The following is a 72089-nucleotide window of genomic DNA, read 5'->3' on the forward strand; positions in this document are numbered from 1 at the left end:
GTCGCGTCGGTGACCCTGAATTTCGTGTTTCAGAGTTAATTTCGCTTTTTGCAGTTCATTTCGCATTATTTCGTAACAAAACACGGTCACAAAATGCATCTCACACCTTTCAAAAATATGGAAAATTAAGACTACAATGTGTTTTTTTCAAATTTCGTTTTTTCGTCAAAAACGAAATATGCATGCCCCTATTAATCATCTATTAACATTATCGACCTGTAAATATCAAGTAGATACAGTCCCCATTAGCTTATTTATGTTAAACTTTATATTCTTTGCAGTGGCGTGCCCAGGATTTTCGAAAGGGAGGGGTTATGTCTACATTTCTAAGTAGTCAGTCTTCATTTTACCATATTTTCCTGTCTTTGACGTTCTTTAAAATATTATCGAAATATTGCTATTTGATGTTGCTCGATATTGTTCGTTGCAGTTTCAAGATAACATCCCTTTTCTGTTAATTCTCTCTTTTGGGGGAGGGGGCAAGTGCCTCTGTGTACCCTGCTATATCTGCCAATGCGACACAATATATTAAGAAATTGCCCCCTCTAGGATTGACTTCGGCCCCCTACAAAGAATTCCTGGCTACGGGCCTGCAGTTATGTATGGAAAAAGCTACAGAATTATTCAATTGCTAACGAGTGACATTTAGAAATCTTCGTTTGACACACAAATTTTGCCACATGAATCAGCCGAAAATGTCGACAGAATTTGTATATGCAGCTGAAGTAAAGAAAAAAGTAATGTCACGAAGTATCCAGAAGACGTTTTTGTGAGTTTGTTTCTAAGCCCACTTTTATGCTCAGATAGGCTAATCGGGACTAAACCTACAGTTTAACGTGTAGTCCGAACCAGCATGCAATGTGCTTCCACCAGAGGAGGGGGGGGGGGAAGCAAACACAGGATCTCATCATTATAATGCGACAGCGTTATGCCATTGGAGAAAAAAATATACAGAAAGAACTCGCAACATTTTTTGTCATTATGTGAACATGTCATTTTACCACCACAGAAGATGCGTCTATTTTAAGAGAGTTTAGGATGATGACTTTTTCATTTTTTTCTCAAAAATTATTTCCTGTAGCACAAATGGATGAACTTTTGCCTATTAATGACTAAAATGAGGTATATTCCATTGAAATATTGAAAAAGGTCACGCACAAACCATTTTTAAATTTTATGTATGCCATTTTACCATTTCATAAAATTGTATTAACAATATTTATATATAATATAATTCAGCAAACGGAGTTGTTCAATAATTTATGCACCAGAGAATTGTATGGAATATTCCAGAAAATCATAGAACGCTGTGCGCCGTCCGGCTGGACTGAGACGTCACGGTGACGTAATTACTAGGGAAGCTTCTGTACAGTACTAAAATTTTCTTCAGCTGCTTCACAGTGTGGTATAAACTGCTATATAAGCGAGGTGTTCAAAGCGGGTAGTTGAGTTTTAATTAGATTAATTTGGTGTCAACATTATTATTGCCTTATTATAACTATTGCGCAATGCGCAATTGCGCATTATCCAGAGTATATTATAAAGAAATCCTTGTATTATTTGGTGAGCTACATTGAACTCTCATGCTAATTATAATTGAGCATCTAATATTATTAGTGTCTGGTTTTTTTTTATTTTCTATAATTGTTTTTTGCTTGTTTTTAAATAAAATATATGGAAACTCAATAACAGTTTCTTTAACTTGTTACGTATTTAATATTTACGTTAAGGACTTTTCTATTTCAGTTGCTGAGTAGAAGACAACGTGTCGTTCAAGAAGAGCTCTTCTAACACGGAGAAGAACAAGGAAACCTGGACAAAGAACTTAGTCAGTTTCAAGCGCCATTAAGAAGAGGCAACATGGCAATTTATGAAGCACCCTTGAGTGAACGGAGTCGCATGCCCCTGAAAAGCCACGTCATTGGACGCTTCAAATTTCTTGAATCCACTGCCAAAGAACGGAGAGAGAGGATCGGTCTAATTGCTGTGGAGCTTAAAGCCCTATGGAGCAAAACATTGAACTTCCCGCATGTATCTGATCAAGCCATTTGTACAAAACTAGCAAACCTTCTGAAAGACTAATTGAAAGTCTAATTGCTGTGGAGCTTAAAGCCCTATGGAGCAAAACATTGAACTTCCCACATGTATCTGATCAAGCCATTTGTACAAAACTAGCAAACCTTCTGAAAGACTATGAGCGATGCAGAAAGAAACAAAACTTTGATTCATTGAATGAACTGTTTGACGTGACCAAGGTGAAAGGCGAATGGATGTGCAAAGAGGATGAGAACCTCTACAAACTGCAAATTGAGAGCAAGGGCCAGGTTGGTTTTTCCAGTTGCAAACGTGCTAGTGCAAAGACCATCCATCCATCCAAGCGAAAGAAGGCAATGGAAGCGACTGTGTCAACACTTACCAGCTCAGCGCCACCTGATTGTTCCGACAGTTACACAGACTCATCCGACAACAGCAAAGACAGTCCTTGGGAGGATGAGAATGAAGCATCAATCAGCACAAGGAAGCATAACCCAACAGGCATTGCAAGATGCCTTGTTACAAGCTCAAAGCTGTCGTCCCACGGAGCAGCAAAGGTGTGCTGCCAGCTTTCTGGTGAGGGCATTGAAATCCCAACCCCATGTCAGTCAGCAATCCACAGGGCTATCTACACGAAAGCTGCTCAGATGAAGAAGCACTTGGTGAGCACGCTTCATCTGGAGAAGTGGAGCATACACTTTGACGGCAAACACATTGATGGCTTTGAATATCAGTCTGTGGTCCTCAAAAATGAAGCAAAAGAAATTAAGTTGTCTGTACTCAAATTGAAAGATGGGAAAGCTCAAACAATCGCAGGACTCCAGGATGTGTTAGAGGAGTTCAACCTGTGGGGATCAATTGTGATGATTGTTGCTGACACAATAAGCGTGAATACCGGCAAGAAGACTGGCGTTGTTGTTCGGCTGCAGCAAATGTTCGAAGAGAAAGGTCACCCCAAACCCAAGTTCATCAGTTGCCATCACCATGTTCTGGATCGCGTTCTTCACGTTGTCATGGACGATGAGGTCCATGGTTCGACTGAATCACCAAACATCGAGTACTTCTTTGTGCAGGATTAGATGAGCAATTATGATAAACTGAAAGCAGCCTTCAGCAACGGTAAAACTGAGATTAAGGAAACAGGCGGCTGGAGAAACGACATGAAGTTTCTCTACCACTTCACTCATGTCTTCCGTCACTTCACTGACAGGAATGAGATCCCCTTTGTGAAGTTTCAACAGATCCCAAACATCAGCAATGCACGATGGAACTCTCGTGCCATTCTAGCCCTTCTTGCGTTTATTCTGATGCCTGAAACCTTGAACAGGCTGCGTAAAATTTGTTCATTCATTTCCTACTCATGGGCTGACCATTGGTTCAGCAGTCAATTGTTCCATGCTGAAGATTTTGATGAACTTTCTGCAGTTCTGAATGACTACCCAACAGGTCTCAAATGCTTGAAAACCCACTGGAAAACAGATGAATCTCCAATCAACATTGCCCGAAGCAGCCAGTGCTGTGAGCGTGCGATCAAAGTTATGCAAGACTTGCACGACTCCTGCCGCAACAAGGACAACCTCCCACTGAGATTCATCCTGTCCAATGACATTATCGTGAGTAATTGACTTCCTCGTGTGTTTGATGACCCTATATAATGTTGTATATATGTGACTCTAAAGCTTGTGTTCAATTTTATATCTGCTTACAGTGACTTCAAAAAATGGGGAAAAAAAGTGATAAATAAAATTTTTTAAATCATTTTGCGTGCGAGTTATTTTTATCTAATCACCTTGAAAGTAATATTTTATCTAATCTTTAATGAAAGCTCATCAAATTATGATACAGGGAAATGAGGTTGTAAAAAAGTCATAATCCTAGGGTGTATTGCCTGAGACAAATATTTGAGACTTTTGGAAAACAACGTCATTGTTCACGGAAATAGCTGCCTTGATCCACTAATGAAACGCTGTACAATTGGAACTACCACCTCAACTTTCTAAGAGGTATGAACTAATGAAACTCCGTTTTTGGAAGAATAATTTGTGGTTGATTTGTTTTATTTTAAGTCATTTTTCTGCTAATTTGGATAATGATGACGAAAAGGTTCAATGGTGACTAGATGAAAGTGACGAAGGGGCGAAAACAAACACATGCAGACACTCAAAATACAAATCCCCATAAATTATTTCTTCGACTGTGGTTTCAGGCACCAGGGACTCGTTGGGCTGCAAGAATAAAGTTTACAGGGTATGCTGTACAGGACAGAGGTTGACATTCTAGTGTGTTCAAAATAGTCATGCCATACAACCCAAGTCATCTAAAGTCATCTATGAAACATAGATGAATTATTCCTGGTAAGACGATCAACTTAGATGAATTCCTTGTGTCGTAAATAATTTTGTTACCTCAAAAAAATATTCATGTAACCATACATGTATTGCTTCTCCCGCATGAGTAACATTGTTACAAATGAAACATCCTCTATCTATAGGAATTATACTAATTATACAAACTATTATTGCCTGCCTAACAATATCAACATTTATAAAATCCACATGACTTTCCTATGTATTATTTCCAGTATTTCTAGTTAAAAATAAAAACAAAAACATAATAAACAATTCTCTTTAACCCATATATATATATATAAGGAAATTTTGAAAATTTGTGCTTTTACTCACTAAATATATTCACAGTACAAAAAGTATAAAAAACTTACGTGAGTGAGTATAATGGTCATAAAACTCCTTGCAGACAACGTTTCGCGAAGCTACGCTTCGTTTCTTCAGGTATTTCTTTTCAGTATATAAAATACTTCATCATATATGTAAAAATAAATCCAGGATCAGGTAAAAAAGGGTATTGGGATATGGAATTTAAAATTACATGAAGTGTATGGTAGTATGGGTACACCATTCTTTTAGAATTATCTCTTAGCCTACATGGCATTTTTAACCATGCAATTTTAAATTCCATATCCCAATACCCTTTTTTACCTAATCCTGGATTTATTTTTATATATGACGAAGTATTTTATATACTGAAAAGAAATACCTGAAGAAGCGAAGCACAGCTTCGCGAAACGTTGTCTGCAAGGAGTTTTACGACTATTATACTCACTCACGTAAGTTTTTTATACTTTTTATACTGTGAATATAAGGAAAGATTATTGGGAGGGGGGAATTTCCGTCATATTATTCCAAATTATAATTTAATTTAATATAATTCATCTTATGTAATAATATGCAACTCTCTTTTTAATTTAAATTAAAGTTTTATTCTGGCTTAGTTCAGAAAACGAACAACTTTCAACTTAGCTAATAATCTCTTCAATTCTGAACAGATTTTTCAATCTTACTTGTTTATTAATTATGAGTGATATTTTGTCAAAATAGCCTTTCATTAGCCTAGGAATACTTCATGGACAATGAACAAAGAATTTGTTTTACGTCTGTGTTTTAAATCATTCCTAATAAGACGTTCATTTTAATCCAAACATTCAGTGGCGGCGATCAGGGGGAGCGGGAGGTGGGGGATGCACTTCCCGCCACATTTTGCCCCCGCACTATGACCTCTTTATGCTAAGCCTTTTCTACCATAATAAAGTATATGGCCCTTGCCCCTCAAATGTTGGCACCCACATAGATCGTCAGTTGTACAAACCTTGTAAGCTAAGAAAAGTGACCCCCAAAGAGCAAGAGAACTCTTTCAGTCAAAAACTCATACGATGAAAATACTATGCTCAGGAACATGCATTTACATTACGAGAAACATCACCATTCTCTAACATCACACTTTCTATCACTGTCGCCGCATACATAAAATCAAGTATGTGCTGTACTTTTTCTTTTTTTGTTCTCGAAGGGCAAAATGTGAGGCAACACAAGCTTAAAGCTAATTCACATTTATTTCATTACATTAACATGCATGAAAGAATGTGAGTGTGAATGTATGGCTACGCATGGATAAACACTTCGTTGAAATAATTGTGTCCATCAGAGACAATGCGAAAGGAAATTGAACAAGTTATGAGAATAGATTAGAAAAGAATAAAGAGGAAAACAAGGAAATGAAAGGGGAAAGAAGCAAGAAGAAAATTGGGCGTGGAACAGAGAGGGGGATACATATACTGTATGTCTTACATGCACATATATATGGTCTTAAATTTAAACTGCCTACCCTAATTTATCAATATGGAGCTTCTGCCCACCCAGTCGAAAATTTCTGGTGCCGTCCCTGGTGGAAGGAGCACAGGGGCATGTGCCCCTCCCAAAAGGATCACTAAATATTATACTGATTGCATTTTACAATAAACCAAAAATTTTCGAAGCAATCATTTTACAATGGTAAAAGAATAAAATATAGTTAATTGGGAATACATTCACTATACAGTTAAATAAGTCTGCACCTGAAACCGAATCTGGGGCTTGTAGGTTACAAGGCAATAATGTTATATGATTGGCACAAAGCTATTCTATGTCAAATATTTCCATGTTTGTGACAGTTTCGCCTCTGGAAAGGAATTTTCGCCCTTATCTCTTTCTGTAATCAATGTTAATACAAGAACAAAAATCTACTAACATTATCATATCTCATTGCTATCAAAGAGCGCCTCGAGTTCGTTTCTTGGTGGAGTAACCTTGTACAGTGTAGTTATTACAATATCTTAAACAATTCCTATTTTATTACAATTCTACAATTATAAGAGTATACAAGCTTAAATAAAAAAAACTCAGTTTCAACATGAACTTTATTCAAAATCCACAATATCAGATAAAATAAAATACAACACGATAATGCAGTCTTATTTGCTATAAAATATAATCAACATAATTTTAAAATAAGTCTCTCACTGGAAAATATAAAATATATATTCTTTAAGAAAAATACACTCGCAAATTTTAATCCAGAAAAGAATGGCAATACAGATTCTTTCTACTAAGTTGTAACTATTTGGAAACTTCAAAAAACACCATGTTCTGAATGTTTGTCGTATTAATAGTAATTTCCTTTATTACACTTCAGATCTTTGTTTAACTATCACAATATTTGTATCACAACTTATTGTTTTTACATTTTTTAAAAAATAAAGAAAGGAGGATTAATTTATAAGCATTCTATTGCAATTATAGCACAAGTCTTCCAGTCTTGTTTTAAAATATCTAATGCATTACATAAGAAATAATTGTAATATTAAAATAACTGTCACTTAATTACGAAATTCACTTTTTCCACACAATACTGGTACAAAATTCAATAAAATTACATATTTTCCATAATTTATAGGACAATTTGACTCCATAATAGTGTTGCACAGCATCCCTTTGCAATTTTCTTAAAAAATGTAAAGCTTCTGCAGGATGCAAAGTCGGCTGACAGGGAGATTCTAGAACTCTAGATCACTGTGTTCTTAATAGAAAAAGTTCCATAAGGAAAATTCTTTATCAAACTACATTCCTATTTAGAGACTAAAGCTAACTTCCTAATAGATTCTACCACACACAAATGTTACTCTATGACATTTAACTTGACTTAAACACTCCGTACAGCAGTTTTCAACAGTGAAGAATGCAGCAAATGTTACAATAAGTTTTCCTTTATGCCACAGCCCACTAACTTAGGTATCTCGGTAGAAGTGTGCCAGGACAGGCAAAGCGAGCAAAGGCCAAGAATTGCCGGTTCCTGAACACAATGTGACAACCTTTGCATTGCAGTTTTACCAAGTCCAAGCACCAATTCTCGCTCCAAAGGGAAATAAATATTGACGTTATTTTTGTATCAAACACATATATAAATATGTATATATTAGAAAGAAAAACTGTAAAATAAGATCCAGGGTTCCCACTGACCTGGAAAAGTCAAAGAATATTTTAAGAAAAAAAGTTTTCAAAAACCTGTGAAAATCAGCTTTTCTTGCTTGCTTGGAAACTGAAAATACCTTGCAATTTTCCTCCCAACAGGTTTCTTTTGGGAGAACATTTCATATAAACATGTTGTTTTACTTCATTTTTCATCATTTATTTCAACGATGTGTTATAAACTTGATTCATTTGATTAAAATTAATTTAAAAGCACCTAGAAAAAACAGGGATTTTTTAATATTTCTTAATGGTGAGAACCCAAATTGTTGTAAAACTGCAAACAAATGTAGTCTTGAGCAGGTGCAGCACCACCAATATTGGCCACAGTGAAAACTCCACCTACATTCAAGAGTAGGCCCACTGCTAATTCACACTTAATGTAACTGAACCATATCACTACATCATTACATGCATTCACATGGAAAATACATACAGAGATTCAGTTTACAGCCGAGGCCTGAAACCTACATGTGCGTATCAGTAAGGTGTGCCTCGTTAATTTTCCTCACCATGCAAGCACATTGAATACTTACAGAAATATCTAATTCTCAACTACGCTACACTATGCTTCTATAAATATACTTTCTCTAAATAATCTCCTGACAAATGCACAGACTTAGACTTTCACACTCTCGAACACCTTTACTCAATGATTTCCGTGCCTGATTCACCCACAGTGTTGGTAGAAATGCTCTAGTATAAAACTGGCTAACTTCTCTGTATAAACATACAAAATGATGAATCTACCTCCCATATGGCAATAGCCTCTGGCAGATAGAAAGGAAGGTTATGCCTGCGGCTCCAAGCATAATTAATGACTTCAGAAACTTTGCAGTGTTCTCAGCATATACTGATGTTTCATCAGAGCTATTACTGCCTGATGGTTTATCAAATAATTGACCCAGCTTTTCCTGAGTCATCGTGTGGAACTTCCTTTTAATTTCAAACTTGTGGCCCTTCAATTCTTCTTTTGATTTGTCCAGTTTGGGAGCTTTGGGAACTTCAACAGGTTTCTTACAACAGTCTGCATGGTTGTCCAATTCATTAGATGCAACACCTGAAACAGTAAATAAACAAATTTGGTAAAGTAAATGTATACAACTAATACCAAAACCAACTTAAGAACAACACACATCATTAATAGTCTAAATAATATTGTCTATTGTCTATTGTCTGGAATTAAGTACAAGTCTGATTGTGTCGATTAACATCTACAAATAAAACTCAAGTCTTGACAAATGGAAGTCTACTTAATGAAATGGAATTGTACAAAATATTGCTGATAAATAGTATATTTTTGTATTTGAAATTATATTTCTTGGTTTGCATTTGTGTCCTACACCATGGATGTGCGGTCTAAAGCATCTGGCATTGGGCTCGGGATGTACGAAGGTTCGAGTCTTCTGGGAAAGCATAACAACTTTTCTCCTGAGATTTCGGCCTGTGTATAGGACTAGTGATCATCCCTCATCATCCCTACGCTAAAAAAAAGTAGCGTAACCCGGTCATGGAAATGTACACCAATGACTGGGGGTTCGTCGTGCTGACCACGCTTCACACTGTAACTGGTTGGATGATCTACCACCTCTGTTGAGGCACGTGGGAGTGAGGCCGGCAGTCTGTAGATAGGCCCTGGCCCTCACAGGCTGTTGCACCACAGGTTATTATTATTATTCCTCCCTTCATAAATTAAAAGGGCATTCCTCCCAGATAAGTTACATCAAAATCTGAAATTCACACTTTTATTGCCTGGTAATCAGGAAGTCTCTTAGAATCCATTCAATGCAGCATGATTCCAAAAACTTGTGACATTGCTCGTCGTAGAGAACCCACCCTTAGATTTTGACAGAATTCACTGAACCCTCTTGGGTAATGGTTATTAATGGAAAAGTCAATTAAGCAGTTCACTTATTGGTTTATTATCTGAACGCTGAATGATAATAACTACAATGCTTAATGTGAATTTTGTTCTTCCTTTGGCCTCTTGAGGATATTGCCGCCTTGGCCTCAACTGATGGAACGACACGTGTTGCAGTTCTCCAGCCGCTACTTATAAAGTTCTGCTGCCCCTGCCACCTGTTGAACTTCTAGTCTCCATATCATTTTGGAGGCTTCCAGTAGGTTCTGGGAAAGGACATGACATCACGTCAATGCTTATTTCCTCTGAAATCAACATACAGGTTATGAAAACAGTGATAATTTTGGCTTCAGGACACTTCCAATTAACCACCTCCTTAATGGATATTTACTGGGCTGTATTTTTATATCTTGGACTTGTAGAATTTTTAATCCAACTAATGTAAAAAGAATTATTGAAAGTCTTAAATTGTAGAAATTAGATAAACTTTTGTAAATATGTTTCTCTTTTAACGTGATGCTGCTGTAACAATTAACTCATTATTAGAGATAAAACACAGGTTTTACTTATGTGTGACTTGTAAGGTGCTCTCTACAAACCTAAGTATCAGGTCCGTCCCCAGATCTTTTTTCAGGGTTTTTCAATAAAATCACATTAAAAAGGTAAAAAAGAAAATTAAAAACTAATAGAAAATGTCTAAAAGGATAAAAATCTGTTCATTAGAAACTGCTCATAGCCACAGCTGTCTTTCATGTCACTGCTTTACTCTACGTGTATGCAGAGCAAAGAAGAAGGATCCGGCGACAGAGCTGAAATGTTGGTTTGTAGAATGAACCTTATAAGCCATATGCAAGTAAAACCTGTGTTCTGTCTCTAATAAATAGCAACTGTGGTTATGTGAACATTTAATAAATTAATTGAACAATTAACTAATTTAATTCTTGTAGTCGTAGTTGTGCAAAATCTTGGAGCATGAATTGGATGTAGATCATATGTGTTTCATTCTTTTCTTACAATTTAATTAGGCTTTAGTTTTATACGTACAAAAGTAACATACAATAAGAGTTCTACTGAAATATCCACATAACTGAATAGTTCCTTCGGGATCATTTTATGTTTGTTTAATAAAAAGTTAATATTGTGGACTATAGTATATGCTGTAACTGAAATAACACACAGTACTTTTACTCCTGACTATATGAGATAGTTTGATGCACTAAAAACTAATTCATCTTCTTGTTCTACATTATGAATACCTAGGGGCATGCATATTTCGTTTTTAACGAAAAAACGAAATTTGAAAAAACACATTGTGGTGTTAATTTTTCATGTTTTTGAAAGGTGTGAGATGCATTTTGTGACCATATTTTGTCACGAAATAATGCGAAATGACATCTGACTACCATGCTCAAGGTCCCGGGTTCGATCCCCGGCCGGTTCAAATCCGGGAACTTTTATAACGATGGAAGCGGCCCCGGCGTCCACCCAGCGTCGAATAACATGGGTACCTGGGGGAAACCCTGGGGGGTAAAGGCGGTCAGGGGCGTGATGCTGATCACATCACCCCACTCACGACCGGATCAAGAAAGTGTGGGGCGTTACCCCCACACCCCCTATATGCCTTCATGGCATGGTGCTATGCACAGGGGAACACTTTACTTTACTTTACTACAAAAAGCGAAATTAACTCTTAAACACGAAATTCAGGGTTTATTCACCGACATGACACCTTCTGAGGTCTGAATTATCCTGAGAGTTATGCAATTCCCGGAAAATTGATTAATTCTGCTGTTAATATTGAAGCAAAAATGGACTCCTTTACACAGAAATAAACTTAATGCTCTGGTAACTACATAAATGTGCTATTAGAAGTGAAATGTTAATTGTGTGGAATAAGTGTAGTTTTTAAATCAAATTTAGGATTATGTTCACAATTTTAAAACCAATATGTCTTTTTATATACCACTTTTCATCCATTTTTTCACCGCTATAACACCGATATTTTATTTTATTTACTGCTTTTGAACCCGAAATTGACTCCGTTTTTGTACAGAAATTTTGCTTTTTTATTTACCAAAAATATGTGCCTCTATGAATACCTGTTGATAACAGGAATACAATAAAAAACCAACACACACTAACGTGTTAAAACTGCGATGTTTCGTGGGTTTTTAACCTGAATTGTCAATGAAGGAAACAGAGCAGCTCAGTCTCTTTTAACTCATTCCCTATTTTTTATTCCCTTTTACACTGTTCCTGGCTTATCCATAGATAAACATTTAAAGCCTACCCCTGTCCCCTTTTTGCACATATTGCAACATGCCATGAATGCATGTTGAGGAAGTAGAAAACCACACAGTCACAATCTGGGTTGTTTGTGGAGGTGTTGTCTTTAGCACCATGCTCTGGCCACCCACAGGTGCCCATTTATTAGAGACTGGGTAAACAAACCCTAGAGGATCATCCACACCAGGATTGAACCTGGGTCTCTGACTCGACCATCACCGCTCTTTATCAATAGATAAGGGCATAAAATATAAATATTTTAAAAATATATGTATGAACAAAAATGCAGAATTTTAAATTAATTAACCTTGATTTCATAGAGCACATTAGATTCATTTTTGTTCCTTATTATTTGTGTCACTATTAGTAAAAAGGGTTCTAAAAAGTTCCGGAAAAAAAGCTGTGCGTATTTTGTGTGTATGTGTGTGCATATTTGTTACTGAAAGGTTATAATCCAGTACTCTACTTTCATGGCTTAAGAAAATCAACTTACCAAATCCAAACTCTTTCTCACATTGATAATAGCCATTGGCATCTTTCTTCTTGTTCATGGCCAGAAGTTGTACATTATTAACACACTGCTCTCCAAAGGACATGTCCACCATATCCGCATAGATGTTCTTGGGTATTTTTGCTATACCCTGCAAGGACAAAAAGAAGTTCAAAATCCATTTCTTGATATAAGTTTCATAAACATATGTTTACGTAAATCTAACACCTGTGCATTTTTACTGTGCTCTGAAGGCACATACTGGCATGCCACAAAGAAAAATGCTTTAAATCCGTGTGGAGTTCAGTACATATAATACTGACATGAATGACAAGAGCCCAGGTTCAACCCCTGGTTGTCACTATTTTCGTAACTACTCGATAGACTAAAATACCCTGAACTGTTCATTTTTGACATCTCTTGATTTTACCACTTTCATGATACAAGAAATATTACATTCTTAAAGATCTTTAAACTGGTATTGTTTCCTTGAAATGAAAGTGTACGCACCTTTCTTCTGAGCATTTTGTAATCCTTGGATAACTTCATGATTGTCAAATGAGGCTTAAATCCCTTCCTGTCTTGTAGGTTCAGTCCATGCTCTTTGAAAGAAGTTTCCATGCTCTCCGCAAGCTTCTGGAGCCTCTGCAAACCTTCTCCTTTTTCGATCTTTGCAAACAAAACCTACAGGCAATAATACAAATCAAAATAACAGCAAATGCCTAATCACAAATAAGTGTAACACATGTGAAATTATTACACAATAGCGAACAAATTAGAAGTTGCAATGAACTTTGTGTGTGTGTGTGTTTCATTACATGAAAGTGGAGGACTTTTGTTTTTTACAATATTCAAAATTTTTAAAAAAAAAGGAATTGTTTTACATACTTAAACTTTGCCTAAACCTACCCAATTTGAAAAGAAAACACTGCACATATGGTTGATTGATTGATTTGTTGTTTTAAGTCCACTTTATGCACAGGAAGGCTAATCAGGACTGGACGTACAGTTTAAAGTGGGATCCGAACCACTGTGCCTCCACCAGGTATTGAGTCACTACATCATTGGGGAGGCCAAGACACATATGTCTTTTCTTATTTTCAAACTAACCATGCTTTCTTTGTGCATGAACTACTTGCAAGAACTTTTATTGTTCATTTAAGTACATAGGATTAGTTATTATCGATTGATTTGGTTTATTTTACTTTGTTTTCCTGGTTAATGTTGAGGATGAGTGGTAAGACGATGAAATTGATAGACACTCACAAAGATCACCCTTGCCCAGGTCAGGATTTGAGCCTTGGAGCCCTTGCATTGTAGTGTGCTATGCTAACCAATGCCAGTAATGAGTCGACAGTAGCTATTGAAAATAATCCCAATTTTTAAACATGAGAGTACAAGGTTGGGCACAAAAAACTGGTCCCCCCTCACCTCACTTGGTCTGAACTAAACCTTCTCCTAAATTAATGAGCATCAAAATAAGAAGACGTGCAGCAACGGAGCGAGGGAGAAGGTGACATGACAAGATGGAGAGAGTAGTGGAATGTCCAAATGTAGAAGAAATAATAGTTTGAGATGAAATGAGTGAGAATGACAACATCAGGTGGAACAGTTTCTCATGCCGAACCCTGTGTGATGAATTACGAGCAAAATTAGATTAATAGTTTTAATATTGAGTTTAATACCTTGCTGAGGAAGGCAATTACTAAGACACTTCTTGGAGAAGTTCTACAAAAATTTAAAGTTTTTACCCCACCAATAATGTATATTCAGAATGCTTCATTAGCCCACCTTAGTCATATCTTTAGATTGCAGGGTGCCCACAAAATTTGTGAAGTTAAATTTCCTGACATTTCCTGAGCAGATTTTTAAAAAAATTCCTGACTCGCACACTATCCAATTTCTTACTTTTGCAAAATATTTTGTTTTCTTTTACATGCAGCCTCCACCATCCCCCTAGCTGCCCAACTCTCACGTGAGTAGCAAATTTTTTATTACTTAATTACTTTTTATTAGTTCATTACAATTCAAAATACAATAAAATTACATGAAAAAAGTTTTTACTGAAATATTTTGCAAAGGGACTGGTTAAAATAACCCAAATTTACATTTTTTCCATCATGAACATGTTACGCTAACAACTACAACACACTTATGTGAATAAATTCTATGTATATATGCAATGAATATTAGACTATTAGAAAAATTGAACAATATCACCAGAATGAAAACAGAAGTTTTAACAATGCCCACAGATGTTAATTTTGCAACTTCCGCAAAAGTTTGATTTTCTGAGAAAGTTCTTGCTACATTTCAGATTTTTGTCTCAAGTTCTTTTGATATCTTCCAGTTCCTTTATTTCATTCATGACCTTCCTTTTTTGGCAGAATTATTCTCTTCTGTTTTCTTAGTGTTACGTTGTGTTTCCAAATAATCTTCATATCACCTCTGAGCAGATCGTAAGCATTTTCTGTGTGATAACAATACTACGGATACCTTTGCAATTGATAACAGCATCATGCACTCTCCTCAGTGCTATGATTGTATGTTCGCATTGGTTTTCAATAAGGGCAGACTTGTTGATTGAGAAACCACCCTCAATTGTAGCATTTCCGTGGGAAAATATCAGACTCAACTTTATCACTTTCCACAATGGTGAGTATTTTTGGTTGTTTCAAAGAAGGGAAGCATAGAAATCATCGAGTCTGGCAATTCCTTGCTCGTCTTGTAGATATGTTTCAAAGTTTTGTGAAGAGGATGTTCTGGCATCTTTACACAGTAGTGAGTACTCTTTTTTTTTGCATTATCTGCGAGGTCCTCTGGTACTCTGTTAGCTTCGAACAAACAGTGAAGGAGGCATTTGAACTAGTGCAACCAGTGATGTGCACTGAGGAGTAGCTAGTCTAGCAGAGATAGATCAATCAATCTCAAATCTCTAATTATTTTCAAATCACAATATTTATTGTATTGTTGAAGCCACAATTCATATGCAACACTTTTTTCTTAACGCACTTCTCGTCCCTTGGTGCGTTCAGCGGGCAAAACTGGTCTAGCTCAATCCTTTTCCGCCTCACAGTTCCAGGTAGAAACGGGTTTCCGAAGGGAAAGGTAAGATTTCTGCCTCTACCTCCCTTGGCCCCTTGCCCCCGCTCCAATGGTTGAAAGCCCGTGCTTTCAGGTCCTCCAGTCTATCTCCTATAGGACAGATAGGGGATTGAATTCCCTTGGCATCCTTTGTAAATCCTCTAAAGAACTAAGGGAAAATTTTTCTGCAGTACTTATGTTCTCTGTATTTACACTACTTTTTACACGTTGTATGTACAATATGTATGTATAACATGGGATGTACTTTTATTATTTATGCAATTAGAACGTCTTATGTGCAGACAAAAAATTTTATCCTTTCTTTTTTTTTCAAATATGGAATATATAATGATTAAATAACAAATTTGCTCACGCTCTCTCTTGCTCTTGTTTTAGTAGTGTTTTATTTAAATATACTAATCTCTTGACCAATAAAAAAATGGATAAGCTAAACATTCATAAATACGGAAGTACTTATTTGGGCAAGAGAACTCGCGTTCTAATTGTTGTTGTTGGTTTGGTTTATTTTACTTCGCTTTTCTGCCACATTTGGTTATCGCGAAAATGAGGATGAGTGATGATATGATGAAACTGATGAAGGGACCTCGCAAAGAACAATTCAGGCCGGAATTCGTGACGAGCGTGCATTCTTGTTCCTATGTGTCGTACTCTGCCTGCAGTGAATAATGAAAAAAATAGAAATGAAAAATGTATCCCAGAACTCAAAAAGCCAAATGAATATCATTGAAGAAAGTAGAAAAAGGTGTGTTTTGTTACCTGTTTATCCCCCATCGCTTTTTCTAGCTGTATAGATTTAATCGCAATAAGTAGCTAAGAGCTTATGAAAGTCGTGAGGGACAATCATAAACAGTGAATTCTAGGATCCTGATTTCACACTGCCCTGCAGATGCACTGGGAGGAAATTATTTGTATTTTCTTCTCTCTTCCGTTGCTTTACCTAATTTCTGCCATGACGATGAACGTTGATTAAATTAAACGGGTGAAGAGTGGTTGCAAAGAAACACTCATGCAAAGGCCGGGGCTCGAGCCCGGATCCTTCAGTAACGAGATCGTGAGATGGGGAAATTAGGAAAATGAAGCAATGCAAAATTTTTGAATAAACGTTAGTCATATATAAAGATGGTATTTCAAAAATTCAATTGAAAATTACTACTCAGGAAAAATGCAGTTTGCTTTACCGATACCCACCTATCCGAATGGTTAGTGCCTTCCTCTCATCTTTGTTGTCGGCCGACCTCCGTGGGGGGAGTGCAAGTGGTCCAGGATCGGTACCCGGTGGAGGCATATAGTGGTTCGGATCCCACATTAAACTATAGGTCTAGTCCCGATTAGCCTTTCTGTGCATATAGTGGACTTAAAACACCAAATCAACCAACCGTGGAGGAGTGGTTACCACAGCGCGCTACGACACCAGGAGTTCCGGGTTCGAACCCCTACCTGGACATGGGTGTTCTTTGTGTTTGTCCCTTCATTAATTTTGTCGTATCATCTTTGCGATTAACCAAATGTGTCAAAAAAGCGAATCAAATCATTCATTGATTGATTGTTTGATTTGGTTTATTTTACTTTGCTTTCCGCCATTTTTGGCTAATCGCGAAGATGATACGATAAAATTGATGAAGGGACACACTACACAAAGAACACTCATTGCCAAGCCGAGATTCGAACCCGGCATCTCTGGCTCAGTAGTCAAATCAAATCGTTTTTGATTTTTGAAAGTGGGTGGGAGTTACGTGTACAATTTCTTGTAGTCATTCCTAACTTTGCAATTATTCCTGTCTTTGACGTTCTTCTTTTGGAATAATGGGCCCTAAGATTGGGGGGGGGGGATTATGACCCACACCAACTCCCGTTGGGCACGCCACTCATTGCTACCCAAAGTGTCGACGTCACCGCACGTCACTGAGTGCAACCAACCTGTGATTGTTTTAACATTACAGAGGGATCCAGAGAAGACAATCCTCTGACTACCTTATATCTCAAGGGGCTTCTTTCTTTCAACTTCTCAACCGTAGTTCTCAAAATATCTGGCATTCCTTTCGGAACTGCAACAATTCAAGTTCAGTTGCCTGAACTTTAGGAACTTCTGGACCTGGAAGCCGACATCAACTTTATTTACAGGAAGCACGTTTTCAGCATCATTAAGGTCAAGTGACATGAGTGTACTTACAGTGGGAGCTGATTTAAACTTACTTGGCTCATAAGTGATCTCGTGAGATTATGGAATTTAGAGAATAAATACGGAGCCAAGGGACTTGCAGATTGAAAATGTGTCAAAAAAGACTGACATTCAGAACAAAGTGTCTTGAAAAAAGACAACTTACATTTGATAAATGTATTACTAACCTGCTCTGCAACAACTTTGTAAGGCTTTGACTTTACCACTTTTACTTTTTCATAAATTTTCCTGACCCAACGGTAGAATTTGTACCTTTTCCTGACTTTTGACCACATAATTCACTATTTTCCTGTCTTTTCCTGACAAATCTTGAAATTCCCGATATTTCCTGCCTGTGGGCACCACTTTCACAGCAACATAAAGGAAGCCTGAATACACGGATAAGTACTCGTAACAGAAAAATTCCCTTGTGATAGAAATAATACTTGTAACAGGAAAGAATTAATGAAATGCCAGTTCTTACATAGTGTTACAAAAATTTCCACTTAACTTACTTTATGCACAGTAAGGCTAATCTGGAGTGGACCTACAGTTTAAAGTGGGATCCAAACCACTATGTGCCTCCACCGGGTTTCGAACCCGGGACCCCTTGATAATTTCTGCCTAAGTAAGCTCTGAAGTTCACATCATAAACTTTGAATACAGCACGAGACAGAGAGGCTCTTTCTGTTTTCAAAACTCCACTTTCTCAGATAAACATCTAATTGAGGAATAATGAACATGCATTATACTATAACATACCGCATTTCCAAAAGTTCCTATCCCTTTGAAATTTAGGCTCACCGGTATTGATTGGAAACTTTCCTTGAAACTTTCTGCACAAGCTGTTAGTGCTTCACGGGCCCTACAAAAATAGTCATAACAAATAAAAGAAATAATTTCCAAAATTAAAATGCATGTCTCTTTCAAAGATGCACTAACGTGGCAAGACACCAACAAGCAAAACAGACATGCACTTGGTTCCAAAAATATACCTTTCTATGAAATTGCATGAACAACCTTTGGAAATTAAAATATTGTCATGATATGTGAAGATCACAAACCTATTGTAAAATTTTCATATGTGTAGAATGAAAAATTTATAATACATGCTACCTTTACCAAATATTACAAGTGATAATACAATAGCAATGTTACTAAGATCACAAGTCAAAACTTTCAATCAGAAAAATCATAATCAAATTAGGGGTAAGCTTACAGCGATGATCACATTTTTTTTTTTTTTTTTTATTTTGAACCTTATCACCCATGACTGATTAAAACATGTTTCGACATTTGTATGAAACTTTTCTAAAAAAAATGTCAATCTTCACATTAAAATAATCCTGTTTCATAGACTTACTTCTTTACATGTTCAAGGTCTGGTAGGTGAGTCACAAACAATGTCAGGTGAAGAGTAGGCAGTGAAATTAATGCTGACTGATACTGTGGTTCCCTTTGCAAGATCTTCTCCTGCACCGATCGGACAGCATGGTGTATCTGTTCAAGGTAGAAAATATTTACACACAGAGCTAAACAAATATTCTACATGTACAGAATTTTTTTTTTAGCATTTTGCTCTATTGGGCCATGAAGATTGAGTGTATAATGCGGGAAAATGTAAAACAGGGGTGCTACTAGTATACTTCTATGTAATAAAATTATAGATGTTAAGTAAAGCTTTTATTTTGTTGAATTGGCAATGTTTCAATACTCTCACAGTATCAAGCCATGTATCTCATATTTGCAACAAGTAACAATGCTTAGCTTTTACAAATATTAGTAATGATAGTTTAAATATAAAGCAGTTGTTGGTAACAATTAAAGAACAGTTCTTTAACTGTTACCAACAACTGTTTGGATTTTATAATTTGATTTTGGTAAGAAAAAAATTGAATATTAATGTTAAAAAACAATAATTTCAATTAATACAGAATCAGTTTTCATATTATAAGTACAAGCAATGAGCGCCATTAAGAATGAACAATGTGAAAGGTCATTTTTCTATCAATATCAATTTTGTACAGATCTAAAATCTAGTAATATATATATGTTCTATTTTTTTCAATCTAAAGGTCCCAAAACTCCTAAATTTCTTTCAAGGTTTTTAAAAAATATTATTATTATTATTAAATTAAGACTACTGGACAACAAAAATACATAAGCCTCTTATTAATTCGAACAGATGATTATTCCCCTTGAAACCAATGTTAAAAATTCATATGTAATTCGAATCTTCGAAGGTAAGGTCCATTGCATGTTAATTATTTTTGTTTATACTGTAGTACAGTAGTTTTGCTTTATTGATTTTCTTTTAATAATGCATGTTTTTGTTAATTCGAATATTTTTCATGTCCCCTCGGAGATCGAATTAAAAATAGTCCACTGTACTTGTCAATAAATAACAGAGAGAACTAAACTAACCTGTGGGTTGGAAACTTTAATTCCAACGAAATAATTTGGTCGAGTTATCATCTCTTTGTCAGTCTTCTTTTGCTTTTTACGCCGACTCTTCTCCCTCTTTTTATGATTTTCTGTACCAACTTCAGGCAAGGATATTAACTGCAAACCTTCATTCTCCTCAAAATAATCCTTCAAGAGTGGAAAGGCAGATAAGATAAGTTTAATTTCATAAGATGTTTGCATGCACATGCTGTGATAAATGATATGTCAATGTGTGTAAGAAATACACTGCAATGCAATTATATAATCACCTAACGTCATATCTTTGGGGACTTCAATAACACACAGTGATAATGAAGGTATTTGATATAATTGTTCTTGCATGCTTAAAAACTCATCAAGTGCAAACAATGATGAAGCAAATATTTTTCAAGTACTTCCTTAACCTGTAACGGGCATGGTGTGGTTCCTGGGACCAGCGGCCTAGAACAATGCTCTTGTTCTCATAAGCAATAACACGCACTTCGCTCTCCTTTTCGGTAGCTACATATTTTGAAATATCAAGTACCCCCCCCCCCCTCCCCGGTGCCATTTCGCTTGCAGTGTTTTAGTTTCAGAGCAATAGACACTCGTGGGCCCCATAGACCACGTGACGTCCTTTGCATAAGTCTTTCGGTATAGAACATGGTGCGAGAATCAGATTTGACAATCTGTCTTTGAGTGGAAATATTCTTGTCACACTTGACGAAGTTAGAAGCGGAAGTGATTTCTCAGATCTAGAGTCTGACAAAAGGGATAATGAAGCACTTATTTCCAATGACTATTGCTCCAATCAATGAGCTTTCCCCCTCATTTTGACATTGTGCAAAATATGATTTTGTTTTCTTTGGGTCACTGCAAGTATGTTCTGTGATATTTGAACAACTAAATAATTTTTTGAATCTTACAGTCATATGGCAATGTATTTATAGAGCCCTTTACGAATATGTGACAGAGTGTTGCAGCGTTAGATAAACTGAGTAATAAAAACAGCAATAACGAAAATAGTGGATAAAAGTTTATCTTAATTTCATGGAGAAGGTCCAAAATACATGATAATTTGTTAAAAAGTTCGCTAATGTTTCGATAACTCTTAGCAATAGTAGGAACATGTGACGCCCTTTGTGTTAAAATCTGGCACAATACCCATTACGGGTTAAAAATCTATATTGTCTTTTGTCTATGAAGCGTAATATGTATGTAGCCTGTAAACTCAAACAAGATTATTAACAGATAACATTTGTTTATGTTATTATAATTACTTCATGTTATACTTGTGTTAATTTGAGGCAAGCTCATATCAGTTTGAACCAAAACTGATATTCATATTGATTTTTACTGATACTTGGCAGATGAAGATGTTCAGAATATTCAACATTAATACATACATATTTCAATGCAACTATACCATGCCAATTTACTATGGTTTTGCATTAAAATATTAATAGGTTCTCATATGAGATATCCAGAATATTAAAATATTTAATCATGAAATGAATTTTGGCTGCGAGTAGGGGTGTGCGGGACAGAATTATTTTTGTCGGGATGGAATTCTTTTTAAAAATCCAGACATTCAGGATGGGAAATGTTAAAATTTTCTCGACATTATGAAAATCTCAAATTCTAAATGTTATTTTCCCTTAAGTGACTGTTCTTTGCATTTCTGGAATGAAAACTAACAATTTCCGAGAAGTGTAGACACTTACAATGCAGAAAACATCGAGAATTAACCACTTCTAAAAATGACCATTTGGAATTTCCTGACTGTTTGAGATCCCGAAAAGTTGGGATTGGGATGGGAATTTCCCCCCCCCCCTCCGATCCCAAGCCCGAATTTTTGGTATTCCGCACACCCCTAACCATGAGTGTTCTTCAGTCTATCTTTGAGCACTGTTGGTTCTTCAACTGTGGGAACATTTGTGAAGAGGCTTTCTACATCCAAGCTGACTAGTGCATCATTTTCATTGTTGAGTTAGTGATACAAATCGTTCAGTTTTTGATGTATGAGTTACTGTTGCCAGAGAGAGGGATGAATATTTGTAGTATGTGCTTGGCAAGTGGCAAACTAAATAGACTAGACCTAACTATTGGATGAAGGGATGTTTCTGATTTGTGTGTTTTACGTAATCCATATAGATGTGGTGGTTTACTGTAGTGCGATATTAGTCTTTTTGTCAAGTCCGCCATGTTATTTCTAAACTTGTTGATGGTGCTGGCAACTTTTTTCTCAATGTTGGGTGTCAAATTCTAGTCTAGTCTACGGTAATTATAATTATCATTAGCTTTTCAGCAGTGTCCATCATTACTGTTGCATTTCCTTTATCTGCTTGGACAATATAGGTGGGTCCTTTCTCAGGGCTCTAAGTGCTAACATTTCTGATTTGCTTAGGTTTAGTTTTGAGAATTTGGCTTTTTTCATAGCATCATGAACTTGCCACTTATAATCTTACCCTTGGTTCAAGTTTAGGTATTGTCGACTCAACTGCTGTTATGATATCTAAGTTGGATAAGCATATTGGGGTTATAACTAAGCAACATTTTTACTTAGGACTTGAGTTTCTATCTGTGTTAATGTCCAACTTGACAAATTTACTACTGTCTTGGTACATTCTGCTTTGAGTGTAAGGTCATGACACTGAGATTGAATATAATCTTGTAGGGGAAAAAACACACTCACTCTGATAAGTCACAAAATGTGACAGATATAAATGGTTTGGCTGTATTTGGGTCTAATAATCAAATGTTTTCCTATCACGTTTACGATCAGTGAATCCCCTATGTTCTTCAAAAATTGTCATTTTCAATACACACTTTTATGCAAACTGTGAAATGTTTGTCCTTTTCTTTAGCTTTATATGTGAAACAGAACTGAAGTTACAAATTGATTTTGTGACTTAATACTAGAGGCATATTATGTGAAAGCCTGCACAATAAAATTTGTTCCATATTTGAGAGAAAATTAATTCTATAGTTTACATTTTTCAGTATTTGAATGGCGCACTCTGGCATACAGCCTCCCCCCTACTTTTGTTTGTGTAATGAGAAAGAACAAATGAGAAATGTTGTGGCAATCAAGATCAGATTCTCAGGATACAGCACTGCACATTACAGTTCTTCCTGCAACACATGAAAATGTCTACCATGGGCCTAAAGACATGTCTGGACATGTTGACTTAGACTTTGCTCCATGAGTCTATGAGGAACACTGTCTTTTCAAACATCAATACCATTGTTGTTTGCAAGGAAAATTAACAATGATCACACTCCAGCCTCCTTTTTGTGACTCACCATTATGCCAACACCTCTGTTTTTCCACTACGTAAAAGAACAAACGAGGACATTTCCATGCATGTGTTGAGGCCAAAGGGGAATATTTCCAATATCTGTTGTAGGAAGAACTGCAACATGGAAAGTGGTGATTTCACTGCAAAGTAACTTTATGGGAAAATTGTATTATACAAGGTGTCCGGCCTAGAGGTATACAAAAATATATGCTTATAAAGAAAGAACTATACATTTTATGTTGTTGGGTAAATGCTAAATCGATAGAAAATCTCCCCGAGATTTGATCGTCACCATTTCAAGGTCAGCACCGAGTCGTATAGATCGTGCATGAGCACAAATGTTCAATGTGACGTGCTCTGGCAAGTCTAGCAACGTACGCCTGACAGTCAACATGTTGACGCCACAACGAAAGGTGCAGTGTGTGCTATGGTTAGCAGAGTTCAAATCAGCTTTTTAGGATATTTTCCAGGTTGTGAAATCAAACTTTCCGTTTCTTATAGAGTTTTGCCCCACTGATAAATGGACTTACTTGTGGGAGGGTCCACGTTTCATTCTCTTCTTGCACGCCGCTGAACACGTGTTACTGATTTGAACTCTGCTAACCATAGCACACACTGCACCTTTCGTTGTGACATCCACGTGTTGGCTGTCAGGCGTATGCTGCTTGACTTGCCAGAGCATGTCACATTGAACATTTGTGCGCATGCGCAATATATACGACTCGGTGCTTACCTTGAAGTGGTGACGACCAAATATCGATTGCTCTATCGATTGAGCATTTACCCAACAACATAAAATGAATAGTTCTTTCTTTACAAGCATACATTTTTGTATACCTCTAGCCCAGACACCCTGTATTACAACTTTATTATGACATTAGAAGTTGAACAAAGATAATTTTTAAGGAAGAAAGAAGGAAAGAGAGAAGGGAGAAGGTATGAGTAAGAAAATGAGGAACGAAATGAAGGAATGCAAGAAGAGAAGGAAGGAATGAAAGAATGAGAAAAGGAAAAGTTCTGGACTGACTATACTCAACAAAATGTCAACTTTTCAAGTAGATATTCCAAATCCTTTTACCACTCATCACCAAGAAAACTTCAAGCTGTATTTCACATGTGAAGTCTGGTGTTTCCGCGTTGCGAATTTGGATGTTTTCCAATTAATTTTGAAGGCCCACTGCCTTAATTTACTGAAGATGCAGCACCTGGGATGGAGATGGTAGAACATCACTGCTTTGTTTGTTCCTGGGCAGCGGTAGTTCCATTTTCTTCTGTCTGGTGTTTCTTGGTTTGTGTCATCTATTGTGCTTTCCGCTTGCTGGCAGTTGTTGTGGATTCCATCGTCTGACGGCATTGCAGGGTGGGGACTGGCAGGTTGGGTTGTCTGCTGCATTGTGTTGCTTGACACGATTTGGTTTGTGTTCCTTGGGTGGGTGGAAGGTGGTTGGGCAAAGGGACTGCATTTTTTCTTCTTGTGGTCTTGGATTATTTGAAGAACAGGGTGCAGCATTGGATGTGCTTGTCCATTGTCTGGTTTCTGTTGGATGATGGCATGTGTTTCTCTGATGATGTTTTCCATGAGGGAACTGGTTGGGTGAAGTATGGATGTAGAGGAGATGGGAGTGGTGGTATGGAGGTACTGTGAAAGGCCCAATCCTGGTGTACCTTTTTTGGCACCTTTAGCATGTTCCTCTTGAACAGTACAGATGGTTCTGCGGATGAAACTGCTGTGGCACTTGTAGAGGCCAGGGATGAGAGTTTAGGTAGGTAGAGTCCAACCCCCTTTTACCCATCAAAGAAACATGAACCACATTGCACCAAGCAGCACAATGCAGTAGACAATCCAACCTGCCAGTCCCCACCCTGCAATGCCATCAGACGATGGAAACCACAACTACTGCAGCGAGCGGAAAGCACAATAGATGACACAAACCAAGAAACATGCACCAGAGGGGAGAAAATGGAACTACTGCTGCCCAGGAACAAACAAAGCACTGATGTACTACCATCTTCATCCCAGATGCTGCATCATCCTCAGTTAATAAAGGCAGTGGGCCTTCGACATTAATCGGAAAACATGCTAATTTGCAACATGGAAACATCCAAACTTCACGTATGAAATACTGAAACTGCATTTACCGTATTCATCAAAATTCAAAATGTATGTTTAAATAAAATCACTTACGCCAGATATTAAGAATATATCTAAATTGTCATTTTGTTTAGCTTTCTTTGCTGCTTCCAATGACACAATGGGGTCTTCAGATTTCCTTTTCTTTGTGGAAATGTCCTCCCCTGACTTGTGATCTTCTGTAACAGCATCACTAGCCTCTTCAACACTGTTACTACCTTTTAGTTCTTCTATTTCTGCACTAACACAGAATTCGTTAATTTCGTTGTCTTCTGCATCCGATGCAAGTACAGAGTGGAAAGTGTCATCTAGATCAGTACTTGATAGTTCATTGCAGGAGCTGTAACCTTCACTCTTAACTGGGCTTGAGAGATTGGCTTCATCAGTAGCATTTGCCATTATGATTGGTTTGCAACACTGACGCTTAAATCATAATGAAGACATCTCTTCATTGCTGCTTTTGGCTACTAAACCTAAAATAAAAAATACATTAGGTAAATGTGTTTTCATACTACAATTTCATGAATATTAATTCTACGCAACTTTGAAATGACCATTTTAAAAACAATCGGTAACAGTATGGTATAGTGAAAACACATTTCGGGTCATTCCATGCAAACCATCCAATGGTGATTGCATGACCATTTTAGAAAATTTTCATTTTTAGTACATTGGTTTTGATATCTAGAAACATGTACAAACCTATGTTAAAAAAAAAATATTGTCTTTAGTTCTCCTGGGGCAGCCATTTTTCCAACATGGTGCATGGCTTTTTTTCCTCATGTAGCAGTATATAGAAACCTTAATATCTCAAAAAATATTAACGCTAGAGACCTGAAACAAAATTCATTTTGTAGCTAATGAAGTATACTTCCTATGATATTCAGGTATGTTTTGCTTGAAATTGCATCGTAAGTACGAAAATTATGGTGGAAAATGGGGTAACAATAGTTAAAAAATTGCATTATGTGCCCCTTTTTTACAGCATGGGCTCAAACATGGCCGTTCATTGAATTTTGACAGTTTTCGGGGTTAAATATCTCAGACGGGTCCCCTTTAAAAATTCTGAAATTTGGCACATAGGAAGCCCTTCATGAACCTAACTCACAGTAAAAATCTCAACTTTTAGATTCAACTCGTTTTGGTCAATATGAGGTAACGTATGTCACCTAATTTCTGACGTTGCAAAGTAAGGTTAAACTACATTCCATACTTAGAATAATGAAGTATTTTCTTTTTCATTTTTAAATTTGGGTTAAATAAAGGCTCAGAAAATATAGTAACATAAGGTTTTAATACTTGACTTACCCTAAATTGAAATTACAAGGTATGTACAACCTTACTTTGCAACGTCCGAAATTAGGTGACATACGTTACCTCATATTGACCAAAACGAGTTGAATCTAAAAGTTGAGATTTTTACTGTGAGTTAGGTTCATGAAGGGCTTCCTATGTGCCAAATTTCAGAATTTTTAAAGGGGACCCATCTGAGATATTTAACCCCGAAAACTGTCAAAATTCAATGAACGGCCATGTTTGAGCTCATGCTGTGAAAAAGGGGTGCATTTCTAAGCACTAATATTTTATTTACAGATACCCTGCAGGTAGGTCTATGCATGAAAAAAAAAATCAAGCCTAAGACTAAACCCCTTCATTAAAGAAATCGGGCTTAAAAATGCAATTTTTTAACTATTGTTACCCCATATTCCACCATAATTTTCATACTTACGATGCAATTTCAAGCAAAACATACCTGAATATCATAGGAAGTATACTTCATTAGCTACAAAATGAATTTTGTTTCAGGTCTCTAGCTTTAATGGTTTTTGAGATATTAAGGTTTCTGTATACTGCTACATGAGGAAAAAAAGCCATGCGCCATGTTGGAAAAATGGCTGCCCCAGGAGAACTAAAGACAATAATTTTTTTTGAACATTGGTTTTGATATCTAGAAACATGTATAAACCAATGTACTAAAAATGATTTTTTTCTAAAATGGTCATGCAACCATTTTTTAAAAAATTGGTTGATTTGACATGGAATGACCCTTCTTCAAATTTACAGGAGAAACTACTTACGGAATTGAGTTTCTGTAGACTTTTGGAAGGTCGCGGAAATGTTTTCTCCCTTCGTTCAACTTATTCAGCTGGTAAATCATGTATTTTTCAACATTAATGTATCTCGGATGCACGATAGCTCTTGCCACCATTACAGTCGACTACGTGAATCAAATGTTCCGTGTGTTCGATTATGTAACCCCATGTTAGTGTAGCAACCATGTGGTAGTTTTACAAGATAACGTGTGAGCGGTTTTTTTTTTTTTTCAAATTTAATTATCTATGTTTAATATCTAAGAAACTAAAAGTTAAAATATACAAAACAGTAATTGGAACGACTTGAGATGACCAGACCGATCTCCGATTTTCTTCATATTTGGCTTACTCACTAATTGAGGCCTCCTAATCACGAATCTGAAGTTAAAATTTGTCGGAAACGTCTAGAAATTTCAAAATAAGCGAAAATAAGGCGTTAGTTTTCGGAATGGAAACTGTCGATTTTGGCGAAGTTTTTTGTTTCAGAACCAAATATATATATATATATTCCTGATACTACCACGACACCAAATTTTAACTGTTTGCCTAACCTAACCGAACTAACCTAACCACGTGCCAATGGTTCGTGGAGCTAGCGTCAATGGTTCGTGAGGCTAGCGTCAATGGTTCGCAATTTCTAGATGTTTCCGACAAATTTTAACTTCAGATTCGTGATTAGGAGGCCTCAATTAGTGAGTATGTCAAATATGTAGAAAATCGGAGAGGGGTCCGGTCATCTTAAGTCATACCCAGTAATTTTGCCTGTAGTAGTATATGGGTGTGAAATTTGGTCCCTTACATTGAAAGAGGAACATAAATTGAGAGTTGAATTGATTTGTTGTTTTAAGTCCACTTTATGCACAGTAAGGCTAATCGGGACTGGACCTACAGTTTAAAGTGGGATCCGAACCACTATGTGCCTCCACTGAGAATCGAACCCAGGACCCCTTGATTACAAGGCGACGATGCTACCACTGCGCCATCGGGGAGGCCATAACTTGAGAGTATTTGAAAATAAGATTCTTAGGAAAATATTTGGACCTAAAAGGGATGAGGAGTCGGGTGAGTGGAGAAGGTTACATAATTTAGAACTACATAATTTGTATTCATGTCCAGATATTATTAGAATGATTAAATCAAGAAGACTTAGGTGGGCAGGCCATGTGGCACGAATGCGAGAGGAAAGAGGAGTTTACAGGATTCTTGTTGGGAAACCTGATGGTAAGAGACCTGTAGGAAGACCAAGACGAAGATGGAGGGACAACGTTGAGATAGACCTAAAGGAAATCTGTAGGGATGGAAAAGAGTATATAGATCTTGCTCAAGATAGGGACAGATGGAAGGTCTGTGTTGTTGCAGCCATGAACCTTCAGGTTTAAGAAGGCTAACCTAACCTTCCGTGAATGGTTTGTGGATCAATTTTCGTTTAAAAGCCTTCTGTGAATAGTTTCTGCGGCATTTTTCGGTTAATAAGTGTTACTGTAGCAACCACACTGTAGTTTTACAAGATGACATGTGAGCAGGTTTTTTCTTTCAAATTTAATTTTCTATGTTTGCCTAACCTAACCTTCCGTGAATGGTTTTGTGGATCAATTTTCGCTTAAAAACCTCCTGTGAATAGTTTGTGCGGTATTTTTCGGTTAATAAGTTTGGAAACACTGCATATCAGCTGACGATACACAACGTGAGTCAAGATTTGCCCGTGAATTAGCAATGAACAATAAATGGTACTAGTTTACTATCCTTCGGACAGATTTCTTCATTTCTACAGAAGAAACTACTTACCATAATAAGTTCCTGTAGTATTGTCTAACATCGGGAAGGAGTTTTGTGTGAAATTCAGGTAAGTTTTCCGTATCCTGGAAATGGATTTCTTCAAATTTAAAAGTTTGGGGGCAGGTGACTCCAGCCATCTTCTAACATGCCTGTAACAGGGAGTCTATAGAAAAAGCCGGGGAGCCGGAGCGGAGCGTAGGTGGGGCCGCGTTAACGGTTGGGGGCGGTAGGTCAATTAATTACCCCAGGGGTGAAGCCCGGAATCGGTGGGAAATTTGAGTCAAAAATTTCAAACGAAAATAACTTTTTTTTTGTTTAAATTTCGCACCGATTCCGGGATGGATAGCCCCAAAAACCATTCACGGAATGTTCCGCGAAGCAGATAGGTAAGTACGAATGCCAAAAATTGACGAAACTCAGAAGTTATATGTGTCCGAAGGTTAGTAAACATTTACCTGCATAACAGGTAAGTACAAATGTAAATAATTAGGAAATGAACGAGTGAAATTTGTTTTCACTATACCATACTGTTACCAAACAATCCAACTGTATGTACTTTGAACCGCTCCCTCTCAATAATATAAGAGTTATCAAGTTACAAGGATGGTTTGCAGGGAGGGAACTTGATACTACAGGCCTTTCGTTTGGTCAGATTTAGTTTTATTTAGATTTACTTTGTAGAAATTAAGCATTCGGAATGTACAGCAACCCTAGTCAAGGCAGGACAATAACCAGGCTTTGCTGTGATAAATTGAACAAAACTTTTAAAGTGGTCAAAAGTATTGGATACTCGATTTATACAGGTATGCAGGTGTTGCTTTTTCCTTTTTATTGCCGCTTTATTTACACATTCCTTGTCAGTTGCAAGCTATTACATAGGTCTGCTCTAGTAATTTGTCCAAGCTACCAATATATTAGTTACATAAACTATTACCATGTCACATTGAGAGTCTATAACCCCAGAAATACGTTAAAATGGGATTAAATCCAAAATCGTTAATTTACAGTCTGCTACCGGAACATCTTAACCACAGGAATAATATCAAAAAACCATGTTTAATATCGACTCAAAATACAATCCACAGTGGATCTTACTTAAGATCATTAAACATTCGGAACCGTTACATATAAAAGTTCTAAAAATGTATAGGCCATGAAAGAAACAAACCAAAATATACCCTTGAACATATACATACTTCCTAAATACCTGCCGACAGCTGACAAATCTTTATGTAGGCACTATGTATGTTTTGTAATACATAAAAATATGTATGCCCTAAGATGAATAACTTACTTGTACTGCAAAGCAATTCAAAACTATGTTAGAAGATTTCAAGTTATTTAATATGATCAACATAAATTCGTTCATCGTAACAAACTTACGCAGACCACCAAAAAAACAACAAACTGCGATAGCGGACAATTTGCGTCTTCGAGTTGGAGAAACGGAATGATGCCTTTTGGAACGTTTCCTTATCAGGATCATTCCGATGAAACTATATACTTGTCTCTATTATTGCTAATATAAGTAATTACATCATAATAATTTGAGCTCATACGATACATAGAACATACACAAGAAACGATGATTGAAAATATTGATGGGCAACTTGCGTGCACCTATCTTTGAATCTGACCGTACGAATACGAAATTTTGAGATAGATGTGAGGGAAATTTTAGGGACAAAACGGGATTTTTCTTTCGTACTTGCAAATTTATGGAACAGCTGGGAATTTCACCACAGATTTCATCCCTGTCTACTGTTAGTTTAATGATGGGCCGAGTCTGCTGCCACGCGCGTGGCAGCAGCAAGAATGAGCGTCAAATTTGCTACTGCCACGTAATTCGTCTGCTAACCAATGACAGAGGATGTCACAAATCTTAAGAACAAATGAAGACGAGTGACCGAAATGTCACAAACAGTGGCGCAGGAACGTTTTTCATTTGGGAGGGAACAAAATTCAGCCTCCCATTATATATATATATATCACACATACTACTTCACAGGTACCTATATCTAGCAGGCACGTATCTAGAAATACATTTCGGGGGTCCAACCAAGTGTCGCAATAATAATAATAAAATAATAAATAATAATTAGGATAATTATACGTATTTATCTCAATTAAAATATTAATTAAATATGTAAATTAAATAATAGTCGATTAGTCTATTGTTATTATTACATGAATAGGTAAAAGATAGTATAACAATAGAGATATAACAGAACGTACTATTAATTATCTGGCGAACGTGTAGTTAAGATCACCAAGATTTGCATAAAAACAACTGCCCTGCCAAGAAATTTAATGTCAAATAGAAAAATAATTGAATATTATTGAATAACAAAAAAGGAGTTAGATCCAATTAACGAAAAGAAAAGTTCCTGATTAATATTTTATGGACATTATCATTAGCAGTATGCATAAACCTTTGGAACCCTTCAAAGCCGTATGAGCCAAATTCCTTGCCTTCCAGTAAGTTCAGCAGAAATAACCATCGATTATATAACAAATGCTAATCAATATTTTGATTATTTACTTTTACTACTTGGTAAGTCTTTGGGGAGGGGGATCAGGACCCCCTAAATACGTCCTTGATACTTAGGTATAATGTGAAGCCATGGGAAATATTCTATTTTAGAACAACATACACGAATGTCCTGTTATTTAATGCAAAATTTGCAAAAATATTTTTTCTTTGTTTTTCTTAGATTTTTTTTAAAACAGATTTTAAAACCAGATAACATTTTTGAAACATATAAAGCTCTGGACCTCGTTCTGGGCTTATTTGAATTTAACGGAACAAAAAATCAGGAGTTCGAAATGTGAATACGTCTATTCATTTTAATGCATGTTGAGATTAAAGGGGGTGAGGAGGATCTTGAGCCACCTCAACCAGGAATAATCATCTCCCACCCACTGGATATAGAAACCACATTATTGAATATATCATACTTATAGAGTTCCACTTCAGTTCAATTCATTCTAATTTTAAAGTCCCATAGCTACGCATAAAAATATCTTTAAACAATTTATGGCAGATGTGTACCACATCCAATGCCTCTTAGAAGCCATGTATTTGGTATTTTCTCAGATATTTATATAGGGTGTTGTATTAAAAAAGGAAAAACAATTGAGTTGCGATGGTTCCCGTCTCGAAATATGTCTAACTTCGAAATATTTGTGAAACATTTGACAAAACATTTATTTGTTGTATAATTAGCTGTAACTAATGACACTCTTCAAGCACTGAAAGTATTAATATTAGTCACTACATATACAAATCCGAAATACTTCAGATCTCAGAGAAAGTAAGGAAAGCCATACTCTCAATTGATATATATATATATATATATATATATATATATATATATATATATAATCTTTGGAGGTCAATGTGAAGAGCCGGCCAAGCTTTCTTTTCGTACGTAGTAGTACTGAATGCAGATATTCTACATGCGTGTGTTTTAGGGTGACATGTCAATTTCTCATTGCTGTGAAAAGGTAAACTTTAATGTAAGCAAAAGCATGTGCGCGTCACAAAGATTTTCGCATCTGCAAAGAAAATCCAAAACAGATTCCCACCTCGCCGTCCTCCGTGGCGGAGGGGTTAGAATAGCGCGCTATGACGCAGAAGTCCCGGGTTCGAATCCGGGCCTGGGCATGGGTGTTACTTGTGGGTGTCCATCAATTTCATCATACCATCACTCATCCTCATCTTCGCGATTAGCCAAAAGAGGCAGAAATGCGAAGTAAAATAAACCAAATAAATCATTCAAACATACCCATCTCACTGAAAGACCTTGTGATCCAATCAAAAATCTACCAATAGAACCTGCAGTGAGTCTCATTTATCTCGTGCATTCATCTGACTAATGTAATTTTCTTACAGTTTGACTTTAGGGTTTAACTTAAAATAGCGTTGTGTTTGTGTTGCATTCGATATCAAAATTAGATTTTAAGCAATTAATGTCCAATTATAAGTATACCTAATACAAAGGTAAAAATAATTCTCCCTCTGATAAAATCGCAATTGCACCCTGTTAAAATGTCTAGAAAAAAAATCATTTCACCTAGGAATGATATCGCGATGGGATGAGTCGAGAATTGTCACAGCGTCATCTTGTCTCCTGTGTGTTGAGGCCCTTTTCGTTTTTGTTTGGGCTTATTTTTGTTTCGGCTTCCACTCTGAAGTTTTTAAAACTTATTCTAGATTCACTTCATGCTCAGAAAGGCTAATCGGGACTCTATTTTCAAAAAAATATCTTAATATATAGGTTTAAGAATAGTTTTCCGAACACCCTCTTGGGGCCTCCCCGATGGCGCAGTGGTAGCGTCTTCGCCTTGTAATCAAGGGGTCCCGGGTTCGATACCCGGCTGAGGCACAAGTGGTTCGGATCCCACTTTAAACTGTAGGTCCAGTCCCGATTAGCCTTGCTGTGCATAAGGTGGACTTGAAACGCCAAATCAACCAACCAACCGAACACCCTCTTACCAAGTTATGAAAAATATGGGTGAGGTACAGGAGTACATTGTACCCCCCAAGTTGGTCTGTCGTGTCTCGTCTCGTTCGTGTAAGTACTTCGTTTCGGAAAATTTCATTATAAATATGCAAACGAAAATGGGGTCAGTCATATACTCTTCCGATGAAGATTTGTATCTTATCTTCGAATCGACTTGACCACTTCTTTAGAAAAGTGTAGCGCCCCCCCCCCCCTTCCGCAATGTAGCATTCGTCTGCAGCGTGATTTTCTGAGAGCAAATCTGATTCCATCGTTTCACACACATTTTAAACAAATTTCATCTCCTTAAAGAGGTCTTCAAGAACATAGGTCAATGAACTAACTGGTAGCAAGAGCAATGTAGTAGAATAAGTTTACAATGGTTTGAATTCTGTGGTAAGGAAGATAAGGCTTCTAAGTTATAAACAATATACATTTTTTTATTGGGTGAATTGAATATGTTCTTTTAACAGTAGCACCTTGCGTCTGCTGTCAAATTACCAAAGGAGGGGTACAGGGGGTACAACTCGATTTACGGATTTAGGGGGGTACAGTACCCCCCATCAAAAATTTGGGGAGGTACAATGTACCCCCGTTCCTGCGCCACTGGTCACAAATGGACATTTCCACTCAATTTTTTTTACAACAAATTTAAAAACTACGCCCTGGAAAAATGACCACCGCAAGTTCTCGCGTTTCTCTGCGTCCAGTTTAAGGCAAAAACGAGACTTCCAAAGTTGCGAGGCTAGCGTTGCGCTGAAAACACGCCGCCGCCATGTTAATACATCACGCCTTAGAGAGAGCTCGTTTGTCGTCTGCTTCGAGCGTCCAGTTTACTCAGTGATGCCAAAAGCAGGGAAATTTCCCTCGGCACAGGGAAATTTGAGGGTGAAAAGGGAAAAGGGAAATTTAATGAAAAATAGCTAAAAACAGGGAAATTTAAACTCACATTTTCGTTTCATTCTTTAAAAAAAGTTCGAAAATATTTTTTTTCAGCGTCTACTTTTTCCAAATGAATAGTTAGCAACAGTGACACTTTTCAGTAAGCTTTCTTTCTCCCTGTTATAGATGACCTTGACCGGTCAGTCTTATATTTGTCGTGTTTCCTAGAAATGCCTCAAGGCACGAGCCGCGCTGCACCTGGAAAGAATTTGGGACGGGATTTTCATTTTTTTTCTGTTCCGTCCATCATTTCAGAACGTGTCTTAGTGGCTGTGTGTGTGACTTTGTGTGTCCTGTGTCGTTGCAAGGAGAATGGAAGAGGTGACTGATAGGAAGCTACATGCAACTCCCAAAAAGGTTAGAAAACGTCGTGGGGATTTATCTGCGGATGAAAAGATATCTGGGAAACATGTGAAAAAAAATCGTATTGAGTGGCTGCCCATTACTTCACACTTTTATGATTTTCATAAATATTTAACAATAATAATAATAAAAAAGTTTGTTCCTCAGGCAAAACAGGCGTCAAAAGAAAAATATTAACAGCAGGCCCCTAGCTAAGCTTTGACAATGGGTGGGTTTCAAATTCCGACAATCATTGCGCCGCAGACGAAATTTTTTTTTGGTTTGGGGATTTTATCAATACATTAGTGTTTTATTTTAAAATTCAAATGTTTATTTTAGGATAATTATATTATGAAACTATGATCAGTTTCTAGTATTTTATTCAATGGAGGGTTTGAACCCACTAAACCGCCTTATATACGGTCCTGATTAACAGTTGTAGTAATACAAAGATACAGCTTCAGATGTGTTTTGAAAATCGAGGGAAATGTAGGTCGAAAAAGGGAAATTTTACACTGGTAAAAGGGAAATTCTGCATTCGGAGATTGGCAACACTGAGTTTACTGCGGGTAGCCCGCGGTGAGTGAACATGTGCAGCAGTTTTACAACTATGTACAGATATAAATAATGGAAGAAGGAGCGATAGTGGAAAGGAAAGCCATGCTTTGTAATGATAATTCTTCCATGAAATATCCCTGCTGCTCACGTGCAAGAGAAATGAAAGGGTTCTGCTGCGTGCTTGTTCTCAGGTGATGCGAAAAAATATTGCTTGTAAAATTGGTTGCTGACCAAACTTTCAAAAAAAAATATATATATATATATTTTAAACTTATATTTATCGAAATTTACCGTAACCTATGTAGTGCAAAATAAGAATTTTCACATTCTTCACTTTATTTATAAAGCCTATTTTACTTTATTTTCCATAAAGCAATTTCAGTTTGTGTTTCATTTCTGTTGCGCAAGTTATGATCAAATATTTTTGGGCAATTAAGAGAAAATACACTGACAAGATTACATCAGTTGCACAGTACATATTAATACTTAGTTTATGTATAATTATTACAAGGAAATAATGTGTATAACCAAGGGCGTATTTAAGGGGGGTTCAACGGGTCCACCCCCTTTGGTTCAGTAAAATTACCAGAGTTACCTGTTCATCTGCTTGTTCATAAAAAATTCTTCGGACTTATTTTATTATCTTAAATTAGAGACGTAGGACGGGATATGGATGGGAAGGAAATTACGTAATTCCACACACCAGATGGGACTGCAGACCAAATGTCTGCAATTTCCTGATAGTTTCGGAATTTCTGCGACAAGAAACTGCATTGAGACTGTCAAATCAGTTATTTTTCCCCCTCGAGTCACCTTAAAGATATTTTGTTTTTAAAAACGCAGTGACACAAGATGAACAGAAAAGTATCAATACTAGCGTGACTTTGTGACTACATACACACAACTTTGTCGGGTCCAGCACTCCCTGCTCTCCAACAAGATTCTGGCCAGCAGTGTCCTGGATTTTCACTTACAAAATAAAGCAACCCTAATCATACCAAAAGTTGATCCATCCCCCCCCCCCCCCGTGAACTATATATACACCCATGTGTATAACAATATCCCATTCTGAAATGGTACGATATATTTTGAATTTTGTACTGCGAAAATAGCCGCCTCATCTCGTTACCCCGAACGCATTAATTTGTTGGTTCACAACGTCAACACTAAGGATCCTATCGAGACGAGACATGGCAACCTTGGTCTCGTTCTGGTTGAGTTGTAAATGTCTGTCTCCTGTTTATTTGTAAATATCTCATTGACAGTCTCGTCTCGATTTATAAACACCCGTCTCGGTTTGGGAGGGCAATTCTCGTTCTCGTCTCAAGTCTCGAAAAATATAGAATTAACAACGTATGCAAAGGCCATTATAAATACAAAAAAAAACCTTTCTTAATATATATATATACGAGCCCTCGAAAACTTGGTTTGGTTTGAGTTGTTGTTTTAAGTCCACTTTTTGCACAGTAAGGCTAATCGGGACTGGACCTACAGTTTAAAGTGGGATCCGAACAACTTGTGCCTCCACCGGGTATCGAACCCGGGACCCCTTGATTACAAGGCCCACCTCCCCCCCTGGAAAACTGAATATTATCCTGCTTATATATGCAAACTAAACCGAAGATTCAGAATTACCAGGAAAGAACTGGCGTTGTAATTATTATACACAAAATTCATGATTTATCTGAGGAAGTCGCATGTTCCAGGTTTGACTCTCGACCTGGGCATGACTGTTTCCTTGTGAGTGACATTTCATTGAACTGGAAATTGTTACATGGGAGGATGTTTGCTCGAGACTTTGGGGACAGCTAGGGGGATGCTTCTATTGTTAATGTTAGTGTTGCTCACGAGACGAGACATTTTCCGTCTCGTCTCATAAAAGGAGATGGGACAAGTGAATGTTTTCGAAATGAAATGGGACAGAAGAAAAAGTTCGTCTCGTATCGTGGCAGGTTGCGTGATACTTAGATTGTGCTTGTTGACAGGCACGTATCCAGAGGGGGGGCTTAGGGGGCTCGAGCCCCCCCCGAACGTTTTAGGTTTACACTAGATAAAATGAGGTTTTTGATTTCTTGTGGTGTGAAATAAAATAATGTGACAATAATTTAAGGAGAGAAATAATTATCGATGCTAGACGAACCCTGTTATTGATAATAGCACGTATCCAAGATGGGACACAGGGGGCTCGACCCTCTCCCCAGGAAATTTTTCAGTTTACGTTGGATAAAAATAAGGTTTTTGGCTTCTTAAATAATGTGAAAATAATGTAAGGAGAGAAATAATTATCGAGGCAAGACGGAGAATGTTTTATACCCCTGTTATTGTTAATGGCTCCAGCTCCCCCCCTCCCTCAGGAAATTTTTCAATTTACACTAGATAAAATTAGATTTTTGGCGTCTTGAATAATGTAAAGATAATAAATTTATAAATCTGAGAGAAATAATTATCGAGACAAAACGGAGAGTGTTCTATAACCCTATTATTGTCAATAGCACGTATCCAAGGTTGGAATCAGGAGGCTCGAGCCCCCTTTCAGGATTTTTTTCTGTTTACACTAGATAAAATTAGGATTTTGGCTTCTTGAATAATGTGATGATAATTTGGGAAAAATTATTATCGAGACAAGATGGAGAATGTTCTATAACCCTGTTATTGTTAATAGCACGTATCCAAGCTGTGGTTGAGGTGGCTCGAGCCCCCCCCCCCCAGGATTTTATTTTATTTTACACTAGATAAAATCAGGTTTTTGGCTTTTTGAATAATGTGACGATGATTTAAGGAGATAGACAATTATTGAGGCAAGACGGAGAATGTTCTATAACCCTGTTGTTGATAATATTGCACGTACACTTTTCTTGCGCTTTCGGTGTTTTCAGCATTTGGAAGCTGCACAACAAAGGTAGCGCCACACGTAGGGCGATTCGTTGTAATTTCTTATCTCTGGAAGGCGGGAGAGGGTGCGTTCTTGAATGAGAGAAGGAGTCAACTACAGGTGGTATTAACGAATCGTTTTATCTGCGGAACGTTCTAGAATATAATGATAATATAAATACGTGGATTCAATTTTTCGGTTGATCTGTACAAAGAATCGGTTAATGAGATTTCAGAGGTAAGTGTGACAATTCATACAGTCGATTGGTGATCAGATCAGTCAGCGTCCTCTGGTTGCTTTATAAGATATAGTGATTTGAAAATGAAGACATTGACGACAGCAGAACTTCCGAGGCCTCAGTGTAGTGCTAGTTCGGTTCGAGGGCCGAAGGGATGAAAGGTTTCTCTCTAAAGTGAATATTTCAGCAGTACTGGATATTGTAGTGGTTTATTAAAACAGAAATAAACTCCATAGATCAACTGAAAAGCAAGGTTTTGAGTGATGATTTAGTTTTGCCAGAACTAAATTTCGTATATGCAGTCAGAGAATTTCATGGTATAAAAAAATACTTTTGTTTAAGCCTACTGGGTTTGAAACACATTCAAACACTTAACTACTATAAAGACACAGCCGAAAATTTCATGAATGTCGAGAAGAGAAAGCAAGAAGATGTTGAATATGTAGACATTTTAGGCGGAAATTGCAGGCTCTACCAGAACCCCAATCAGGGCTCTACCAACTGAGCCACCTAGCCATCCTTGACTTCAACCGATTTTTCGTTAAAATGTCTACATAGTACATGTCCTATGTATATCAAATCATAAGGTGTTGCCTGTATAGTGAACAAGCACAGAAAATATAGGAGAGAGAAGAAAACTGAGGAGCATTCCCACCGGTTGAGAATATTTTTTTTCTGTGGTCAACAAGAGCTACTACTTCGAGGTGACAATGACAGTGGCCTAATAAGGGAGATTTCACACCGTGTCGCCTGAAGATTAGGTTTGTGCGGCCTTTTGTGTCGCTACGGTGTGAAACGTTGCTGTTGATTGGCCCATTCCAATCGACATATATCGCGTGTCCCTTCGGTCTGAAACCTTTTAAAGTCTTGAAAATCCAAGTCACAAGGATGGAAAATTAGGGCCTTGTTAAGGTTAGGTGTGAAGGCAGGCAGACGACAACACCCTAAAGGATCATATCCAAACCTGCAGGAAGAACGCATCTTACTTCAATCTCCAATACGGAATGATAGAATCTTCTGGTGAGTTGATTTTAAAAAAATGTGTCCGAGATAAAGAGAGGTGTGCCCAGGATTTTCGGAAGGGAGAGGCGTTATGCATACTATTTTTGGTGGTCAGTCCCGATTTTGCCATTTTCTTCCTGTCTTTGACGTTCCTCTTTTTTATATATATATATAAAAAAGGAATATTGGGTCAAATGGGGTTATTACCTCACCAAACCTCCCTTGGGCACGTCACTGGAGATAAATGAATAAGCATTTCATCATACTGAGAGACGAAACATTAGATGTGTTGGGAACGGAAGGGTTTTCCCTGTGCATTAATTGTTTCGTGATCCACCTGTATTCGAGAAGACTTCCTTTGTTTCGTGCCGATATATGACAAGACAGCGGAAGCTGTGACAGGCATTTTTGAACACTTGCGAGTGCTAAGGCCTGAATCTGAAATAAGAACTGAAAAAATGGGAGGACAAGACACGTTAGTGGTGTTCAGGCTCGAATCAGAGAGAAATATTTGAGAGCTGTCTGCGTCCAGTTCGCAGCCCACAATTTGAATCTTGCGTTGTCGAGTGGACTGTCCATCCCGTGCATGTGTAACAGCTTCGTAAAAACACTCAAAGACACCATAGATGTTTTTATGCTTGATGAGAAGAAATGGACAAACCCACATACTGAGGTGGTTCCAGCACACAATATTAATGCATGGAAACAGAGGAGTCGAGTGGTAAAAAATGTTCCGATTTCACGTTATGATTAAAATGAAAGAGTAGTGTTAACTTAGCGTTTCAACGCAGCACTTTGTAGGTATCCTCTTTTTTTATCAATTGAATATCACTTTTTGACATATTTTGACAATTTTTTGTCAACGTTTTAGCGTTTAGCGATGTTTTTAGTACAATTTTCACTGCAAAACTTTTTTTCCCACTCGCACTTGGTAGGTATATCACGATCTTACGTGATATAACTTAACCTATCCATTTTATTCGTGCTAAACTACACGAGAGCCTCTACAGTAGTGTCACAAATATGCCTTTGATGACAACTCTGATTTCTTGACCAAACGACCTCAAAAATCTGAAAAACTCACTTTCTCTCCACGTTCCGCGCCTCATTTATTGCGCTGACGATGTTTCACAGCGTAGAAAAGCAGTGATGAGTGAAATTCACTCTCTCATCCTCTCATCCTTTGAAGGATGAGTGCACCTTATCGTAATTTTCCAAGTCCGGGACCAATGTTTATATATCGTGACCTTTGTAAACCTCTCTCGGGGGAACGATGTGCCACACGCGCGCGCGTATGCCTCTCATTATTTCCGTATTGTGACGCCGAACAACCACTGCAACATCTTATAACCTTGGATGCTGAGCAAGCGGGAATCCACTTGAGCACTTCTACTCTTGAGAAAACGTGTTCCCACAGACACGAGACGCCGTACCCATTGAAGTAATTGCATGTTTCGCAAAGGACAATTTATCGAAGAGAAAAATTGCTCGGAACGATGTGATCTCTGCCACACACACACGCGCGCGCTCGTGTTCACGGTTAAGTTAGGTTAAGTTGTCTAATGTCTAATGTCTATGTCCATGTGTAATGTCTATGTCCATGTCTCTATCTCTTTGTAGGTTTTTTTTGTTTTTCTCAAAGGTCCTATGGGACACCTCTGTTTGTCAAAAAATTCGAGACATTTGCAATTTAACGCTGTACTTGGAAAATTTTTCGACAGAGGGGTCAAATTTGGTTCCATGACGACCTATGTTTATTTTGGTATGGGAGGACAGAGGACACCGAGACTCGACCAACGCACTAAACCCGATCTTTCTACGACTATTTGTTCAAAAGTTACGAGTGATCAAATTTTGGAGGGTGGGCTAACTTCTTACCTCTTGACCCCAGGACCACCAAACTTTGGTATACGTATTCTACACCTCCAAAATCGACAGGTTCCATGACGACCTATGCCAATTTTGGTAGGAGAGGACGCAAGAAATCCCAGCTCCTTTCGAAAGTTTACGAGCGATGAAAAAAACATTTTTGGCAATTGGCCCACCCTTGACCTCCAAGAACCTCCGAAAACTTGGTACACGTACTCTGCATCACCAAACTCGACAAGAGGGTCAACGGGAAGGATTTTTGCACTATCTCTCTCTCTCTCACTGTTTTTCGAGACATTTTGCAATTTAACGCTGGACTTGGAAAATTTTCGACAGATGGGGGTCAAATTTGGTTCCATGACGACCTATGTTTATTTTGGTATGGGTGGACAGAGGACACCGAGACTCGACCAACGCACTAAACCCGACCTTTCTACGACTATTCGTTCAAAAGTTACGAGAGATCAAAGTTTTGGGAGGTGGGCTAACTTCTTACCCCTTGACCCGAGGACCACCAAAACTTGGTACACGTATTCTCCACCTCCAAAATCGACAGGGGGGGGTAGCTTCGCTACCGGGATGGGGGTGTTTTTCGAATTAATTTTTCGATAACTCTTACCATTTTCGAGATATTTGCAATTTAAGATTTTTTTAACGCTGGACTTAGAAAATTTTCGGAACATTTTTTTTTAATCCATGACGACCTATGTTTATTTTGGTATGGGAGGACGGAGGACACCGAGACTCGACCGACACACTAAACCCAACCTCTCTACGAGTACTCTACGTCACCAAAAAAAAAATCTCCCCTTGTCGATAAGTCGTCACGTTGTAATCAAAGGGTCCCGGGTTCGATACCTACTGGATTCCGATTTTACTTTAAACTGTACGCCCAGTCCCCCGATTAACCTATCTGTGCATAGAGTAAACTTAAAAAGTCGGTCAATCATTGTCGTGATTAAGGATTAAAAAAGAGGGGCGGGTGAAGTCAGATTCAAAGAGAATGCCACGTGATCACTTTGATTCAATAGCTCCGTCTAGTTCGCTGCACTTTTTTGACTGCACTCACGCGTCTAGTTGGTTACACGGTGCAACCTACCTCGTTGATTTGGTGTCACGTAGTGTATTTGGTGTCTGCACCACGTCCTGGAGAGGTGTAATATGTGGTGTGGTGTATGACCACGTGGTGAGTGCTTAACTAATCAAATGAACGTTTAAAGCAGCGGACAGGCATTTGTTGAATCTTCTGAATTTGAACACTGCTATTCGTCTACTTGGTTGAACGTCATTTCCTTTCACCAGCCTGACACCGGGATACACCTGCACTGCATCTAGTGTCAAAAAGTGCAGCGTACTAGACGAGGATATTTTTTTGCTCTGTTGTAAATGAGATGCATGATGTTCTCTCGTTAATTGTTAATATGAATTGATGTTACTGTGAAGAAACTGAAGGCAGAATAACGCCAACGCTATCTGGACTCGCCCAGATAATTCAAGATAGTTGCGACAAACGTAAACGGGCTGTGCAGGACTTGGAAAATTTTTTCGATTGATGAAAATTTGGTTCTATGATGACCTATACTAAAATTTTTGGTATGGGAGGACAGAGGATACCGAGACTCGACCAACACACTAAACCCCAGACCTCTCTACGGATACATGTTCGGAAGTTACGAGTGATTAAAAGTTTTGGGAGGGTGTGTGCAAACATCCCTTACCCTTGAACTCAGGACCACCAAACTTTGGCATACATACGCTACATCCCCAAAATCGACAAGGGGTGGTGTTTGGAGAGATTTTTCGATTTATTTTCGCGCAATCTCTCACCGTTTTCGAGTTATTTGCAATATTTAATGCTGGACTTGGAAAATTTTCGACAGAGGGGGTTTCAACCATGATAACCTATGTTTATTTCGTTAGGAGCCAATGCTAACGCATGTCTCTACGATGATCCTATCGAGAAAAAAAATGACAATTGGCCCACCCTTGACCTCCAAATTTCGTACACGTACTCTACATCACCAAAATCGACAAGGGGTCGACCCTATCTTCTGCACAACTCTGACGTGTACGTCCTGTTTCGCGAAGAGTCGACAACCTTCCACAGCTGTTTGTATTATATTACATCAGATATTACATTGCATGAGTGAGTTGGCTGTGTGTATAAAGACTAGTTTCAGACATGGACACGAATATAACGCCATGATAATTAGCTGCTGTCCAAAGTTATTGCATAACTTAAAATATTTATATATAAAAAAGGATATTTATTGCACTATGCTTTCTTTAGCGAAGGTATTATTGTAAACGATATTGTTTGTAACTGTGGAAAGTTAGAAGCTCAGTCCCCGGCCTATCAATGATAAAAAATTTCATCACGGACAGCAACCAACAGATATTTTGCGTGCACGTCACAAAAGCATTGTCATATGGACTGACGATTATTATATTTTTTTTAAAAAAAAAAACAGACCTAGTTATGGGTTATAACCTGTGCTGTCTTGCAATTGTTTTCGCTTATTTCAATGTCAGCGAGCGTGATATGAAACATGCATGCGAAGAAGGGAGGGAGACCATAACAAATAATTCACACTTCGATTTCAATACTTTCGCTAGTCACGTTTCACCTCCTATCTAGAAGGATACTGGACGCTATTTTTTTGAAGATGGCTAAAAGCGAGGGAAGGAGAGAAATGTTACCTTTTACCTTTTTGCCTGTGGGTGTGTGACGAAAATAGTTTTACATGCATATGGCTGTATCGTGATCTGCTTGAATCATCATCACGTCTGTGAGTTTTCAGTATTGCTGAATATATTTACATATCAACCAACGGTTATGAATTGCGTAGAAATTGGCTTTGTTAACGGTCCAGTGGCGAAGTTGGAAACGGAGAGCGGTCACATCAGACAGGTGCTCCTGGTATCTAAAGAAATGCCCCCTCTTACAGAAAAAAAATGGAGTGTTAGAAAGGAAAGATGTTATACCCGAATGAACGGGGAGTCTCGAGCATCTTCCAATCCTCATCTTCGCGTTCAGCTAACGAGGAAAAAAAAGAAACTTTACATATGGGGGACGCAACAGCTGCTGTACGGTATTGTCCATGGATGTTAAAAATTTTTTGTTTTTTTCTGAATAGACAGAGATATCAGTGTTGCAATCTCCAGATGAGACCGGAGCTTTTTTCTTTCTTTTTTCTTTTTGGACAAGGGGGATCAGATCAATGCATGGACTAAAACTTTTCTTCACATCAAAATAAAACAAAGGATTCTTTACTCCACTGCTTACTTATTATTGTAAAGAATGGGGTGCCGTTTCTTATTGTATAGTCTTCCAACAGCACACCTCGGGGCGTAAATTTCTGCTTCTTCATGTATGCAAAATGCACTTAACTTCTGTTGTGAAACGAATGGAGAGTTTGTTTTGCTGCTGTGATTAAATACTAAACCAAAATCTTATTACATAACTTTGAAGTATATTTGTTAATACGATCTATATTATATCATCGCTATAGGTGGTCCATATTATGCGCAGGAGAATTTTAAAAAATGTTTTGTTTCTCGAACCTGTGACCTGTAAATTTGCTCTTTTGCTGGCAACAGAAACAGAAAATGGCACCATGTTATTCTATACTGATACAGGTGTACTGTAATCATAACAATTTTCTAGTAACAAAACAACAACTATGTCGGAAAGAAATGGTGGGGGACTTGTCTGTGTGGGGTCTTATTAACTACTTCACATCTGTACCCGCACAACTCATCGACTACAAGGCAACAATGTTAGGAAGTGTGTGCATGGTCCCAAAAAAATACAAAATTTACTTTACACACAGCCAACTCACTCATGCAATGTAATATCTGATGTAATATAATACAAACAGCTGTGGAAGGTTGTCGACTCTTCGCGAAACAGGACGTACACGTCAGAGTTGTGCAGAAGATAGGGTCGACCCCTTGTCGATTTTGGTGATGTAGAGTACGTGTACGAAATTTGGAGGTCAAGGGTGGGCCAATTGTCATTTTTTTCCTCGATAGGATCATCGTAGAGACATGCGTTAGCATTGGCTCCTAACGAAATAAACATAGGTTATCATGGTTGAAACCCCCTCTGTCGAAAATTTTCCAAGTCCAGCATTAAATATTGCAAATAACTCGAAAACGGTGAGAGATTGCGCGAAAATAAATCGAAAAATCTCTCCAAACACCACCCCTTGTCGATTTTGGGATGTAGCGTATGTATGCCAAAGTTTGGTGGTCCTGAGTTCAAGGTAAGGGATGTTTGCACACACCCTCCCAAACTTTTAATCACTCGTAACTTCCGAACATGTATCCGTAGAGAGGTCTGGGGTTTAGTGTGTTGGTCGAGTCTCGGTATCCTCTGTCCTCCCATACCAAAAATTTTAGTATAGGTCATCATAGAACCAAATTTTCATCAATCGAAAAAATTTTCCAAGTCCTGCACAGCCCGTTTACGTTTGTCGCAACTATCTTGAATTAACTGGGCGAGTCCAGATAGCGTTGGCGTTATTCTGCCTTCAGTTTCTTCACAGTAACATCAATTCATATTAACAATTAACGAGAGAACATCATGCATCTCATTTACAACAGAGCAAAAAAATATCCTCGTCTAGTACGCTGCACTTTTTGACACTAGATGCAGTGCAGGTGTATCCCGGTGTCAGGCTGGTGAAAGGAAATGACGTTCAACCAAGTAGACGAATAGCAGTGTTCAAATTCAGAAGATTCAACAAATGCCTGTCCGCTGCTTTAAACGTTCATTTGATTAGTTAAGCACTCACCACGTGGTCATACACCACACCACATATTACACCTCTCCAGGACGTGGTGCAGACACCAAATACACTACGTGACACCAAATCAACGAGGTAGGTTGCACCGTGTAACCAACTAGACGCGTGAGTGCAGTCAAAAAAGTGCAGCGAACTAGACGGAGCTATTGAATCAAAGTGATCACGTGGCATTCTCTTTGAATCTGACTTCACCCGCCCCTCTTTTTTAATCCTTAATCACGACAATGATTGACCGACTTTTTAAGTTTACTCTATGCACAGATAGGTTAATCGGGGGACTGGGCGTACAGTTTAAAGTAAAATCGGAATCCAGTAGGTATCGAACCCGGGACCCTTTGATTACAACGTGACGACTTATCGACAAGGGGAGATTTTTTTTTTGGTGACGTAGAGTACGCGTAGAGAGGTTGGGTTTAGTGTGTCGGTCGAGTCTCGGTGTCCTCCGTCCTCCCATACCAAAATAAACATAGGTCGTCATGGATTAAAAAAAAATGTTCCGAAAATTTTCTAAGTCCAGCGTTAAAAAAATCTTAAATTGCAAATATCTCGAAAATGGTAAGAGTTATCGAAAAATTAATTCGAAAAACACCCCCATCCCGGTAGCGAAGCTACCCCCCCCTGTCGATTTTGGAGGTGGAGAATACGTGTACCAAGTTTTGGTGGTCCTCGGGTCAAGGGGTAAGAAGTTAGCCCACCTCCCAAAACTTTGATCTCTCGTAACTTTTGAACGAATAGTCGTAGAAAGGTCGGGTTTAGTGCGTTGGTCGAGTCTCGGTGTCCTCTGTCCACCCATACCAAAATAAACATAGGTCGTCATGGAACCAAATTTGACCCCCATCTGTCGAAAATTTTCCAAGTCCAGCGTTAAATTGCAAAATGTCTCGAAAAACAGTGAGAGAGAGAGAGATAGTGCAAAAATCCTTCCCGTTGACCCTCTTGTCGAGTTTGGTGATGCAGAGTACGTGTACCAAGTTTTCGGAGGTTCTTGGAGGTCAAGGGTGGGCCAATTGCCAAAAATGTTTTTTTCATCGCTCGTAAACTTTCGAAAGGAGCTGGGATTTCTTGCGTCCTCTCCTACCAAAATTGGCATAGGTCGTCATGGAACCTGTCGATTTTGGAGGTGTAGAATACGTATACCGAAGTTTGGTGGTCCTGGGGTCAAGAGGTAAGAAGTTAGCCCACCCTCCAAAATTTGATCACTCGTAACTTTTGAACAAATAGTCGTAGAAAGATCGGGTTTAGTGCGTTGGTCGAGTCTCGGTGTCCTCTGTCCTCCCATACCAAAATAAACATAGGTCGTCATGGAACCAAATTTGACCCCTCTGTCGAAAAATTTTCCAAGTACAGCGTTAAATTGCAAATGTCTCGAATTTTTTGACAAACAGAGGTGTCCCATAGGACCTTTGAGAAAAACAAAAAAAACCTACAAAGAGATAGAGACATGGACATAGACATTACACATGGACATAGACATTAGACATTAGACAACTTAACCTAACTTAACCGTGAACACGAGCGCGCGCGTGTGTGTGTGGCAGAGATCACATCGTTCCGAGCAATTTTTCTCTTCGATAAATTGTCCTTTGCGAAACATGCAATTACTTCAATGGGTACGGCGTCTCGTGTCTGTGGGAACACGTTTTCTCAAGAGTAGAAGTGCTCAAGTGGATTCCCGCTTGCTCAGCATCCAAGGTTATAAGATGTTCAGAGACCTGCACAAGACCCGGAGAAAACCCGTCTGTGAGGAGGCGCGCCTACAATAATATGCAACACGCACATCAAGCCCAGGTGTTCGACATCGCGCAAGCGAGCTTCACGTCACAGTTTTGCACAGGCATCGATGCCTGCCAGGTTTTTCTATTACCCGGGTCTTAAGAAGACCCGTGAGACTCGATGTAGTTCTTGCAGGTAGACGGCGAGCACTACTGTCAGTGTTGCCAACGGCCATTATATTTCACTACGCATGGAAATATTTGAATTTCCGCTAGGCGCAGGTGCCTTGAGGTTGTAGAATCATTGGCGTAGCAAGGGGTGAGCGAAGTGGGCGACCACCCTGGCCCTCGCGTCCTATGAGGTTGATACGAAAAACGTAATAAATGGAAGTGAGAAAGATAGAAAAGGCTAATTTTTGTGGGCAATAAAATTTTAAACTTTTTATCTGGCTTTATATTCTAGTTTAACGTTATAATTTGAATGAATACGTCAAATCAGAGGCGGGCGGGAGCTCTAAGCCTAAGGGGCCCCGAAAAAGTCAAAATAATTCTCATTTCTCATGTGAAACATCAACGCAAAAATTGCTTGGACATTTTTATCCATTTTTCTTCTGTGTCGTGACCTTGCATACCCTACCCGATTTTAATATGTTAGTGGTAAAACACCTCAAACTGCCACGGAGCAAAGTATGGGGCATTTAAATGCTTCTGGTGTTTTAAACTGAAGAAGGGTATGGATAATATTAGCAGTTCTTCCTTCGTTCCTACAACTTCAGACGCAGCTATTGCCCTCTGTAACGGGCACGAAGATGATTTATCTTCCGAATTTCCTGATCAAGTTCTATGTTTCAGGAATGTGCTTAAATCTGAAATCAAGTGGTTTAGGAAAGTGTCTTCTCCTTGATAGCTCTACACTAGCTTCCAGTGTTCTCTGTATCCTGTACCGCCTTCTGTTTGGGGGAAGGGATAAGTAAGTATTTGTATTTTCTTCTTTTGAATACATAAATGTCAAAGAAAGCTATGTTGTAATATGTGAAAATTCAGAGTTAGAGCATCGATTTGTATAGTTATTAATGTAAGTGCAGCCACAACCAGCCATTCTAAGCAATTACGTAAATTTCCTGGAAGAAGCTGACTGTACTTGAGGGACCCAAGTTTATTTTTTGCGGACGCGTACTTTACGATTTTGTTACGCCACTGCGTCAAATATTTAATATTACAAGAACATTAAGACGTAACAACAAAATGAGATTCACAGTTATTATTATCATCAAAGTCATAAAATTCAAAGTTAACTGGTACAATTTATGTGCAACAAAGTCAAAATTGCTAATTAAAAAAAAGTCAAAATTGCTAATTTAAAAAAAGTCAAATTAGCTTTATCAGTTGATTACACCAAACATTTCACATTTATTGTGCAAATGACTATAGTTTTAAGATTTGCTGATGTTGAAACCGATTGTGTAGAAGAGCTTGTAGGTAGATACATTGGGCCCCTAGAGAGGATTGTGGTTTAGCGCACTCCCTTCTCCCTGCTCTATCAAGCACTGACATTTTATGTGCGTCCTTCCATATTTTCTACTTAAGCCATGGTTTGTGACATTTACATCCTACAAACTTCGAAATGAGGAAACAAAGAACGACTCATTAAATAACATATAGGTTATCTTTCAAGATTCTTACTTTGTATTTCTGATTTTTTAAAAAAAAGTTTAGCACATTTAAGGATATTTCAGTTATCTTACTGCCTAAAGAACATCTTAAAAATGTACTATTACTACTACTTTGGTTAATGAAAATTCCAGCAGCGTGTTACTGTAGCTCTGCCAAGTGTAAATTTCTCTGTCGCGTACTATTAAATATAATTTTCGTCAGAAATTAATTATTATTGTAGGCTATTATATAAATATGATAATTTGCTGACGTTTCCTTGATGACTGTGTATCGATTTACATTGATATTTCAAACTTAAAGAACGATGGGGCCTTGCATTCAAATCTCGCCCAGGACGTCGCGATATGTTGCTAAGCCACTGCCCCTAAGATTTTGAAACTTCTCAAATTAGTGTCATTATTATGTCAAACCAACTACCACATATTTTCTAAATTTGTTTCGGAGGTCTTGAAATAGGTTTGTGTGTCTTGTTCATTTTATGTCACCTTTCTGGTCTTGAAATCGTAAATCTTCTCTCGGTTTCATTTTTACGTTGTTTGTTTGTTGAAATGTGTAAATAGCATTGCCTGTTATTTGCACCCGTGTAATAATACAAGCTAACAATTATATTTTGTATCGTATTACTATCAATTCGGTCTGAGAACAAGATAACTAGCAACAACATGAGCGAACGACGATTTGTTGAAAGAGATGACAATATTCAAAAACCTTTTATAATGCAAATTCTGATTTCATGTTCCATTTTATGGACCATCGTGCCTTAGTGTTCAGTGGGGGGATCTTGAGCAACTAATTCGGATATTGAATTGGCAAAATTACACCAGAGAGAAAATCTGTTTGATTGATTGATTCATTTATTTGGTCAATTTATGCACAATAAGGCTAATCGGGACTGGACCTATAGTTTAAAGTGGGATCCGAACCATCATGTGCTTCCACCGGGTATCGAACCTGGTACCCTTTGATTACAAGGCGACGACACTACCACTGCGCCATAGGGGAGCACCCCCAAAAAAGTATAATGTAGAACAACAACCAGTCACACAAAGTTCCAAAGTATTTACGATGGCACTTTTTGCGAAACTTGGTTCGTACTCCTGTACAGGTGTCAGCAGTGGCAGCAATTAGGGGCGGGGCCGAGAGAGTGCAGTTGCCCCCCCCCCACTTTTTGCTACTTTTGCACCACGCTAACCTCATGTACCAAGGGAAATTAAATTATCCTTGCCCCCCCCCCCGTACATTTGCACTTTGGCCCTCTAGTTTTGGAACCCAATCGCCGCCACTGGGTTTGAGTGATACAAATGTTTTCTACCAAGGAATAAATGTCTGCAATTTCAAATTGATAAAAGTGATGAACATTTTAAGTGCTCCTAGAACAGTTTTGAATCTAAAAGTTGGCAACGGTGACTGCGTGACTCATGTATCTGGAGACGGTGCAAAACCGGAATGAGCGTTCGCTGAAGATAAGTGTGACGAACCCTGAGAGGTGAGAACTCCCAATCAGAATGTCAATGCCTGGTGGGTAGGTATATTAAGTTAATGTGAACAATTTAGATGACATCTCAATTGTAAAACCCTGAAATCACACCAAATTCTCACACGTGACCCCACCCATCTCATCGGTAACGCTGGTAGCCGTGTTAAAGAATTACAACAATTAAGCTTAAACAAACTAAAGAATCTTGACCAAAATTACCCTAAAAGTTTATGTTCACCATTATTGACCTCAAGAAGTATAAAACCGCAGCAGAAATGAACTTATGCTTTATACTAAATTCCGCTGTCACATGTCCACCCTGTATATTAAAATGAACCCATCTCCGTTGACTTATTGACGCACCCGAAAGATGAACTTAAATTAAATTCTTTCCCGATAACGAATACGCTAAGGTAAAAGTAAGTAACAATTTCTTGAATTATTATTCATGCACGAGTGACCAGTAAGAAGTGAACCCCCCACCTGTAAGAGATCACTGACATTAGTATACACATGGTTATCTTACATGAATTGAAATCTGTAAATTAATAATATTCACACTAGAGAGTTGATTTATGAGCATTTATTAATTAAAACAATTGCAGAAATAAGATCTGCTGGATTTTATTTTGAATTACGACGAACACATAACACATTTTGAGTAAGCTACATTCTGCACCTTACCAACATGCCAGACAATGGCGTATTAATATGTGAATATCAACTGATGTGACCGCTGTCTTTTTCCTTAAAATCGATCACACCATGCTCATTGACACCGTCAATTATTACGTGTGAAAATAATTTGAAAGATTATCATTTTGATCATTTTGACGTTGCTGACGAATACAATTTTATATCATTTCAACGTATGAAAACCAACAATGAAATTTGTCTATGTAAGTTTTAGCAGCCACAATTATTGACAGCTAACGGACGTAAACATACGTTACAAAATCTCTCATTCGATATGAGGTAAATTTTGACAAATATCACAGAAAATAATGAATGAATTGAGCACAATAAATTAAAATTATATACAATAATTAATATTTACACAGTCTTAGGCAGCGAGAGATTTCCTCGACAAGATGGCTACCCTTAGCATGTGCTTCGCGCGCAAATTAACGACGTTTTAAGTTCCGTATTATGGCCATAATATATGCACACGAAAGCTAGCTTAAATCACGTATAAAGCCGATGAGTTTCATGTATTCTCAGTTGGATTTGAGTTTGTCCGTAATCACTTAGATAGAAAAGGATTCCTACTTACAATGCATCCGGGTCCTTCAATTTGTGAATATTGAGCGAAAATAAAATTCACATATCCGCTCACACCTTTACTTGCGCTCACAAATTTCTCGTGAAACAGGTAATCTTATCCTTTGTGGGTCATAGGCATCCTTCAATTTGGATGGATCGCCTATAAATGGACCGATGTCCCTTGATATCTGCAGCATCAAAACAGCTCACTTCTGCGTCTACCATATTTTCTCCCCGAACTCCTGAATCGCTCTTCCGCGACCCGTTCCTCACGTTCAGATTCCAACCTGCGATTTCCGGCAACAAGTCCAATTCCCAGTGCAGAACTGCTTTCACATCCAACGTATATCCGAGAATGATTAAAACCCATGGTTTAATCTTTGTTTTTCACAAACTCGCCAAATCACATTAAAGAAAGAAGCATTTTCTTGCTGGATCCCGTTCGGAAATCAAGATCAGTTATTATCAATGAACCGTTCAAAAGATCTGTTACTCGTATAGCGCTGCACAATGTTGCCAACAGATATAAAGATTTTGCTCTGTGAGTCCTCAAGAATATAAGCATGCGCGCAGCAACAGCCGTGGTTAATTTTCAATAATCATTATCAATAATATAGAGAAAAACATGAATACAGTTGAATATAATATGACTCGTATAACGATACCCGTTATAATTGGCGCCCAACAAGAGGCTGAACCCAATTAACACACAATTTCTTATTCCTTACAACATCCAACATGAAGGTACACTCAAAACACAAATTTACACACCATAACAAGATTAGTATTACACTACATTTACAATATTAGCAATCATCACTCAATATCAAAATATTTACATATATATCAACTTTTGATTATAGAATCTTTACAATATGTGCGAAGTTCAAATCGCACTGGTCACTCAACACTAGTGCACCTCAACTGGTGCTGATTTGCAATTAAATCTCACGATGGCACGCAGTCCCTACAAAAAGTATGGCCCACTAGTTTAAACAGACCACCGCTGGCAAACGCTAATTTGAACCATCCAATCACAATAACCACCACATCGACTGCTGTGACATCAAAGAAACCTTCAAAAAAAAAAATATATATTGACTTTGTACAAGCTTGGCGATAGGCTTGACATCTTACTCGATGCCCACACCTTTGTGCAAATCTAATTGCGTTTCTCACCAAGCCCCAAAATTTATTTTGAACTTACGCCCCTTACGATCAGTGAAGTGAACTCTACCTTGAACTCAGCAAGATCTCTCCTATCAGATCACCTCTAATCCTAACTTGACCCAAGTTTGTGCACAAAAGCAAACCACCGACTTGAACTACCGTATGAAAATGATTTAGAGGGGAGGAACAATAGGAATTAACTTCATGTTCAAACCCGCCGCGAAATTGTACCAACTTGGCAACATTGCCCGCCGCAGGCACTATCTCACTTGGCAAACAAGAATATCCTACCCTTACCCTCTAATCTTCATTTCCCTTCAAATCCCTGACCAAGGAATCTCCTTGCTCCCAGGTACTTTTCAGGTTCATCAATATTTCCTGAACCCCTGTAAAATTCCCGTCTTGCATGTATTCTACCCAATACTTCAGTTTGTCCAAGGAACATTTCCATAATTTACAATTTTCTATTGATTGATTATCATATCTTTCCCCTGTAACACAATCAATCAATGCCAGTGTGGAATTACCACTATTTTTGACGCAAAGATAGGGCCCAACAAAGAGTTCACAATATTTCTTTATTACTTTATCTTTCACACCGCCAGAATTTTGATTTTTAATGAAAACCAAATTTCCTACTTTAACCTTTGGATGAGTTGCCTCGTTTGCGTTAAGCTTTTTTAACCTTTCTTGCCTTTTATTGAAACTGGTTAGATTTGCCATGACCAATTTGCCCTCCCAAGTGATATTATCACCTTCGTTCACAAGCGGAATGTCAGTCAATCTTCTTGGCATGTTTAAACGAAGTTCTGAAGGCGAATAACCCGTTTGAGGAGTAATAGATCCATTCAGTAGATATAAGGCTTCAGCAACGTGCTGTGGCCACTTCGCATGATTTGAATTACACAACACTCTCATCAGGCGATTCAATTCCGAATGGTAGCGCTCAACAAGGTTAGAGCACGGATGATATACCGGAGTATAAATGAGTTGTACCCCCCATGCTTTCATTGCTTCTTGAAAAATGTTTGACTTAAATTGGGGACCATTATCTGAAACTATTTGTTTTGGAACCCCCAAATGTACAAAGTAAATTTGCGATAATTTATTCACAACGGTTATCGCATTGCTGTTAATCACGGGGTAAGCCACCAAGTACCGCGATGCCGCATCCAAGACCGTAAAAAGAAACCTTTCTCGTTTTGGTCCTAAAGTGAATGGGCCTTGCAGATCAACAAATAACAGTTGACCAGGCTTATCCATTACATGTGATCTAGCAATAAATTTAGCCGGATGCTTGTTAGGTTTAGTACGCTGGCATAACTCGCAATCTTTAACGTAGGATTTTATGTCAGATTTCATACCTTTCCAATGAAATACTTGATAGATTTGGGATAAAGTTTTGGCAACGCCAAAGTGCCCCATATCGTCATGACAAGCCCTTAACACCTTTTCGATTAACTTTATAGGAATACAAATCCTATACCGTGAATTTACATGAAAGTCCTTTATGTACAATACATCATTATCTAAACTGTAAGTTTCATTCCATGATCTCGAACGAGAGTTTACCTCCCCTTTATTACCCTTTAAATGGTAAATGATTTGCTTCAAATCGGCATCATCATTCTGCAATGAGATTAACTCCTCTCGAGTGAAAATTTCCTTGACCGACCGTAAGACGGTTGAGACATTAATCAAATAGTGCATGTCTGGAACACCAGGAAAATTCCTGCTAAGTGTGTCGGCCAGCACGTTCTCTGAACCTTTACAGTATTGGACGACAAAGGAGTACTGCTGTATCTGAATGAACCACCTGGTTAGTCTGGCATTCCAAGAGTGAGCAGATTCCAACCATGTAAGAGCTTTGTGATCGGAAACTACAACAAATTGCCTACCCTTAAGGTATGTAGAAAATTTCCCAATGGTGTATAAAATAGCCAACACCTCAATTTCAGTAGAAGTGTATGACTTCTCGTAGGATCTCAGCAATCTGCTGACGAAACCTAAAGGTTTCATATTCCCCTCTAAAACCTGATAACAAAAACCCCCTATTCCAATCAGAGATGCATCCGTCTGGATGTAGAACTTTTCTTCGAAATCTGGAAAATTCAGAGTGACCTCTTGGACCACCAATGATTTTAAGCGTTTAAAAGCCTCCTCAGCCTCTGCGGTCCACTGCCACTTCGTCTTCAACTTTAACAGAGCATACATGGGATGCGCTATGAGAGCATAGTTCGGTATATATTTTGCCAACCAATTGAAACATCCCAAGATCTTTTGAAGTTGCTTCAAATTCTCCGGCTTACGCAAGTTAACAATGCTTTCTACATAAGACGGATCTTTTGTAAAACCCTGTCTGGAAATGACGTGTCCCAAAAATTTGAACTCTTTTACTGCAAACCTACACTTCTCCAGCTTTAACGTGAAACCTGCACGCCCTAACCTTTCCAAAACCAATTTCACATGCTTTAGATGTGATTCAAAATCCTTAGACTTTATGATGATGTCATCCACGTACACCACCACAAAGTCCAAGAAGGAACCCAACACTCTATTCATAACATCTACAAACACCGCAGTGCCGTTCACAGAACCAAATACCACCCTTTTGAACTGATACAGTATACCCTCAAAAGCAAACGCTGTGAACTTGCGACTATCAACATGCAAAGGCACCTGCCAATATGCATTCCCCAAGTCAAGCGAAGTAAAGAACTTACAGCCTAGAAATGACGTTAAGAGCTCATTAACTTTCATAGGTGCAAGTTGCATAGGTCTCACGTGCTGATTTACTCTCTTCAAATCGACACATAGACGAATCCCTCCATGAGGTTTTGGGACTACTAACAAAGGAGATCTATGTTCTGAATCAGACAGTTCGATTATTCCCCATGATAGCATTTGATTCAATTGTTCCCTCACTCTATCCCTGTATGCGTAAGGAATGGGATAATTCTTCGCGACAATTGGTGCATCAGTATCTAGTTCCATTCGATGTACATATTCTTTACACAAACCCGGAGTGTCAGAAAAGATTTGTTGAAAAACGCCTAACAATTCTTTGAATCTTAACTTTGAATCACCTTCCAAACTTAGCGATTCTTCAATTTTAAGTTCGAAATTTGAATGCTCAACTGCGGCAGGATCAAGTTCCGAAGAAACGTTAGTTATTGCTATATCTGGTTCAATGGTGTCCACATCTTTGAGAGGAGTAAATTTCAAAAAGGTTCTACCGTTAGGAGTACTATAGAAAAATGCATCCTCATCAAAATTAAGTTCTCCTTGTAACCCGTAAATTACATCTAAACCTAACAAAACTGGTATATTTAAATTCTTAACCACAACAAATCGTACATAATAATCATAACCCCCCAAATTGATCATTAACTTAACAATCCCTTCAACAGATTTTGATTTTGTACCCGAATAATCTATTAATTTAATGTTGGAAGCCGATTCCAACCTTGGCCTAGAAATGAAGGATGAAATTGATTTCCACGCGTTGAATTCAAGCAGACTCACCTCGGCGCCACTATCACAGAGGGCATCATAAGGTTTGCCTAATATAGCTATCTTAATCAAAGCTGAAGCATGTCGCTGAGGACCAGCATTAATTGGTATTTCTAAGTTCATTGAATCGTCGATATCACTCCCTTCGCCAACATCATTAATATGTACAAAACAAATAGCAGGATGTTTTATCTTGCCCTCACCCCCTGCCCAACGGTAAGAGCTCCTCTCCGGTTTTCCGAACTTGGATATTCCCTGGATGGCTCGTCCATCGCATGGATCTCAGCCTCAACTATGATTTGAGAACCAGGTTCAGAAGCCCCTTGTCCTATCCTTCTTAAAATTCCCCTTTTCCTAAGAAAATTCAAAACCAGAGACATTCCTTCTCCATTCCAATGTATTCGATCAACTTTTCCCCGCGAAGGAATTCCCAAAAATTCTTCATAAACGTCATATCGAATTTCACCCGAGCTATCAAAAAACAGAGAAGAGATATCGTGTACTTTGACATATCTTGCATCATGAAACGAGACTATGAAATCATTAATTCCTTTCCATTTGTGCCAGACATTGGAATTTTTGTTACGCATTATACGTGCTAAGGGAGGTAGGGTCAACCAATTGATCTCCTTAGTCCTTCCTTTCAACAAATCCAGCGTCTCCGACATGTTGCGCTTTATAGTTTCTTCCGTCTGAAAGTTAAGTATATCGTTCGTACCTATCATAATTATTACAGAGTCAGCCAACTTTGAGCACGACTTTAACCTGCCGTTCAATTGCTCGGTAGTTTGTCCGCTGACTGTTAATCCAATCCTACGATTTCCTTGTTCATCGAAATTGATCTGACAATTACCAAACTTTTGAGCTACTCGGAGTAACATACTGTCGCCGATTAATTGTTTCCCTTCTAACAACGGTTTAATAGCACTCGTCTGTTGATGTGCTTCCATACTACCCTGAGGTGACGCAGATGCAACTCTATTGACTGGAGGTTTATTCAAGCCCGAACCCACATCACCTCCTACGATGTGAGTTGGTTTCAGTTTCCCAACAAGGAATCATCGGCCGAAACCCTATTGTACTGAAAACGTCGTCTTGATTTGGGACTGAAATTGGTGTTCTTTCTAACGCCAGTGGGTGAAGTCTTTAAAGTCTGTGCCCCTGGTTTACCCTCCACCTCATCACCCTGAGACGTGGCGATCGTGATTTTGTTTACCCCAGCTTTAAAACTCTTACCCTTTTGAAGCGGAGCTAGATCTCGCTTCACGGGTAAATCCCTTAATGACTCAAAATTTTCTATAGTATGCATGGCATCAGCAAATGACGAGATGTCCTGCATTACGAAGTGCTCTCTCAATTTATAGGGCAATAGTGAACCTAACTGAGCAACAATATGAGCCTCTTCCGCCTTAGGTTGTATTGAACGTAGCAACTTGAAGTTCTTAGAAAAATACTGTAATACACTTTCTTCAGATGTTTTCTGGTAAGGAGAGTTCAAGATTTTGGCAAGACAAGTACTACGCCATCTAGAACTTTCGTAATGGCTTATGAATTCCAATTTAAATACATCATAAGAAATCAACTGAGCCTTTCTCTCTGCAAACCAGAGCTTCGCACTTTCAGTCAATAGTTTAGGAACATATTTAATGTAATGCGCTTGATCAATTCCATATAACTCCAAAAGTTCCTCTACCTTTTCCAGGAATTCGGTTGGAGTTACATTCGTGATCAAGCCATTAAATTTTGGGAATTTTACTAAATCCTGGGGCTTTATGCTATATACTTTCACAGGAGCAACCCCATGAACAGCCTTAAAATCAGATTGTTCCTTCTTCCCTTCAATCTCTCCCTTAGGATCGTCAACTTTTTCCCCGTCCCCACACATTTTAGATTTTCTGTGCCTGGTTTTTAGATAACCCTTCTTTCTTATCGCTGAATTAACTCTCCAAGATTTCTCTGCATCAGTCGATGACTCTGCACTAGAAACACAATAGCCTACAAATGGTTTTCGCATTAAACCTGACTTGACATTCCCTGCGTCAGAATTGTCCGTGGAAGTGGCCTTATCCAAGCGACCCACCCCAGTGATTTCAGTTACCGAGGGATCGACACTTTTACCCTTAACCGGTTTTTCTTCACTATTCTGCATTTCAAATACCTTATGAGGACTCCCCTGCTCCCAGCTGGCCATAACCTTGCTAAACCTATCCATGGAATTCTCGAGAGACTTTAGCGTTACCATAACTTCTGGCGGCAGAGTATTCATAACCGAAGTTTGAGACCCTAGGTGCTGAGAAGAAACATGCACAACCGGTTGGGAGGATGATAGAGACTCCCTCTTTACCACTACCACTTCACTATCACTGATCGCTTTTCCTAATCGATAATTTTTAGGAGCTCGATCGGAGACCTGACTTCTACCTGCAATCTTAACCAACACCTTTTCTACAATTTGCCCTTCCAAAGATCTAATGTGACTTTCATTATCAGTTTTAATTTGTACCAACGATTTCTGCACACCCTGTACTTCCGAATCTATCCTACGTGCCAATTCATCATACTTCCTTTCTAACCCTTCAGCTCTATCCATGCATTCTAGTCTGTATTGAGATACTGTCAAAGTGAGATCATGAAGACCCTCACCTGTTTTGACCACATCCTGTTGCAAGTCTAAGATACATTTGCTGGTATCACTGAGGTCTGACTGAAGTTTCCCCACCAACCTACTAGTGTGAGCGGTAAGTTCAGACTTCAGCAATTTGTTACTGTCATCCAATTCTGACTTCAGCAATTGGTTACTGTTATTTAATTCTGACTTCAGCAATTGGTAACTGTCATTTAATTCTGACTTCAGCAATTGGTTACTGTCATTTAATTCTGACTTCAGCAATTGGTTACTGTCATTTAATTCTGACTTCAGCAACTCAATACTTGCTTTTGACGCTTGGAACCGTTGATCATTCCTTTCATCACTCTGCTTGATGAACGCGAGCAACGATTCCAAAGTCACAGGTTCGTTTTCAGTTCCCATTTTTTTTTTTTTTGCCAAAAATTTAAAATAAAAATTTGCTTAATACCTATAAAACTTTCAACACTGACGTCTCGTAATCTTAATGTGACGAACCCTGAGAGGTGAGAACTCCCAATCAGAATGTCAATGCCTGGTGGGTAGGTATATTAAGTTAATGTGAACAATTTAGATGACATCTCAATTGTAAAACCCTGAAATCACACCAAATTCTCACACGTGACCCCACCCATCTCATCGGTAACGCTGGTAGCCGTGTTAAAGAATTACAACAATTAAGCTTAAACAAACTAAAGAATCTTGACCAAAATTACCCTAAAAGTTTATGTTCACCATTATTGACCTCAAGAAGTATAAAACCGCAGCAGAAATGAACTTATGCTTTATACTAAATTCCGCTGTCACATGTCCACCCTGTATATTAAAATGAACCCATCTCCGTTGACTTATTGACGCACCCGAAAGATGAACTTAAATTAAATTCTTTCCCGATAACGAATACGCTAAGGTAAAAGTAAGTAACAATTTCTTGAATTATTATTCATGCACGAGTGACCAGTAAGAAGTGAACCCCCCACCTGTAAGAGATCACTGACATTAGTATACACATGGTTATCTTACATGAATTGAAATCTGTAAATTAATAATATTCACACTAGAGAGTTGATTTATGAGCATTTATTAATTAAAACAATTGCAGAAATAAGATCTGCTGGATTTTATTTTGAATTACGACGAACACATAACACATTTTGAGTAAGCTACATTCTGCACCTTACCAACATGCCAGACAATGGCGTATTAATATGTGAATATCAACTGATGTGACCGCTGTCTTTTTCCTTAAAATCGATCACACCATGCTCATTGACACCGTCAATTATTACGTGTGAAAATAATTTGAAAGATTATCATTTTGATCATTTTGACGTTGCTGACGAATACAATTTTATATCATTTCAACGTATGAAAACCAACAATGAAATTTGTCTATGTAAGTTTTAGCAGCCACAATTATTGACAGCTAACGGACGTAAACATACGTTACAAAATCTCTCATTCGATATGAGGTAAATTTTGACAAATATCACAGAAAATAATGAATGAATTGAGCACAATAAATTAAAATTATATACAATAATTAATATTTACACAGTCTTAGGCAGCGAGAGATTTCCTCGACAAGATGGCTACCCTTAGCATGTGCTTCGCGCGCAAATTAACGACGTTTTAAGTTCCGTATTATGGCCATAATATATGCACACGAAAGCTAGCTTAAATCACGTATAAAGCCGATGAGTTTCATGTATTCTCAGTTGGATTTGAGTTTGTCCGTAATCACTTAGATAGAAAAGGATTCCTACTTACAATGCATCCGGGTCCTTCAATTTGTGAATATTGAGCGAAAATAAAATTCACATATCCGCTCACACCTTTACTTGCGCTCACAAATTTCTCGTGAAACAGGTAATCTTATCCTTTGTGGGTCATAGGCATCCTTCAATTTGGATGGATCGCCTATAAATGGACCGATGTCCCTTGATATCTGCAGCATCAAAACAGCTCACTTCTGCGTCTACCATATTTTCTCCCCGAACTCCTGAATCGCTCTTCCGCGACCCGTTCCTCACGTTCAGATTCCAACCTGCGATTTCCGGCAACAAGTCCAATTCCCAGTGCAGAACTGCTTTCACATCCAACGTATATCCGAGAATGATTAAAACCCATGGTTTAATCTTTGTTTTTCACAAACTCGCCAAATCACATTAAAGAAAGAAGCATTTTCTTGCTGGATCCCGTTCGGAAATCAAGATCAGTTATTATCAATGAACCGTTCAAAAGATCTGTTACTCGTATAGCGCTGCACAATGTTGCCAACAGATATAAAGATTTTGCTCTGTGAGTCCTCAAGAATATAAGCATGCGCGCAGCAACAGCCGTGGTTAATTTTCAATAATCATTATCAATAATATAGAGAAAAACATGAATACAGTTGAATATAATATGACTCGTATAACGATACCCGTTATATAAGCAAGCTTCGTCTTGCAAGGCCTTCCAGTTACCTGTGGGCTTTCGATGCTTGACGGGTCAAAACTCAGGTATATAGTTTTACTCGCCCGCCCGACCAGTCAGGCGGGCCTAGTAAGCGATTCTGGCCGTTGTGCAGCCCTCTGAAGATGTTGCAGTGGTTGTTCGGCGTCACAATACGGAAATAATGAGAGGCATACGCGCGCGCGTGTGGCACATCGTTCCCCCGAGAGAGGTTTACAAAGGTCACGATATATAAACATTGGTCCCGGACTTGGAAAATTACGATAAGGTGCACTCATCCTTCAAAGGATGAGAGGATGAGAGAGTGAATTTCACTCATCACTGCTTTTCTACGCTGTGAAACATCGTCAGCGCAATAAATGAGGCGCGGAACGTGGAGAGAAAGTGAGTTTTTCAGGTTTTTGAGGTCGTTTGGTCAAGAAATCAGAGTTGTCATCAAAGGCATATTTGTGACACTACTGTAGAGGCTCTCGTGTAGTTTAGCACGAATAAAATGGATAGGTTAAGTTATATCACGTAAGATCGTGATATACCTACCAAGTGCGAGTGGGAAAAAAAGTTTTGCAGTGAAAATTGTACTAAAAACATCGCTAAACGCTAAAACGTTGACAAAAAATTGTCAAAATATGTCAAAAAGTGATATTCAATTGATAAAAAAAGAGGATACCTACAAAGTGCTGCGTTGAAACGCTAAGTTAACACTACTTGACAGCCTACAGTGGCGATGATTTAAGGGATAGTTGCTCCCCATTTTTTATTTTTTTGCCTCAACATTATTACCTCGTAATGTTAAGCCTTGACTACCAAGAGAAAATAAACTTTCCTTGAAACGCCCTCCGCACCCCCCCCCCACCGTTTTGGAACCCAATTGCCACCACTGGTCTTAAACACACAATTGTGAGGTTCTTACTATACCCCTTAAAAAAAATGTGTTGAGCCTCCCCCGAAAGAAATTCCTGGATACGTGCCTGCTTGTTGGTGGTGGTGGTAGTGTGTGTGTGTGTGTGTCGAGGGGGTGTCCTACTGCAGCCGACTTTGAATACTGCTTGTAGTTATTCATCTTCATTGTAGCGATTAGCCAAAAGGGGGAAGAAATGTAATGTTAGAGAAGATACATACTAAATTAACCATGCGTTCTCATCGTTGTGGTTAAACGAAGTGACGGAAAAGCGACGTAAAAGTAGGCTAAATACAAAAATTTGCAATATATATATTAACTGAAGAAAACTGTCATTTACTGCAGGAAATTTAAAAACTCCCCATACCTTTTTATACTGTTCACCTCTTATATTGCAGAAATTGCCGTGTAAACTAGTGTTCTAAACGTATTATCTTAAAATTTGCGAAGAAAATGTTATGACGAAAATAATTGTAATTCCAGAAAAGGCATTCCTATAACATTACGTTCTTGCTAGTCAGAACTAACCTATGTATTCGCAATGAACAAGGCTGTTCACGTGTTCAGCCATTGACTGTTACAAGTTTTGCTTTGTCACCCTAATGGGAAAACCCTCTACCGAGTGGCTGAATTATAGTAAATACTGCTATACTGCTAGGGCATAATTCATCTCCAAGAAATGGAGTACAGATTTTTGCACTGGAAGTTACAAGAGACTTGTTTTACACAGTAACAAGTGACTTGCTGTCGCTTCCACGGCTCATGCGAAGTTGAAGGGACTAGTGATGGGTCGTTCGTGAACGAGTCGTTCAAAAGTAACGACTCTCTCTTGTGAGCGGTGAACGACTCGTTCACCAGAATTGAACGACACGTTCAAAGAGTCGTATGTGTGCCACGACTCCTCCGCCCGCCAAGCAACTATTATTCCATTATTCCCTCTCCTTTCCACGAATTTTGCGAGGAAGGCGCATGCGCAAGTGTATACTCGCCTGGCGGCCGGAATTTTTGAAAGAAAGCAAGTCGATTCTGCGGGCAGCAAATGGGGACTGGAGAGGAGAGGGAGGGGGGGGGTCCTCTCTGTTCCTTTTCCCTAGCTGGCTAGTGATGGGTTCAAGCCGTTCATTTGTGCGAGTCGACTCATGAGCGCTCGCTCACCGAGAAGAGTCGTTCAAATGAGTCGTTCAAAAGAGTCGCCAAGCTTCTTTTTCTCGAAACACATGCCTGAAGAGGGGGAAGGGGGTAGCAAAAAGCTCTTTCGGGGTTAGGTGGTGTTGAAGCAGATGATTGTATTTAAGTAAACGAACACAACGTACGTCCTTCAAGATTAACAAATTGTATTGCATTTTTGTGTATGTGTGTGTGCGTGTAGGCGACTAGATGGCCAAGATTCTGAAGTAATCGACATTTGATCTTGCCACAGAAGTTCCCGGGATCTAGTCCCGGTCTGGGCAAGGATATTCTTTACGAGTGTCCCTTCATCTATATCATCACGCATCATCCTCATCGTCGCGATTACTTAAAATTTGAAGAAAAGCGGCATGAAATAAGAAAAATACAAATACGATTCTGTATGTGTGTGGATATACATATATGTGTAAACAGTAAACACACACACACACAAACAAAATTTATACTTTTTTTTTACACATACTTGTTTTCATTACTCTGCCTCATGAGTGAGATTTTCTATATTTGTATCTTGTTTCAGTTTACATTTCATGCTGCGGATAATGCAAATTATGCAGTACGATAGCATGCACAGAAATGCTATATAATTATATCAACCTTTTATTAGTAATAACGTGCATTTACAAATTTTTCCTTTTTTGCATTCGATCACTGGTTTTAATATCGCAACAAAATGCACTTCAGATCTGCGCTGCGACACATGCTTGCATTTCCACGAGCATCGCTCGTTCACGACTCTTGAAACAGCACGAAGAGTCACAGCACAGTCCCACGACTCTTTCCCCATCATTCGTTCACGACTCGCGAGTCGGCACGAAGAGTCATTAAGCACCTTAGCGACTCTTCTCCTCCCTCATCGTTCACGACTCGCGAGTCGGCACGAAGAGTCATTAAGCACCTTAACGACTCGCTCGCCTTAGCGACTCTTCTCCTCACTCATCGTTCGCTCGCGAGTCGCGAGCTCTCTTACACAAGGCGCGGCGGCGGCAGTCTCGCCAGCAGACTGGATCTACAGTTTAAAGTAGGATCCACCCGCTCGCTCTCCGCGGATGGCTAACAGCTGTGTTTAAGAAATATATATCGCTCTTGAACATTATCCATGTCCATCCCATATCCATGTTTTTGTTGTTCTACAGTCATTCAATATAAGTTTCTGCCAATATCATAATGTATGATCGAATTTCTATAAAGCGGGCCAAATTATACGTATGTATTTTTTTTAATGTTGCTTTCTACTAGTAAAACACCTTAACACGTAGGCTCACCGCAGATGGCCAACAGCTGTTTATATCACTCGTGAACATGACCCATGTACATCTTACGTAGTTGTTCCTAATTCTGCAGTCATTCAATAAAAGCTTTTTTGCAGTATCATGTACGATGAGATTTATGATTAAACTTCTATATTTATTCTTTAATGCTGTTTTCATTAGTAAAATATTTACACGTTAATGTTAATGAAATATTTCACGTCATATGAAAACGATTTTGTCAGACAATGTTTAAAGTTCACTTTATGCTCGGGATTGAAGCTACATTTTAAACTGGGGGTCTAAATCACTGGGCAAGGTGCCTCCACCGAGGATCGAATCCGAGACAGGAAGCGATTTCCTTACCAGGATTTAACAAGGAATGAAAGGATGGCTGAATAACATAAATAAAACATACTCCATGGTGCATGTTCTTTGTTTCTTGGTTTCTATGTTGGCCAACTTGAAATAATCTTGGAGTGACAGATAAGTGGTGTCGCCCTCCTCAAAGTAAGCCTATTGACACCGAAAGTTCCGTGTTCGAACCCCAGCCCAGAGATGAGTGGTAATCTGTATTTAACCTCTTGTCAATTACTCTAATCACCATCCATCCTCCGTCGTTGCCTTGTAACAATACCTGGTGGATCCCACTTTAAACTGTAGATCCAGTCCCGATTAGCTTATCTGTACGTAAAATTCATTCATCCTCGCTGTCAATACTAAGTAATTAGGTATAAAAGATGCATAAAATACAACAATGCGTGTTAGGCAGTTAAAATATTAAAACTGAATTAATAAATTATAGAATATAATTACTGCATGCTAATTTATAAGAAATTATAGCATTTTAAAATTTGTTTGTTCCTTAATGGGAAAATAACTAGTAGCTTATTTCTTCTGTTCATTCTCATGTTAACAGATTTGTTTTCTTGGATAAATAAAATTGAACGTGCAAATTAAAAGGTTTACATGTGCACGAAGCGGAAGAGCAACTCGATCGAGTATCGTGGTGAGACAAGATGACTTGGCACATCGTTTCAACGTGAATGAGAATGCATATCTTGTTCGTGATTTGATTTCAAGTTAAAAACACCTGTCAGGTCTTGTTCGCTTATCGATTTCAAAGCATAAATCGGTATCGTTACTCCAATGAGACGAGATTCTCGGACAGTACATTTTACACAGAGTGTCTCTCATCATCTCACCAACTTTGGAAGGGTTGGCCCTGTTTTCATTGCGATTTTGTAATGTCCTGCTACTTGTGAAACTGATTCACTTCCAACAATTTCAGTCGCCTCTGTGGAGGAATGGTTAGAACAGTGCGCTAAGAGGAATCTCGGAATTGAGTGTCACTTCATCAATTTCATTATATCATCACTGATTTTCATGTTCGCGATTAGCCAAAGTGGCAGAAGAGCAAAGCCTGGGCAAAAGTGGTATCCGAGCCGCTATGTGTTTCCACCGAATATCGGCCTCAGGATTCCCTGCCCTCGTGCCGCGATCTGCTAACCACTCTGCCACGGGGGCCGGCCCTCCCAATCACATCTCTGTTTTATACTAAAGGCTATGATTGAATATGAATTTAAAATTTTGTGTGCGTCACTTAGGCTATTTTGCACCCTTCACTTTATACGGGATCCAGCCCCTTACCAGAACTAAAATAACATAACTGTAATGTCCTGTAGTAACTAAAATATTAAAATAATCTGACCGGTTAAAAGCTGAGGCTGTAAAGGCACTCTGCACACATAAGGACAAAACACAGGACAACACACACACACATTCCTACGAAAATTATACTGGCCGTAGGTATAGACGCCAGAGCCTCGTTAGTCTGCAAAATGCAGTCCAGGGTGTACTATGTGGAACTGAGGTTGACAATTGGGTGTACTACGTGGAAGGATCATCCCTTACATCCCTTAAACTATATTTCTCGAGACCCTTGATGTGCTAACCACGCCGGCATACATTATAGAATACTTGAGTTAGTTTTGTCAATATTAATTTTATTGATTGCATTTTTGTTTTGCAATGATTTTGCGCACTGAATTTTCATATTTATCTTTGCTTTTCATTTGTGTTTTACTTTTATTTTGTATATAATGCTGTGTTTCTATTGGTGTAAATTTGTGATTCGTCTCTAATAACGTTATCATTTCAATGTGATTTAAATTTTAATCTTCTAATCTCACGTGTATAATATATAAGTATATGTATGTACACATGCATACAGAGAGAAAGAGAGGGAAATTGCATGATATGATCGTTAGAGGGGAAATCCCCACCGTTCCCCGCATAATTTCAAATTTGTTCCTTGTATTACACAAAATATATTAAATTAATGTTATAACAAATTGAATATCTATTATAGATCGGATTATAAGAAATTATGTATAACTGCGTGTGTGAGCGTGTGTTTGTCTCTCAGGTTCTTTATTAAAAAATCAGAAAAACAGAACATAATGTAGTATTCAAATATAAAAAGACCTTCATTTCACGAGTCCACCTATAATTAATTCATTATCATGTGGTTTGTTCTATTAGGTAATTCTTAACTGAATATAAAAAATTGTAAGTTATAATTTTTGTTTTAATACATGTTTGTTATTTTCACTAAAGGTTTATCATTTGAACTTGTGCTTGCTGCTTGCATTACGTCATTTTTGGATTTGGAGTAACATAAAACAAAAGGTGTTTATTGTCTTTGATCTTGCTTTAGAAAATAATGATTGGTTGATTGATTTGGTTTATTTTACTTCGCCTTTCTGTCACTTTTTTTGGGTAATCGCGAAGATCAGGATGAGTAATGAGGTGTACTAACCACTCCACCATGGAGGCCGGCGCTTTAGAAAATAATTAAAAGTAACAATCGCTTTCCACACTAAGTATTTTGTGTTGCAAATTATAAATTACTGCCTCCCTTTTCTGATTCACTTTAATAGCATAGTGGTTAACGCTGTCGTGTATTAAAATGGTTTGCTTGGCAAAAATTGTTATAAGTCCACTTTTATGCTCCAATAGGCTAATCGGGTCTCCCCGATGGCGTAGTTATAACGTCGCCGGTAATCAAGGGGTACCGTGTTCAATACAAAGTGGAGGTTCGGATCCCACTTTAAACTGTAGGTCCAGTCCCGACTATCCTATCTGCACATAAAGTGGACTTAAACAATAACAACTCAAAATAGGCTAATCGGAATATTGTAATCAAGAGGTCTGTGCTTAACACCTTCCCAAAATCTTTACAAGACTCCCCTAATATATTTTACTAACATTTAATTTCTTGTAATTTTAGCGCTAATGGTTTGGCCGAACTTGAAACTACAGGACAAATTTGTTGGCTGTTCTTCGCTGCCCGTCATGGGCTGAGGTTGCGCGCTCTCTCTCTGCAAACAACACTCGCGAGTCGACTCTTTCCTTCGTTCAAAGAGTCGCTAAAGTGTGCCACGACTCTTGGAACGAAGGAAAGAGTCGACTCGCGAGCATGCTCCTTCCCCTCTCATCGTACACGGCACATTTCAGCCAGCTATAGTGATGGGTCGTTCGTGAACGAGTCGTTCAAAAGTAACGACTCTCTCTTGTGAGCGGTGAACGACTCGTTCACCAGAATTGAACGACACGTTCAAAGAGTCGTATGTGTGCCACGACTCCTCCGCCCGCCAAGCAACTATTATTCCATTATTCCCTCTCCTTTCCACGAATTTTGCGAGGAAGGCGCATGCGCAAGTGTATACTCGCCTGGCGGCCGGAATTTTTGAAAGAAAGCAAGTCGATTCTGCGGGCAGCAAATGGGGACTGGAGAAGAGAGGGAGGGGGGGTCCTCTCTGTTCCTTTTCCCTACCCCTAGTTGAGTAAAGCTGGCTGAAACGTGCCGTGTACGATGAGAGGGGAAGGAGCATGCTCGCGAGTCGACTCTTTCCTTCGTTCAAAGAGTCGTGGCACACTTTAGCGACTCTTTGAACGAAGGAAAGAGTCGACTCGCGAGCTCGCGACTCGCGAGTGTTGTTTGCAGAGAGAGAGAGCGCGAAACCTCAGCCCATGACGGGCAGCGAAGAACAGCCAACAAATTTGTCCTGTAGTTTCAAGTTCGGCCAAACCATTAGCGCTAAAATTACAAGAAATTAAATGTTAGTAAAATATATTAGGGGAGTCTTGTAAAGATTTTGGGAAGGTGTTAAGCACAGACCTCTTGATTACAATATTCCGATTAGCCTATTTTGAGTTGTTATTGTTTAAGTCCACTTTATGTGCAGATAGGATAGTCGGGACTGGACCTACAGTTTAAAGTGGGATCCGAACCTCCACTTTGTATTGAACACGGTACCCCTTGATTACCGGCGACGTTATAACTACGCCATCGGGGAGACCCGATTAGCCTATTGGAGCATAAAAGTGGACTTATAACAATTTTTGCCAAGCAAACCATTTTAATACACGACAGCGTTAACCACTATGCTATTAAAGTGAATCAGAAAAGGGAGGCAGTAATTTATAATTTGCAACACAAAATACTTAGTGTGGAAAGCGATTGTTACTTTTAATTATTTTCTAAAGCGCCGGCCTCCATGGTGGAGTGGTTAGTACACCTCATTACTCATCCTGATCTTCGCGATTACCCAAAAAAAGTGACAGAAAGGCGAAGTAAAATAAACCAAATCAATCAACCAATCATTATTTTCTAAAGCAAGATCAAAGACAATAAACACCTTTTGTTTTATGTTACTCCAAATCCAAAAATGACGTAATGCAAGCAGCAAGCACAAGTTCAAATGATAAACCTTTAGTGAAAATAACAAACATGTATTAAAACAAAAATTATAACTTACAATTTTTTATATTCAGTTAAGAATTACCTAATAGAACAAACCACATGAAAATGAAAGTGGACTCGTGAAATGAAGGTCTTTTTATATTTGAATACTACATTATGTTCTGTTTTTCTGATTTTTTTCATAAAGAACCTGAGAGACACACACACGCTCACACACGCAGTTATACATAATTTCTTATAATCCGATCTATAATGGATATTCAATTTGTTATAACATTAATTTAATATATTTTGTGTAATACAAGGAACAAATTTGAAATTATGCGGGGAACGGTGGGGATTTCCCCTCTAACGATCATATCATGCAATTTCCCTCTCTTTCTCTCTGTATGCATGTGTACATACATATACTTATATATTATACACGTGAGATTAGAAGATTAAAATTTAAATCACATTGGAATGATAACGTTATTAGAGACGAATCACAAATTTACACCAATAGAAACACAGCATTATATACAAAATAAAAGTAAAACGCAAATGAAAAGCAAAGATAAATATGAAAATTCAGTGCGCAAAATCATTGTAAAACAAAAATGCAATCAATAAAATTAATATTGACAAAACTATCTCAAGTATTCTACAATGTATGCCGGCGTGGTTAGCACATCAAGGGTCTCGAGAAATATAGTTTAAGGGATGTAAGGGATGATCCTTCCACGTAGTACACCCAATTGTCAACCTCAGTTCCACATAGTACACCCTGGACTGCATTTTGCAGACTAACGAGGCTCTGGCGTCTATACCTACGGCCAGTATAATTTTCGTAGGAATGTGTGTGTGTGTTGTCCTGTGTTTTGTCCTTATGTGTGCTGAGTGCCTTTACAGCCTCAGCTTTTAACCGGTCAGATTATTTTAATATTTTAGTTACTACAGGACATTACAGTTATGTTATTTTAGTTCTGGTAAGAGGCTGGATCCCGTATAAAGTGAAGGGTGCAAAATAGCCTAAGTGACGCACACAAAATTTTAAATACATATTCAATCATAGCCTTTAGTATAAAACAGAGATGTGATGGGGAGGGCCGGCCCCCGTGGCGGAGTAGTTAGCACATCGCGGCACGAGGGCAGGGAATCCTGAGGCCGATATTCGGTGGAAACACATAGCGGCTCGGGATACCACTTTTGCCCAGGCTTTGCTCTTCTGCCACTTTGGCTAATCGCGAACATGAAAATCAGTGATGATATAATGAAATTGATGAAGTGACACTCAATTCCGAGATTCCTCTTAGCGCACTGTTCTAACCACTCCTCCACAGAGGCGACTGAAATTGTTGGAAGTGAATCAGTTTCACAAGTAGCAGGGCATTACAAAATCGCAATGAAACCAGGGCCAACCCTTCCAAAGTTGGTGAGATGATGAGAGACACTCT

The 72089-nt window shown here is 38.3% G+C and overlaps 1 protein-coding gene across 3 annotated transcripts; it reads right to left on the reverse strand.

Annotated features, from left to right (window-relative positions):
* Positions 1-6766: 6766 nt before the first annotated feature.
* LOC145994887 (A-kinase anchor protein 7-like) lies at positions 6767-30933 on the reverse strand. 3 transcript variants are annotated; one of them, XM_083131338.1, is made up of 8 exons: positions 30813-30933; positions 25704-26122; positions 20217-20384; positions 19156-19292; positions 18555-18657; positions 13040-13213; positions 12533-12680; positions 6767-8952 (listed from the first exon to the last, which is right to left on the reverse strand). In XM_083131338.1, exons 2-8 carry the CDS (start codon positions 26046-26048, stop codon positions 8639-8641), a joined length of 1389 nt encoding a protein of 462 aa, XP_082987464.1. In that variant the 5' UTR covers positions 26049-26122; positions 30813-30933; the 3' UTR covers positions 6767-8638. The 3 variants fall into 3 exon arrangements, with proteins under 3 accessions (XP_082987464.1, XP_082987465.1, XP_082987466.1); XM_083131339.1 differs by lacking the exon at positions 30813-30933 and adding an exon at positions 30715-30780; XM_083131340.1 differs by lacking the exon at positions 6767-8952 and adding an exon at positions 9740-10058.
* Positions 30934-72089: the final 41156 nt, after the last annotated feature.

The sequence above is a fragment of the Lepisma saccharinum genome, chromosome 11, assembly GCF_977018435.1.
Source record: "Lepisma saccharinum chromosome 11, izLepSacc3.1, whole genome shotgun sequence".
Lineage (NCBI taxonomy): Eukaryota > Metazoa > Arthropoda > Insecta > Zygentoma > Lepismatidae > Lepisma > Lepisma saccharinum.

Bases quoted from the DNA above. Each gene is read 5' to 3' on its own strand.
- LOC145994887 (XM_083131338.1), bottom strand. From the start codon at position 26,048: ATGGCAAATGCTACTGATGAAGCCAATCTCTCAAGCCCAGTTAAGAGT. The intron at 20,385-25,703 runs GTAAGTGATTTT...CCACTCTTGAAG, and splicing joins ATATATTCTTAATATCTGGC to GATTATTTTGAGGAGAATGA. The intron at 12,681-13,039 runs GTGCGTACACTT...TTGTCCTTGCAG, and splicing joins ACAAAATGCTCAGAAGAAAG to GGTATAGCAAAAATACCCAA.